Source organism: Centroberyx affinis, unplaced genomic scaffold, assembly GCF_046629955.1.
Source record: "Centroberyx affinis isolate AG114_WGS23_722 - 3 ecotype Tasmania unplaced genomic scaffold, CSIRO-AGI_Caff_v1 ptg002570l_1, whole genome shotgun sequence".
NCBI lineage: Eukaryota > Metazoa > Chordata > Actinopteri > Beryciformes > Berycidae > Centroberyx > Centroberyx affinis.
This window is the reverse complement of record NW_027280778.1, coordinates 1-72,089: the sequence shown is the minus strand read 5'-3', so window position 1 is coordinate 72,089 and position 72,089 is coordinate 1. Positions and strand designations below refer to the sequence as shown.

The window sequence follows — 72,089 nt, the reverse complement described above, 5'->3', positions numbered from 1 at the left end:
TGGATGTGATGTTACCATATAAATAGTTTGAAAGGAAAAGTTTCTGCTGAAGAAAATAGTGTTGAAAGAAGTTGTTGGTGCAGATTATAAAAAAAAAAAAAGTACATTATACATTTTGTTTAGCTGCCCTACAAATTATTTTGTCATAAAACCTCATTATTAAGATTCATAGATAGAAAAATCTCCCATATTTTCATAGTTAATATTTGCAAGTATGTGTAGCTCTGGTTCAGTTTTCAAAGAGAGAGATAGCCTATCACTCACCTGACAGTGTCACATCAAAATAAGCTGACGTGTTCACTAGAAAGCATCGGGAGCAGTGACACAGGGTTTTTTTTTTTTGCAGATGGTGGTGGAAAATGATATTATTGACTTTAGCCTTTTGCCGTGGTACCAGTATACCAACTCCTCGTCCACGCAACAAAGGCTCCAGTAACATTAACCAGTGACAACAACCATCCATTCTCACGTACCTTTAAAGTGCTTACAAATTTAAGAATGTTGGTGATTAATTAGGAAGTGACTGGACAGAATCTCTTACTCTATAGGTCTTAGTGTTGAAAGAAGAAGTTGTTAGTGCAGATTATAAAAAAAAAAAAAGTACACAAAAAAGCTACTCAATTACAGTATGTTACTTTCACCCTTGATAATAAGTAAGTAAATAAAGTTACTTATCTATTATACATATTTGGGTAACACTTTATAATAACCATCATTAATAAATGGTAAATTGATAGTTAATTAAACTTTAGTTAATAGTTATTTTACTGTTAACAATCAATGAAATGATCATTAATAATGTTTACTAATTATTAGTAATGCTATAATTTATGTTATTTTATCATTCGTTTGTGTAATATAAAATCATTTGTTTATAAATTATATATTGTATCATAGCTGATAAGAGATGGTAAAAAGGGTAAAAAGCTATGATACAATATATAATTTATAAACAAATGATTTTATATTACACAAACGAATGATAAAATAACATAAATTATAGCATTACTAATAATTAGTAAACATTATTAATGATCATTTCATTGTTTGTTAGAGTCTCAGAGTTTCTGATTTTTAGATAACAAATATATATTCCAATCTATTGCAGCAGTGCAGCATAGCCTACATTTTGCCCAAGCTAGACCTATCAATACAACTTTGTGCTAACCCTGATCATCATAGCCTATCTACTATGAATTTCACATACCAGAAAGCATATCCACAATCCTACATTTAAAAAATCTGTGATGGTTTTATTGTCACCACTTGTTTTCCAGGAAGTAAAAGTAATGAGCCTTTGATAGAAGAATACAACAATAATAATAATAATAATAATAATAATAATAATACAATTTTGTTTTGTTCTTTTTTGGCATAAATTGTCAAATAGGTGTATGGTATGAAAGTTAGAATGAGCTAAAAAGGCAAAAAAGTCTTTTTACTTTCAGTGACTATAAGCGACTGGATGCTGCATCCATTACAGAGACCATTCTCTCTCAGTTGCAACACTGCTTTGTGATCAAGGCTTTGATGAGGTATCTACAATCAGCGGGCATGTGAGTGGGGTAGAGCAAAGAAAAATGGAGCTGTATCCAAAGGCATTCTTCACGCAGTCATGCCCTGAACCTTGCTGATGTTCATAGGTATTCAGATATACCTTTAGACAAGAAAACAATGGACACCTTGGAGATGGTTGCTGTCTTCTTTTTAGCATCAGCTATCAGGAAAAACATAATGCAAACCCAACACATCTGCAGAAAGAAGTGAACTGTCGGATGGAGAAAATGTGTAAAAACAAAACAAATGTCTGATACTAGATGGGGTCAAAAGTCAAGACAGTCAGTGCATTTGTGAGGAATCTTGGTGCTGTCCGAAAAATAGTGTTAGGAACATCCCAGAGCTCTGAAAAGCCGGCAGGACACAGCATTGACTCCTTTGACATTATTGTTACCCTAGGGATGACACACAGTATCCTTGGTTACCTAGCAACATAACAACTTCAGCCTCCCAATGTCGATTTGATGAGAGCCTGCCAAAAGAGGTGACTCAGTGCATTGCTGGTTTACAGAATGAGGAGGGATTCAGCTCAATCTATAAACAAGTAGGAAAAAGTGGACAACTTCACAGGGCTAACATCATAGCCCTGTGAAGAGGAGGACAGTGAGAGAGCAGCATAGAGAGAAAACTCCCAGTCAATTGAAGAGCATTAGAGATTGAATCTGTTTTTGCCTTTATTGCTTGGTTTGCTGATAGAAGTGAATCAGCTTTGTTGGTTGATACCAGCTAGTATCCAAACATCTCCATTCTAACTTTGTTTCTTTTGTTCAAACATGTCAGCAGAGAGGCTGACTGGCCTCGCTATGATGCCTGTCCACAGACACATAAAAGTGGATCCAGAAAAAGTCCTGAGGCAGTTGGATGCCGCACCAGTTCTTCCAACATACTAGCCCGTACACATTTTACTTTATTTGATCGCAGTGAGTGAAACTACGTTGACTTTAAAAACTCTTTTCAACACTGTGCTACCACAGCGCTTTGGTGTTAGCACAGTGTTGAAAACAAGTAGACTGGATGACCATTTCGTTCCCACTCCATTATTCAGACATTGCCTCCTCGTTAGCTGTTTTCTGTGTGTGGGGCGGTTGTTTTTCCCTGAACTAATCACTTGTGATTGACGTATTTGGCCGCTCTAATGTTACTTCAGTCGACACTGGTACTGGACGTATTTACCAACTTTACCAAGAATGTTGGTCATTTCTGACAAAAATATGGTTAAGGGGGAGAATTCAACAAATATTATTCTGCCGAAACGGCAAGAAAAACCGTTGCATGAAAGGTTGAAACTTAAGTCCCGCCCACAAAGGCGCTGATTGGCTCGATTGTTTCTCCGAGCGAGAACAAACTGACAACAAACTGTTGACTAGAGCAACACCAGACTCTCTGAATCGTCTCGTCTCGTCAAAATGTGAAGAGTGGACGGGACGCGATACAGGAGTCTGGAACCAGGCTAGTAAACAAGATAATTGCTGAACAAAATATTTGATTCATGTGTTGACATACCCATAGTAGTTAGAATATTGATGAGCTACTTCCTGGTATGTGGATGTACAGCACACCAGCCTCGAGGTGGTTGATGCTTCTACCACAGTGTACGAGCGCACACTGTATTTCACTTATGCAGAGCTTTTTGGGCTCTGTGTTGCCTAAATATTACACACAAACAAAGAAACAAACAAATGAAGGAATCCACACATGCCAACTCTAATAGAGATGCTCCTCCCAAGCACCTAAAAATGACTCCTATACAGACCACTTGCTTAGTAGTTTCATACTCACGTGCTTTACCAATATTTATATATTATATTATATATTTACATTGTTGCCCTTGAAGAGAAATTGTCTTAATTTTAATTTATATCCCACACAGAATAATTGTTCACTTCTGTGTATTGGACTATTTATTTTAGATACCTTATTGTTTGTGATTTTGATAAATTACCCTTCCCGTTCTACTTTAATACTGTACATTGATTTTAATATTTTTGTCTTATACTCTCTTTGTAGAACAGTTGAAATTAGCTTTCCTACCAACAAATTTTTAAATTTGACTTGCCTGTCATAATGCAGAAGGCACTTATCTATTCTATGATTCCTAGATAATATACTTGCCTGTTTAACATGTCTCTTACTCACCTGCTTTACCAAAATGTAATATTATATTTACATTGTTGCCTTTGGATAGACATTATCTTACTTTTCTCTGCAATATAATTATACTTGTCTGTCCTATGACCATACTTACTTGTCAAGCTTGTCTTATTGCATTATCTTTTCATTGATTCAGTGCAGACCAGCGACACTGGTGGATTGCACAGAATCACATGGTTCCAGTCATTAAGATTAATACATATTCAGTACCTTGCTGTTCATTACATCGTATTTCTGTGGAACATCTAAATTTCTGTTATTTATCAACATTTTTGGTCATTTTTTTATATTTGTTATAAAAATATAATAATGCATAAATATATAAAAACAATATTTTATCTTATTTATCCACTCATATTTGAAGACCCCAAAATATAGATACTAAAACTTGCAGTGGTAAATGCATTACTAATTATGTAATGTAGTGGAGCTTTGAGCAGTGATGTTTCACTTTTCCTTTAAAATGTTATCTAGCCTAGGCCTATATTTGATGAATTCATTCTTCAATATTCCACCTCATTTGCAATTCATTTAGGATGGGAGTGAATGACGTTTCCTGAAAAAAGAAGATAAGTTACAGGAGCATATAAACCCTCCGAGGGTTTGAGTCTCATGGCTCCTCAATTCCTACACTGTAAAAACGAATTTGGGCTTTTAGTTACCTCAATTCTTTTTCCTTAGTCAGTTCAACTAAAAATGACTAAAACATTGGGCCTACTTGAAATTTTAAGTTTTAATGTGGTCAACTCATCAGTCAAATCAGAACTGTCCAGGTAACTTAAATTGCTGAGTTGACTCAATTAAGTGTGAGTAGTAGCCCCTGCAAAACTGCCTTGGACAACCCACACACACCCACACGGACATACCCTCCTGCTCCACATGCATCATCCAGAAAAAAGGATCATTGCAGTTTGAGAGGACAGCAAGACAGAGCAAATCATTTCAGGTAAATATTTTTGTAAGTTACAACATGCAATGCCATCCTACCTAATGTTAAAATTGTTGCCAAATCCTCATATTATTTATAGCTAGCTAGCTAACTACAGAATTCTTTCCTCATTGATTTGTGTTCAGAACATTTTCCTCCTTGCCCCTCACTGATTAAGTTACCGATTTTTTACTGACCGGTAACCAGCTGGGGAACGTTAACCAGTCCGGGGCAACGAGGAAAACATCTGCTGCGATTTTATTAATTTTCTAGAAACAACTGACTGCACTACAGTGAAGAATATGAATTCTTCCCCCAGGGTCGCAATATTTTATGGGACATCAGAGTTGCTAAAGGAACCATGGCATGCTTCCCTCAAAATTGGCTAAAATTAGGTCCCTGCTTTCTATGGATCCTATACATTTGAGACAACCTAAAACGTGAAAAGTTTCACTTCCTACCAAGAAATGCTACCAAAAATATGTTTTCTTCCATTTGGGACAGAGCCACTGTTTATCTAGCAAGCTTATCAACAGATAGCTTAACATGGATATAATATAAAACAATGTGTTTACTGCTGCATTACAAAGCTTCACTCTTTGTCAGTGCATTGATGTTTAAATTAATCTATGATGATATTAAGATAAAATGCTCTCACTTATTGTCTATCCCTGCATGATATTAGTCAGTGATGGTTTATTTGTTAAAAGGCCGAATTTAGTTTTTACATGACATCTACATGACATTTACCTATAACTTGATGGTACATGTGATCAACTGTCTAGAAATTGAAAATATTTTATTTACCTACAAATTCAGTCAGTCATTCATTCATTCACACTCCATGTTAAGATGAGGGATGTTTTAGACCATGGAGCGGCACCAGTCGACTTTTGTTTTTTTACAGTCTTGTGGTGAACTTTGTTTTTTGCGCTGTCACCCAATGGATGTAACGGCCATTACACAATACAATGAGGGACAGTGATAAAAAAAAGACATCTAGACTCTGTGTCTTACAACTATTTATTTTCTCATGAAAAAGGGACATGTGTTTTCTCTCCTCGTTAAAGGGTTTTAACTCTAGTCTCTGTGTTAATATAAAAATGTATCATATCGCTCTCCTTCGGAGTAGTCATTTGGTGTTAATTTGAGGATATATCATAATGCTGTCCTTGTTGTGCCAGAGTCTTTACATGATGAAGTTTGGAAAATGGTACACACACAATAATTTAATACATAATGATCTTTAGGCTACTGATTTGGAGGAGGAAGCTGTGAAGGGAGTGGACGTTGGCCTACTCTTCATCACTAAAGAGCCTGGAGGTGAACAAGACCTGCTCGCCAAGGACGCCGTTAACTTTGCTGTGATCCTGGAGGAGAGGATTCTCAATTTGAAAAAATCTTTTAAGATTTGGCATTTTTCAGCATGTTGTTAAGAATCTTATAATGCCTGAACTCTTGATTTGGGAAAAAAAAAAAAAACATTTGTTATGAACTTGAATCAAAATAAATACTTTTTTTTTTTTTTAAGTGATTTCTTGTTTATGAATGCATTCCACTCAGTCCTGTTAGAAAATAAGTGATTTAGTTGACTTGGCAAATAATGCTATTCAAGGTATTGATCAAACTTAAGATTGCCAGTTAGGCCAACTTATACTGGAAAAAGTAACCTGGCTGCCTTAAAATATTATGTTGATTAAACTAAGGTGCTTAGTTGAAATAAGTTATGTTTCCTTGTTTGTGCAACAAAAGATAGAAATGCATGTTTGTTGGTTTGACTCATAATGTAATGTCACCTAAACTAGGCATTTAGGTCCTACAACTTGAATTTCCTTGTTAGTAGTACTAAAAATGTTATTGATTGAACTTTAAATATCAAGTTGATCTAACTGTTTATCAGTTTCAGATTAGTCACTTTAACTTATTATTGTGAGTGGTAGGAACTTACATGGAAGTGGAAAGAACTAGACATCCTTAGCTCTCTCAAATCAAGATTTTAAGGCAGCCGGGTTACTTATTTTTTTAAGTTGAGCCAATGTGTTCGTTTTTACAGTGTATTTTGTGCCTTCAATTACTTTTTTTCCATAGAGATCATCACTGAGCATTGCAACAGGATAAATTTGATGCATCGGTCAGTGCAGAATATCAACCAGAAAAGGCTCAAATGGACTATACCTTGTATAAATATATCTACAGTATACTTGTTTCTGTAGCATGGATTACTCTCCCTCACCTAGGGCACCAACAATGACAGGACCACCACTTCTTTTTCACTGGCTTAATCTCTTTATAGTACAGGGGGAAATCGCATGTTCACAAAAGAAAGATCATCAATTTTATCCGCTGTTATGTGGAAATGCAATGTCAAATGTGAATGAATCCTGAAAAGGTTAGCTGTATATAAGCCAATAGCCAGTGCTGGAAAGAGTACTAAAACACCCAGGTAGAAGTATTGTTCTATTTCACACAGGTGGAGCCCTCTGACAAGGGTCTACTGGCTTAGCCACTCATCTAGTCGCCTCAGCGCACTGAAATTTGCATGCACGTGCTCAGCCAATCAGGATGAGCCTATACACCCTCTATGGGACCTCGCACTATAAATGGTGAGTGGCCCCTCATTCAGCATCCACTTTTTCTTCAGCGCCTGACGAACAAGTTTGCCTAGGATGGCATCGTCTGAGACCAACATCGCTAAAGACTGCCCGGGCTGCCTCGGCCTGATCGCCACGACAGATCCACATGAGGCGTGTTTCGAGTGCCTCGGCCCGGAACACCTCCGACTCGCCGGACTGCAGCAGCTGCAGGGCTCTCTCCAGGGTGAGATGCCAGTGGCGTTGGGCTCATTTCGAACGCTATCAGCTTCAGCGTTCCCCTGAAATCGAGCTCCGCTGTAATGACAGCGAGGTGAAGGCCGGCAGCGGCTCACCCGAGCCCTGCTCTGCCCCGTCACAGCGCTTCTGCTACCATCTCCTCCCCTGGTGGTGGAGAATGAAGAAGGGATGCTGCCGGGGGACAGCGATGACAAGATCTCCTCCGTCTCCGTCACGGCTGCATCCTTCACCTCCGCTGCTCTACCTCATCCATCGTTGAAACTAGACTTCCCCAACATGTTGAGAACGGCAGCCGAGAACACCGGGATCCCGCTTCCGCCCCCCATACCCCCTCGCGCCGCTGATCGCCTGGCCCAGGGAGTCTATTGGCGGGCGGCAGAGACCAAGCCAGTCTTCGTCGCTGTTGGTGTCCCTATCCACCGTGTTGACTAGAAAAGCCTCCCTCTCCGCTTCTGAATTGGATCAGGTATCCCGTATTGCGGGACAGATGAACAATTTAACCAGGGGAATCGCCACTGCTGCTGGACGCGCCATGGCTCTGGCTACCGTCGGTCCTCGGGACGTGTGGCTCAGTCTGACAGTCCTTCAGAAGAAGGACAAGGAAGACCTGCTGAGTGCTCCGCTGTCGCCTGATGGGCTCTTCGGCGCATCCGCCACCTTGGCTATGCAGCGTTTCCAACGATTAGAGGAGGGAAAGGCTCAGTTGCGCCAGCATCTGCCGTTGGCGTCTTCTTCCGCCAAGCAGAAGACTTCCTCCGGGGAGCCAAGGGAATGGCGTACAGCGGCATCCAAGAGGCATGGACGGTGTAATGTGGCTTCCTCTTCCGCTACATCCTCCTCTCACCTCCCACCGGCGTCCGCGACGCAGCCTGCCCCACCACCGGCTCGCTCCGACGGCGACGCTCCTCCTCCACCACCGGCCCAGACCCCGGGGCTAGAAGCAAGAAGCGATACTGACTGCCGGAGGGGGGAACCGACTCGGCTTACAAGGCTTCTGTTCAGCCCCAGCCATGTGTTAGTGGCGTTGTCCGCGCATCCCCCCACAATGTTCCTGGATATGTTCCCATTGTGCCTTGTGAATGATGTTTTTGTTTGTAATAAAACAAATTACTTCTTCCATAAAGAGCCTATTCCTACCACCCTGACTGCCGATTGCTCTCTGTCCTCCTCCCACAAGGGACACCAGCCAGAGTGGCGATCGCAGTCATCATTTTGCTCTCTGCTCTCTTCCCACACGGGAAGCGCGGCGGAGCAGCGATCAGTTCGGTGGTTCGGTAACCCCCTTCCCCCCCGGTCTTCAGGCTGAAATGGGACGGCTGATGGTCTCAGTATCACCAACCCACCCTGCTGTCCCACGGGACAACAGGAAAGAAGCCAGAAGGCTTTTACCGCTCTACCTGTCTTCCACACGGAAAACACAGCAGAGCGGCGGGCGACTGATACGTTGCGTAACCACTCGGCGTGAGTTGGAGGCTGGTATTGGCAACGTTAACCCACCCGATCGTGCTTCGGGATGACGGGATGCATCGCCGGGAGTCGCTCCCAACTCGCCACATTTCCATGAAAGAACGGTGGATAAACAACAGACCGGCATGCCGTTTCTTCGGCCCGCCTCACTCGTCCACAAGAACGCGGACTCGATGACAGCAGAGCGGTCTCTCAACCATTTTGGCCGGCAGATGAGCTCCAGACGGCAGATCCTTCGTGAAGCACGGGGAATCAGTTGCCCGCCCTCTCGAACGAGAGGTTGACCCCCCGCCTCTCGTCTCCGACGGCGGGCTTGATTTCTCCTAGACGCCGGCCAGTGTATACAGAGCGAGAGCGGACGAGTTTTCAAAATACTCCACTCCCCCGCTCATTGGACCGTTCTGCTGACATCATCGTTACCTCACACACCTCCGGCAAGCGGACGTGTGTGAGGACAGTCTTTCTCACACAACGTTGTCAACGCCGTTTTCCCTCTCTGCTGCCTACTCCGCCTCGAAGCAAATAGCGGACGTCAAAAGGGACTGTGTATTACAGTCTATGGCGAGAGCGCCATCTGCTGATTCTAATGGCGTTTTTGCCACTGAGCAAATAGCGGTGGCATCAGACAACTGCTATGCGAGTGTGGAGGCGGGGCCTCAGATGCCGGCAGGCCATTCATTGGCTGCCGAGCCTCTCCAGCCCTTTTGCCCCCGGCCCCCCATGGACCGTTCTGCCCCTACCGGGCAGCTCGGTGGTGGCGAGGGCCGAGGCTGCATACAGAGAATTTCTCTCCTCCGCTCCACAGCTGTCTGCTTGCCCCTTGACAGATTCTTATCAGGAATGGCGAACCTAGTGTGTGTTGACAGAATGGATGGACAGGACGTTACGACTGGGCTATTCACTCCAGTTTCATTGCATACCGCCCCCATTCACAGGTGTGAGAGAGTCGATCATAACATCTCAGGAAGGCATGAGCACCCTCTCCAGGGAGATACAGGAACTACTCCAGATGGAAGCAGTTTCTGTGGTTCCCCAGGAAGACAGAGAGAGAGGTCTTTATTTCGATTATTTCCTGGTCCCCAAGAAAACCGGAGATATGAGACCTATTCTGGATGTCCATCCGCTCAACACATGCATCACCCAGAGACCATTTCGCATGCTTACTGTGAAAAAGAAGCTGGAATTACCATTTCGCATGCTTACTGTGACAAAGAAGCTGGAATTAGTACAGCCAGGCAATTGATTCACCACGGTAGATTTGAAAGATGCCTACTTTCATGTCCCAGTGGTAACGAGACACAGGAAATTCCAGCGTTTTGCCTTTCAGGGGGTAGCTTACGAGTACAGCAGACTACCGTTCGGCTACTCACTGGTCCCCCGCACTTTTTCGAAGTGCGTGGACACTTCGCGCTTGCACCCCTGCGTCGCCAGGGAATACGGGTCTTCTTTTATCTAGACGACCTGATTCTCATGGCCCGCTTGAAAGAAAGGGCTATTTTCCACACAGTGCAATTGGTGCAGGACTTAACCAGGTTAGGTTTTGCCATCAATTGGAAAAAGAGCAAACCCATACCAAGCCAACAGGTGGTGTATTTGGGAGTGCAGCTGGCCACACTACGGACGTGTCTGTCAGATCCCAGACAGATGGCCGTGTTGGAGGCGGTTCGGCGGGCGAGACAGGGCGGAACAGTGACGGCTTTGACCGTCATGCGGCTCCTGGGTCTCATGGCGGTGGCTCACCCTGTGGTTCCACTGGGGCTGCTCCATATGAGACGCCTTCAGAGATGGTTTGTCAGATTGCGTTTGGATCCACGACGTCACAAACGTCACATGGTAACCATCCCCCCAACAGCCAGGGAGGACCTGGCATATTGGGGGACCCCCCAAATACTGGTGGAGGGAACACTGCTGGGGAGAGTGTCGGTGTTCACAGACGCCTCCCTAACGGGTTGGGGGGGAACCTGCCTGGGGCAGTCAGTCGGTGGTGTGTGGCCTTCAGGGACAAATCAGCACATCAACCTACTAGAGTTGACTGCAGTCAGGCTGGTCCTACAGCACTTCCTGCCTCTGTTACAGGGGTAGGATGTGCTAGTGAGGACCGACAACCGTTCGACAGTGGCCTACATCAACAGACAGGGCGGAGTACGATCCACACCATTGTTGAAGGCTGCTGAGAACCTGTGGCGCTGGGCCACAGAGCACCTCCGTTCTCTCAAGGCGCTGCATATTCCAGGCCTGGAGAACACGGGGGCCGACCTCCTGTCGAGGGGCGGGCCCCTGGAGGACGAATGGAGATTACATCCCGACATAGTGGACCAGATTTAGTCCCGATTCGGGAGGGCGGAAGTGAACCTGTTCGCCACCCGGCAGAACGCCCACTGTCCCCTGTGGTTCTCTCTGTTTTCCCGAGACACTCCCCCATTGGGGGTGGACGCGTTCGGACACACGCCATGGCCAGGAAAGCTGCTGTATGCTTTTCCTCCCCTCTTATTCCTCCCCTGCTGGAGAGAGTGAGAGTGAAGAGACTGTCGCTCATTCTGGTGGCCCCGGACCGCACAACGGCACCGTGGTACGCAGAGATGAGACAGCTGCTGGTGGCTCCGCCCTGGATACTTCCCCAGTTTTGGGGGGCATTGTCTCAGGCGAATGGAGCGATAGGCGCGATGCCCAGCCTGGGACAGCCTCTCAGGGTTTGGTTGCTGAGAGGGACAGACTGATGCGTGCTGGACTGGCTGCGGATGTGGTGCAGACCATCCAGGGTGCGAGGGCTCAATCCACCATTGATAGCTACAAGGCTAAATGGTTGAGCTTTCAGATATGGTGTGTGGAGCAGAACATCGATCCTTTGAACTGTTCAATTGGATCTGTTCTCTCTTTCCTCCAGTGCCTGCTGGAAGGGGGCTGGTGCACTCCACTATTAAAGTGTATGCGTCGGCAATCTCTTCCTGCCATGAGGGGTTTGGAGAGAGGTCGGTTTTCGGCCACCCCCTCATTTTGCAGGGGGCTATGAGAAAACGCCCAGTGGTGTGTTCCACCGCCCCCCAGTGGGAACTGCCTTTGGTCTTGGAGGCTCTGTCTAAGGAGCCTTTTGAACCGATTAGGCAGAATTCTCTTAAGCTGTTGTCGGTCGGACCTCAGCTAAGAGAGTGAGTGACTTGTGCGCTCTTTCGGTCCATCCCAGCTGTTTGCTGATACACGGGGACCTGAGTGGCGCCATACTCAGACAGAATCCGACTTTTGCACCCAAGAACATCAATAGTTCGATTCAGCTGGAGACTTTCTATCCTCCTCCTCATGGTGAGGAGAGAGAGGAGAGGTTGGACCGTTTATGCCCCGTGCATGCGTTGGCATGTTATGTGGAACACACAGCCACGGTGAGGCGCACACAGCAGATTTTTGTGTGCTATGCAGACAGTGTGGCTGGCAAGCCCCTGTCAAAGCAGAGACTCGCCCACTGGCTTTGTGAAGGAATATCACAGGCTTATGTGCTGGCGGGTAGGGACCCTCCTGCAGTCATCCGCGCGCACTCAACACGGAGTGTGGCTTCATCGACGGTACTGTTCAGTGGAACAGGTGTGGAGGAGATCTGCACAGCGGCGTCCTGGTCGACGCCCTGTCCATTCAGCAGGTTCTATCTGTTGGATGTGTCTGGGTCTTTCTCCGGTTCTGGGCTCAGTACTGGTACACAGAACCTGTGAAGAAATGATCTATTAGGCCTGAGTCTCTTGTGTTGAAGCTTGATGGAGACCGGCCACTGGGTTGGCCAGCGTTACACCTTACTGTTTGTCGACATGACTAAGTGTAGCGTTGGTTTTTCACGCCCCCCATTCTATAGACATGGCTGTGAGCGGAACCATATTTGGCTGACCCATTGCATTGTTACAGTCAATCCAGGCTATGACACAGCATGTTGTTCATGTTAGTGTCTCGGCAGGGAGTGAAGTCATCGGGCTTCGCCCCCTAAGCCAGTAGAGTCTTGTTAGAGGGCGAAGCCTGTGTGAAATAGAACGAATAGTTAAGTATTGTAACTCTAGTTCTATGATCACAGGCAAAGCCCTCTAACAGCTTGCCCTGCCGCTCCACGAGTCGCTGAAGACTTAGTAGATGCTGAATGAGGGGCCGCTCGCCATTTATAGTGCGAGGCCCCATAGAGGGTGTAGCCTATAGGCTCATCCTGATTGGCTGAGCACGTGCATGCAAATTTCAGTGCGCTGAGGCGACTAGATGAGTGGCTAAGCCAGTAGAGCCTTGTTAGAGGGCTCCGCCTTTGATCATATAACTAGAGTTACAATACTTAACTATCGTTACTTTGCTGATATTTTACTTAAGTAGAAGTACATTTACTGGTGTACATTATACTTACTAGTGTAAATTGCATACTTAAGTAAAAGTAAAAAGTATCTCATTTAAAATGTACTCAGAGTAAAAGTTACTAAGTTACTGTTTAGAAACAGAACAGAGGACAGAAATATAAATTACAAAATAAAGTGCATAAACAAAGTAAAACCATTCTCTTCTTTGCTAACTGACCTTTCACTGGAAATGGCTCCATAATTGGCCAATTTGCGATTGTCCAGTTTCTGATGCTTCTGAGGCCGAGAGTACAGAGTTCAAATTCGATTCTTTTAATTTGAAAATTGAGAAATGACAAAACAAAGTGCACAAAGTAAAGCCAGATTGCTCTTCCTTTCTTTGCTGACTGACCGCTCACTGCGAAGGGCTCCATAATTGAAGAGTTTATGATTGTCCAGTTTCTGTTGCTTAAGGAGAGCCACAAAATTTGAACTCTGCAGTGGATGTGATTTAAAATGTAGTGAAGTACAATATTCAGTAAAAACATACTTGAGTAAAAGTACTGACTTAAAATACTCAAAAAAGCACAACCTACACAAAAAAGCTACTCAACTACAGTAACGTGAGTAAATGTAATTAGTTAGTTCCACCCTTGCTAATAGCTCAGTCAAACCTGATCGGGGTAAAAACTCCCAGCTATGGCCTGGGAAATTGGAACCAATGGGGAACAAAGTATTTGATTTGAGTGTGATGAGATAAAACAGCTATGAATCACGTAAAACCATATTATCCCACATCCCTCAAGACACAAACAGACAGACCATTTTATAACCCCTGCTGTCTGGCAAATGCCTTAATGGTTGACCTATGATTTTCTTATTTTTCATTTGAGTGCATTTGTACTATTCTATTTATGCATGGTGTTTTGTTCCCACTTTCATCAACATGTCATTTTTTATATGCATGTGCATCCATTATGGAATGGAATTGGTCCTCGGTGTTGGATAAGATTGCTTGCAAAACATCGTCTATCAAACAACTCAATTAATTTGTGCACCTGCGGGATGGTGTTTTACAGAGGAGGCCACATATTAGCCTGCCTGTGGTGTGTATCCTCCACTCCAGTGCGGCTTAAATTAAATGGCCTAACCTTATGTGGTTTTACTCTATTGCTTTCCAGAGGCTGGTTGTTATTAGGTTTTAACATTTGCTTGAGGCATGGCAACCTGTTGGTAGAGTGAGCACACCTTTTGAAACAATTTTAAGGGTCTGTTTTGTTCTTTTATTTTTCACCATATGATCACTATGTCTAACAGATAGCACTTGGAATAAAATTAAGGTTGTGCTGCCTTATAGTTGGATTAACAGGTTCAGTACTGCACCTCTTAGATGAATTGAAAGAAACTCATAAAACAGATTTTTAGGAGATGAAACAACATGTATAGCAGTTTTGTGACAGGGCATTTATTATGTAATTATTAATTAGCCCACATAAAAAGTTCCAGATGCTGAGATAAAACTGGAGCAAGACAACAGACATTTACCTAGTTTAAGTAAAAGGATTCCAGTGATTTTCATCCTTATTCTCCTAATTTTTGCCATCATGCTGATTGATTCTAATCAAAATTTCACTGTAGAGCTCTGCATTACAATCGAAGGGGCCTAAAGGAATCCCAAACCAAAAGTACATTAAACCACACTCTTTCAATGCAAATATCTAATACTGCAGTTATTGATAGTATATAGTATAGTATATAATAGTAATAGTATATAATATATAGTATTTTGTATAGTTGTTATTGAACAATCACATTATATTATTACCCATTATTATACCCATATTATTATTACCCAACACTAAATCCCGCAAATTCATCTACACCGATGACATCTGCCTGGCAACTCAAGCACCAGATTTTGATTCACTGGAGCAGGTGCTCACTGAAGACCTCGCAAAACTGGACCAATACTGCAAAACCTGGCGCCTAAAACCAAGCCCAGCAAAAACAGTCTCCAGTGTATTCCACCTCCAAAACGCAGAAGCTGCCAAAGAACTAAACATCCAACTGAGCGGACTTAAGCTAAAGCACGCCCCCAACCAAACTATCTGGGAGTTACCCTTGACAAGACCCTGTCCTTTAAGGAACACCTGAAAGGAACGGCAGCAAAGGTGAAGTCCAGAAACAACCTGCTTTGTAAGCTCGCAGGCTCAAAATGGGGGGCAGCAGCCCCCACACTGCATACCTCAGCACTGGCTCTTGCATACTCTGCAGCAGAATACTATGCCCCTGTCTGGTCCAGGTCATCCCATACTCACCATGTGCACGCCCAGCTTAACACAACCATGTGAATTCTAATCGGGACTATTCACTCAACACCACTCCCCTGGCTCCCTGTCCTATCCAACATAACCCCCCCCCTCCCACATATCCGACGAGTCGCGCTTACTCAAAGGATGCTCCAAAAGGTCAAAGATTCCCCCCATCTACCAATCCACGCAGACATCTTCAATCCACCTACTGCTCGTCTCCCATCCAGACGACCAATTTGGAAGAAAACCCCACCAGCTGACTTTACCATGCAATATGCTTGGGAAAAGCATATTGTTCAAGGAGTCCAAGGATGCCCCAAACAAACATCTGGTGTCAGACCCCACTCAACGGGTCCCCAAGCCCACTGCGTGCTTGGGGAGAGGAGCAAACAATGGAACACATCATTGAAGCTTGCCCTCTCCAAAGACTAAAAGGAGGATTAGTCACCCTCCATACAGCAGATCAGGAGGCAACTGCGTGGCTCGAGGACTTTGCATTTGCTAAAAAAAAAAAATTATATTACAGTTATAATGGTCCATTTGATACTTCATGGCTTTGCTCACACACCTCCTTGTTTACTCTGCTGGCTGCCAGTCTTATGTGTGCATGAGTTTGAGTATATATACCTGAGTTCAATATAGAAATATGTAAAATAATTAATAATACAGTTTCTGTATTTACAACTGAGAATTGCTATGATCCTGGCTTTGCAATGGGTTGAATAAATAAGCCAGAGAAAGTTGTGGTTTATTCAGACTCTGCTGCAGTCATAACTAGTTTGACCTCAAAGACGCAGTGAGGAATGATGTAATCATGGACATTTTAGCGATAATGCAAAGATTACTGAGAATGGCTAATGATATTCAGTTTTGTTGGATACCTGCCCATCAAGGTGTGGATGGCAACGAGAAAGTAGACACCATAGCATAGAGAGCCCTTAAATTATATGATAACAAATAGCCTACTAAAAGTATCATTTGGAAGGGGTGTGGCAAAATTGTTGATAAGACCTATAGTCATGGAGTCGTGGCAAAATAAATGGAATACAGAGAACAGGGGAAGGAAATACTATAGTATACAGAAATCTATTAAGGTGAAACCTTTTAAAGGGAAAAACTGGAGAGAATAAGTACGTTTCTGTAGTCTAAGATTTGCAGGGTTAAACTCAACTCAATTCATATAAATGTGATATCTGTAATGTCCCAGAAGATGTATAACATATGCTTTTTGAACGTTGGAAGTATGATGTAGAGACACAGAAATTATGACAAGATAAAAGAGAGTGGGAATGCAGCAGGGTCCTATTTGATTTTCAATGAGGTACAGGAACAGGAAATATCAGGGAGGGTTTCGACAACCCTAAAGCGTGAAGAGGACCCAGACCCGGACCCAAGTGCTGCTGCTGGTCTGATAAGTTTGTTGAGGAGGCTGAATCACATTGGAATTGGGAAAGACTTGCAGCTATCAAATAATAACTGTGTTTGCGGAAGACACTTTGTTACAAGTAAGTGGATAATTTGCTTATTTTCCTCACAGATACTTTAGCTATTCTAACATACTGGGTGCTCCACAGTGATGTGGGTAATATATTTAGTGTGACATAAAGTCTATAACCTGGTATGTAGTCTCTCTACTCTATAAAACTTTACAAACTAGCCAAATTGACAAGCTGCCAAAGGGCTAATTAAGGCTACTAATTAAGAAGATTTTTTCCAAAGCTCATAAAATGGCATGTAGATATTTATGATTCATGTTGCTGTTTTATTGGGCTGTGTAAAATAGGCATGGATTCTTAGAATGGGTCTTTAGATTAAATATGCTAGGTGAAATTAAGCTGCATGGTAGTTCAGCAGCTCATTGTCAAGATGTGACTGCTCTTCTTCTCATTCAAAGTGTCATTTTAAGAGGAGCGTTTGACTTGCCATTGCCAGCAGCTATTTATGATCTTAATTACAGCAGCCATTACTGTCACTCAGCTGAAAATCACTGGAAGTCACAGCAATCACCTACTCTGATCAGACTGGATGCGTTTGGGAGACAGACACACACATGCTGCTGTGCCTTGCTGTGTGTGTAGACAAAGACATACATTTCAAACCAGAGCAGCTTTGACACTGACTGGTAAGTATAGGAACTGGGCATTCTACAATTGGATTGTCAAACAGATTTAGAGATAATTTTCCCCCTCTAAAGACATCTGCTAAATTTGTATTTGGAAAGTTTCTTGGAACTCATCATAGCTATTTCTTACATTCATCTCTCTTATTCAAAGTGTATTTTTTCCTGTAAGGCAAAAACGCAGCCGAGTGAATTGTATGGAGAATAGCAGCTTATTCAGTGTCAGCACTTGCAGGCTTTGGGCACTCAGTGTGACAAAGCTGTCATGTTCCTTTCATTACTAGTTAATGGATCCGGCCGTTGGGGAAATTCAGAGAATACAACCTATGCGCATAAACCCCCAACTGCTCTCCCTTGGAAAAAAGGAGCAGTTTCTGAAATAGCCAAGTCTCATCTGAGTAATTAGTCATTTCTGTGTCAGCCTGCTTTTGTTACAGAAAGGCAGCTTGTATTGGTAGAAAAGAGAGGTCAAGCTTTCATGCTTTATAACTTCAACAGTCTTAGAATTCATATATCAATGGGATATCAATGTGGACAGAAATTAGTGCCTTCTTATGTTTCATAGTTACTAAACATAATCAACCATACGATACAAAGCCTGACAATAAATATGACAATAAATTTTAAGGACATTAAGAATGAAGTCATACAAGTAATATGATGCACTATATAATATTGGCAATAGCGTATTGTAGACATACAATACAGTTTTGTACCCTATAAATGGGCCATACAAGGACACATTTGTGTAATCTCTCAGAGCAATGTTACAGTGGCAACTGGGGGTCTGTCCCTCTGTTGTTGTCTGAGTTTTAAGTCTTTTTCATTGTTAGATTATTCAGGCCTAGCCTAATGCAGAGCTGCTCTTTGGGCGAGTATATGGCTAAGGAAAATATATATATTTTTTATTATATTTTATGAATAAAGTGAGAATTTTGAGATTATTTCTTTGAGAATTTTTTTTAGAATAAAGATACATTTCAAGAATAATGTTGACATTTTCAGAATAAAGTCAAAATTCTGACTTTGTTTTGAGAATAAAGTCAATATACTGAAAAAAAGAGAAAAAAAAAGTAATTGATCAAAAGCTGATTTTCACCATTCCCCTAATAAGATACATCTCCAGAGCAGACCAGCAGCAAGTGCTGCACGGTGTAAAAGGCAAAAAGGTAAAGTTGAATTTAGTTCCTTCCTAGTCTAACATTAACTGTTTTTAGCTAAAGCTGCAGGAAAATCAGTTATTCCTCTCAGTATGCCCAAGGGACCTTTTTCCCTCAGTAAGGCTTGTCAGGTAGCTGCCTTCGACAAGGCTGCCAATCACTGGCACGCACCCCTTTCTGCAATGAGCCATCTGCAAGTGATGAGGAAACCACATGAAGCTCTGTTAGTTGGCTAGCTAGCTAACAGCTAAAGTTGTGGAGAAGTGCTGATAGTTTGCATGATTTCTTTGTAATGGCATTGTTGTATCCCTAAATATAGTGATTACATGAGAATGCACACTTCAGTGATTTTCTGTGACTGCTAAAATATTAACAACTGGGAGAGACTTATAAAAACTAATATTGACCTGCCAGACTGCATTTCACAATTGATTATAACTTTAGCAAGGTTAGCTAGCTAGCCATCAGGACTATCATGTGGTGCAGTTTCCTCATCACTTGCAGGTGGCTCATAGCCAAAAGGGGCGCGGCAACAATTGACAGCCTTTTAGGAGGCTGCTGCCTGACAGGTCCTACTCTGCGCTCAGACCAAATGATTCATGACCAACAAAAGAGACCAGCAGTCATTAATTTTCAGTGAGAGGTGGCGACAATAGGTGTAGCCGGGCCCAGAGTGACGAGTTGAAGTTGGACAGAGGTTAAGAGGAACTGGTTAATCTTTCAATAGTACCTGCTCAGCTTGACTCAGTTGCCCCCTTCAGAAACAAAAAAGCCAAACCAAAAGCCTTACTTTGGCTTAATGAACATACACAAGCCATTAAGAGAGCGTAGGCAGAGCAAAAATGGAAACTTGAAGTCTCTCACCAGATTATAAAAGATTTGATGCACCAATATCGACAGCTTGTGTCATTTCGTACCATGTTTCTCTCTAACTACTTGTTGATCTTTTGTATATTAAAGTTTTGTCCTTCAGCATTACATGTTAAATAACAGCCCATTAATACCACTCATCAAGCTTTTCCTTTGCTTTACAGATAGACGGAGATATCATCCTCCTTATGGGTGATTCAACTTTGGCCAACTACATTCCCTCATATGGAGTCAGAATTGCACTGTACATTTTTTGTAGAAAACAGCTGCCTGCCTCAATGAGAAAAATGGGTCCTCTTGAAAAGCTCAGGGAGAAAAAGAAGCCAAGAAAGGAATCCAACCAGAGACGAGGAACCTCAAACCTAATTCCAAACCAAGAGACACAGAATATTGAGATAGGGTGGATACAAGAAAAAGAAAAGGGTGTAACTAAACAAGCTAGAGCAAATCAAGGAGGAGGCACTAGAAAGGTTGTTATGGACATCAGTGATTTTAATGAGATCCTGAAAGAGGGTCTCCCACATGGTGAATCAAGCAAAGGCCTTGAATCAGACTTCACATTTGATGTATGGGACTTCAAGCAGAACCCTTGTCAAACTACCTGTGTTTCTACTTTGCAACTCAACCAAAGCCACAGTCAACTGAAGATACTTCTAGTCAGAAGGTGATGACTGTTCTAACGCTGAGATCCAGCATGTTATTGATGTTTCTGATGACCAGTCCCTGCCTGATGTTTTCATAATTTCAGATCCAGACCAAGACTATGACCTTGTCACTCTTCATTACCCAGTTCACCCACAATTCAGCCAGTCGCTACAAATCAGTCCGTTGCCTCAGGTCAGTCAGGCGCTACAATTCAGTCAGTCGCTACGAATCAGTCAGCAGGCCAGTCAGTAGCTCTACAAATCAGTCAGTCACTACTAATCAGTCAGTTGCCACAGGTCCATTAGTTGCTACAAATCAGCTAGTGGTGACAGATAGTAGGGAGACTGGGGACTGTTGCAACAGGGGACGGTTGCAACAAGTCTTATTCCTCCAATCAGAAACATGCTAGAGTGATGACACTCATACTGCACATGCTCAGTTAGACCCTCCCCCTACCAGGAAGACAGAAGACACATTCAACATCTGCTGCTGCATTTATTGAAAAATAAATAAATAAATGCAGCAGCAGTTTTGGAGGTATGAAAGTATTTTTTTTCATGAGCTGTATTTTTGTCATACTGTCCTGACCTTTTGTATGAATTACTCAAAACTTACTTAGTTTGAATCATTGTTTTGTTGACCTCTAAGTGACATGGTTAGCATGCGTCAAGGTCAGTGTGTCTAGCTAGCATATGATGTTCTGTCATGGCTGATAGGGTTGGGGACGGTTGCAACAAGTTGTTGCAACTGTCCCCAAGCTAAGCAGGGCCACCTCCTTCAACAGGGTCACCTTCTGCTGTGCCTCCTCCGACAGGACCACCTTCCGCTGTGCCTCCTCCAACAGGGCAACCTCCTCTAACAGGGCCACCTCCTGCTGTGCCTCCTCCAACAGGGCCACCTTCCGCTGTGCCTCCTCCAACAGGGCCACCTCCTCTGACAGGGCCACTTCCTCCAACAGGGCCACCTTCCTGGGATGGGTACAGAAGACTTCTCACCAGAAGCTATCCAGCCACATCCCAAAGCAGGAGCCAGAAAAGAATGTGCAAAAGGCAGGAAACGACGCTCCACTGCCATCCACTCCTGTAAAGGAGGCATTAGATAGAAAAAAACAAAATTCTACAGCAGAAGGCAAAAAAAAAAAAAGAATCGGAGAAAAGAAAACCACAAAGAAAAGTGTAAAGAAAACCAAAAATCAGCCCAGAAAAAAGATAGAAGAATCCGACTCTGAAGAGGAAGAAGAAATCTGCATTGTGTGCCTGGAAAGCTACTCAAAATCCAGGGAAGTGTGGCTGCAGTGCTGGATGTGCAAGTCCTGGGCACATAAAGATTGCACAGGTGGAGGTGATCTTTACACGTCACAACTGTGACTCTGAATGAATGAATTTCCATTTTTTTTAAATTGTTGATGGAATGGCTTTCCAGGAGCCGGCAGAATTGTTTCCGGGAGCCAGCAGAATTGTTGGGGGAAGGGGGGTGTTGTTTGTTCGCTTATGAATCTTTGACGGGGGAAGTGGGGGGTGTTTGCTTATTAGCTGTGTCATTTTGTGTCACATGCCACAACTGTGACTCTGAATGAAAGAATTTCCATTTTTTTTTAAATTGTTGATGGAATGGCTTTCCGGGAGCCGGGAGAGTTGTTTCTGGGAGCCAGCAGAATTGTTAGGGGAGGTTGTTCATTCGCTTATGAATCTTTGACAGGGGGAGGGGGTGGGGGGTGTTTGCTTATTAGCTGTGTCATTTTGGGATGTCTGTGCAAGGTCGCAGTTCACATTCACTGGAGTGTGACAAAAATCAGTTTTTAAAACAGTTGCAGTTTTGTACAATAAATACACGTTTAATAAAAGTTTGTTGCATTGCAAATTGTTCCATTCTTCCTGTGTAACACTGAAATATGGAGAGATTGAATAGCATCTGTAACATCTGCACATTGACTCAAGGTAGGCTTATGTTCTACGCATAAACAAACAAAACTCAGTAACTGTTATTTGATAAATATTACTAAATAAATAAATAATACTATAATATTATTGTATACATAAATAATACTATAATATTATTGAAAAACAATACATATTTTCAGAATACTATGCTCAATGAGACAAAAAGCAAAAGTTAATTAGTGAAATTTAATGTATTTTTAACTTGTTGCAACCATCCCTGATCGTGTTGCAACTGTCCACAGGGTTGGGGTCAGTTGCAACATCTAACTTCTTCCATTCAAATAAATATTGTGAACGATATGTCATATGTAATCATCTTTAAATGGTATGGGTAATTAGCAGACAGATATAAGTTTAATATATAAAAATTTGGTTGGTCTAGTCCAAATAGTCTCTGAGTAACTGAGAGAAATGCGAAAAGTGTTGCAACTGTCCCCAGTCTCCCCATTGGACCTTTTATCATAGAAATCCTGTTTTCTGGCAGGAACTCTATGATCACTGTACACTTAGAATAACACTGAACGTGACCTTCATCAGACACGATTGACATTTGAAAAGCCATAGGCCAGATTTTTGTGAGATGATACCAAGATTTCCACTATCTTCCAATCAAGCTTGCACCACCTTTTGTCAAGGAGATGCTATTTGGAGCAGTGTAGAGTGACCTGACTGATAGATTTTTTCAGTTTGTTAGTTACCAAGAGCACAAGATCCTCAAGGAGGATTTACAAGATTGTTGTCAAGTTGTCAGCTGGCAGTAGTCAAGACAGGTTTCAAAAAGTGAGACAATGCCTTGTGACTCGCTTAATTGACACAACAAGCTACTAGCTACACAAGCTACTTGTTGTTGCACTTTGACAGACATATACAGTTTATTAAACTACCACACACCTTCTGCTTTAATGTATTAGTTATGGAAGAGATCTTTAAAAAGATTTGAAAATGTTTTGTTAGATTACAAGATAGATGATAATACGGGAGCTGCATAATGGAGACAGAGACACCTTTGTGCATTGACAGTATGAGTGAGGTACCACCCATGGGTGAGAAAAATGAGGTATATAATTTAGCCAACCAGAAATGAAATTACTCTGTATGACTGAATTGTAATGGGGCCAGAAATCACTTACATTGGGTCTGATTTACAGCAGTCCATTGTCAACTCAAAGAATATGGTCTGATTGGGTTTGAAGAACATTGTGCAGTGTAATAGCAACATTTTCTCTCTCAACCTGCCATTAAGCAAATTGCATGAGCATTATGTAGATACAATTTCTGACCTTACACACTGAAAGAAGCCCCCATGTGTACAATTGCACAGAAAAGTACATTCTTTATGTACTCTAGGTACAGCAGCAACCTTGAATTAGAGTGAAAATTGTACCCAAAATGTAATAATTGACCATAAATGTAATAACTGCCCGTAATGTAATAAAATCAAATGTAATAGAGCCCATATGGTAATTAAAATCCAATAATTATACTAATAATACGTAATAGCTTTTTTGCCCATAACGTAATAACTTATTACGTTATTACATTACAGGCCTGATATCAATATTTTTACTAAATAATGTAATGTTATGTAATAACATAAACCAGTAACATAATAATAGTCTAACATATCTTTTAATTTGCTGTGTTGTTCTTTTTGGTGTAGACTTTTTGGTACTTTGGGATCGGCTCCCCTTGTGCCACATTTTGGGTTAGGGTTTTTTGTGTGTTGTAGTTTGATTCATGCTGTGCTTTGTGTTGCTGTTCATAATTTCCAGTATGCCTTGTGGTACTTTGAGGGGCTTTGTTGAATGCTTTGATGTACTCTGTGCTGTGTATTTTTTTTCAGTGGCATAATTGAATTTTCTTTGGCCAGGGCAAATGCACCCCCCCAACACACACACACACACACACACACACACACACACACACACACACACACACACGCACACACAGCTACACATTCTAAAGCTAGAGGTCACCCAGCATCATGTCCACTTCTCACACACATATTTCCTCTCTCACATAGGATTATAATTCTCTTGTCATCTCTTCTCTTGCCCTCCCCTCTCTCCCCTCCTGTCCTCTCCTCAATTGCATAATAATCTTTACCATTTTCTGTTCATATCATAGTCATATTCTAAGGTGCAGCTCCAAATTTTGCCTCTAGGAGTTGCCTATATTCTGTTGTAGACCATGTACTAACAAATTAATTTTTGTATGCCATGTCCCACATAACAGTTCGAATTACATTATGTAAGTACACACACACAGACACACACAGACAGACAGACAGACAGACAGACGCACGCACGTACACACACTACTATAGCTAAATAATACTGGGTTAAAATATGCCCTTATATATTAAATCCATTGATACTGATACATGGTTGCAAAGTTTTTACAGTATGTGGACTTAAGTATGATCCTAATCTGACAGTAAAGAAGTTTATCAACTTGTGTATGGTCTTCTCAACTATTCATTAAAGCTGACCAAGTAGCCGAAAACTCTATAACCCCATTTACTTACAATAAGAAACTCTAGACCTTTGAAGTAATATTTTGCTGTCTTGGGTTACCCTTGGAGTCTTGTTGAATTGCAATGTATCCAAGATGGAAGCAAACGATTTTACATCATGAATACATCCCAAGTCTATTTTACACATTCAATACATCCCAAGTCTAATTTGTAATGCACTGGGACTAAAATATGGAATGGTTTATAGATTATTGGAAGGTTTACACGGTTTATCTTAATGGGTTAAGTTAAGATCCTTGGTGCTGTAACCCATAACTAAATGTTACAGTGAACAAAAACAAAATATTCAATTGAAAAATATCTGTCAAAATAGTAGAAACATGCCTTAGCAAGAGAAGAGAGAACAGATACATTTTTTTGTTTTTATTTTTTGTTTTGAACTTCTAAGAGCAATCTTAAATCCTCTTCTGTCCATATGAAGTCAAGGAAATCAAGGAAAGCCAGCCAAGTCTTTTTTGATGTGCGTGGCTCTTTCTCCATACCGACTGTGAGTCCTTATCTTTCTCCATCAACTATTTTAAAGAACAAATGGGTTCAGTGTGAGAGGAGTGGGACAGCTGAATTGAGAAATTTGAAAGATTTCATTTTTTTCTGCAATGTGTAAGGGCTGAGAATATGGAGAGAAATGTCACTGTTTCACAGTGTTAAGTTACACTCAGATGACAACCAGTCTATTCCTGTGAGCTATTAGCTGGCAGTATTTTAATGCTTCTATCTCTTGTTAGGACAAAACTCTATACTGAGTAGTCTATATGCTTATGAAAAGGACAATGTTGTGTCCATCCCTGTTGAATAGTTAGACCTCTATATCCAATAGAAGATCTATTGCAGCAAATTCCCTTTGAAGCTTTTGTGGCTAGTTGTGGCTCTTGTCACTGGAGAGAATGCTTGAGCTGCAGCTCAGTTTGGACAGCACTTACCAGCACTGGTATCTTTTCAGCTTTATATGAGAAATAAATCGATCAGAACTGCTTGCCATCCCCGATCCAACTCTGACTGCCCAAGAAAGGGCAGGTGCCATAGCCTGGCCTTTTCTTGTGTTAGATTAATGGCAAAAGCCTATCTAAGAAAAGGTATGAAATATTACAGTACAATGCAGTAAAGATGTAGCGGAAAATGCGCACATTAAATTGCACACACACTCACACTTTTCCAAAAATCCCTCTTGCCCTCGAAGTAATATAATAACAGTTCCCAATACCCAGTTGACACCTGTTGTTTAGCTAGCCACCTTTTGCCTTGTATGGATCTATACAGACTTGTGCACTCTATCCAGAGGCAATTGATTGCAGATGCACTGTTACACAAAAGCTTAAACACTTCTGAGAGCCTGCCATTAACTGCTGCTGTCGTATGAGTTTTGTGTGAGATAGTGGGCAAGTAGAAATGGTCTTTTCTCAGCAGCAGCAGCAGGTGAAGTTTGTGGGGCTGTCCACTGTGGATTTTTCTGAGAGACCTGATGCTAAAAAATGAAACATGCTATACTTTGTTCAAAGGCTTAGTGTGTTTCTGAAATGTTTCATCACTCAAAAAGATCAAAGCCACTACTAACCCACCTCCTGTCAACTCCACCACACACACTTCAACAAACACACTCTCTCTCTCACACACACACACACACACACACACGCATGCATATGCAATAAAATCTCATGGGTTGTTTTTTTTTGTGGTTTTGAAATTTTGTATTTTTTTTCATTTGAGTGTTCTCCCATTGATTATATTAGCATTCCACTTTAATATAAAAAGTGGCCTCTAGATATTTTTTTCTTCTGAATGAATAAAAAGTGGGGGGTTGATACAAAGTTGCAATATTTAAAGTGATAGGCTACTTTTCTTCGACAGAGCAATAGATAATCTACACAGCACAACAGTGCCACCTGACCAATCAATGTCAATTAACTGATCTCCTTGCATAATCGCAAGGGTCTATCCTTGGCCCTTTATTATTTTCAATTTTTAGGCTCCCCCTAGGTCATGTCATCCTTAAGCATAACATCCAATTCCACTGTTATGCAGACGACATGCAGCTTTATGTCCCACTCAAAACCTCCAGCTCCAGTTGTCTAGCTTCCCTTAAGGCCTGCCTAGCTGATATACACTGTTGCATGTCCCAGAACTTCCTTCAACTAAACACAGATAAATCAGAGATTCTCCTGTTCGGTCCTCTCAGTTCCAGATCCCATGTACAAGATAGTCTCGGCTCTCTGTCAGCTAATGTGAAACCGGTTGCTAAAAACCTGGGTATTTTGTTTGACTCTGATCTTTGCATTGATGCTCAAGTAAAGAGGGTTGTTCAATCTTGCTTCCTGCACCTGAGAAACATTTCTAAAATAAGATCCTTTTTTATCTAGTCAAGATCTCAATAGAGTTGTTAATGCCCTCGTCTCCTCTCGTGTAGACTACTGCAATGCCCTTTACTCCTGTCTCAGCCAAAGCTCACTACATCGCCTGCAGTTGGTGCAGAATGCGGCTGCTAGACTTATTACTGGTATGAGAAGATTTGAACATATCACTCTGGTTTTAGCTGCACTTCACTGGCTGCCAGTCAAATTAAGAATTGATTTGAAGATTTTATTGTTAACTTTTAAAGCTCTTCATGGTCTGGCACCTAGCTACCTCACTGAGCTCCTAATCCCATATGTGCCAGGTCGTAACCTGAGGTCCTCTGATACGGCTCTACAGGTTGTACCTAAGTCTAGGTTGGTGACCAAGGGTGATCGGGCCTTTGCTATCCAAGCCCCCAGACTCTGGAACAGCCTGCCTGAGGATCTCAGGTTAGCTAGCTCAGTAACTACTTTTAAATCTCTTTTAAAAACCCATTTTTATAAAAAGGCTTTTTTAACCTCTTAAGGCAGCAACTTGGTGCATTTGTATTTACAATCTATGTACAATTCCAGTTCTTCTATGTTTGTTGCTTGTTTATAATTGTTTTCTCTTATTGTTTTAGTACCACTGGTTATTGGTGTTGTGTATTTGCATTATGTTGTTTTAATGTTTTTTAACTTCATTTCATCTGTATTTTATTTTATTTGTACTTGTACAAGCACCTTGTAACCTTGTTAAGAAAGGTGCTATACAAATAAAGATTATTATTATTATTATTATTGTTATTATTATCTATGTCTAATGCTTCTACTGTTGGATTTGCTTCAGTTGTATGTCTTTGAGTTTGCCGGGTTAGGGTTAGAACACAGTTCTTCTTTCTTTCTTTCTTTCTTTCTTTTTTTTTTTATCTCAGTTTGAGATAAACAGAGTCTGACAGAGTATAATGACCTCCTCTTAAACATTCAAGTCAGATAATATATTTGAAATGAATTCTCAAAGCCACAATTGCTGTGAATCCAAACACAAGGATGCATTCAATAGGATATGCATTACAAGTCACTGCAGGCACAATTAAAAGACCTTTTGGAAAAGAGTAGTCAGATTGGCTATTTGAGGGTTCTATCATGTTTCTGAAATATTCAGTCAGAGTGAGAGGAAATTTGATTTTAGTTAACATTTGATTCCATTTTTATTCAGTGATTTAAAAGTATCCCAATATAAAAGTGTATTGTTTGAGACTAGCTAATAATAAAAATCACAAGGGTAATGTGCTATTTGATTATCTCATCAAAACTGTATATTGTATATTGTATATATATATATATATATATATATATATATTCTGTGTGGCTCAGTTGGTAAATGCAATGTATTATTCAAAACGTTGTGCAGCTTTTACTGTCTCTTTGAGTTTGTTCATAATTTGTAGTAGACCTTAACAGAAAGGTGGCTGGATGGTAATTTGACCAGCATGTAACTACAATGTGTTGAGTTGGTAAGTCTGAAATAGGGAATGTAAGTAGTACAATTACTACCATAGAATTTAGCCACAGTGTTGTCAGTTGGTAAGTCATGAAATTCCCCAAAATAATAATAATAATACTAAACTTTATTTATATAGCACCTTTCAAAACAAAGTTACAAAGTGCTTCACAAGACAAAATAAAAATGGTGGACAACAATGGTAAAAACAATTTTAAAACAGTGTAAAGATTATACAACATAGTAGCAACAGAGCTACATATGGGGAGTATAATAAGAACAATAAAACATTATAAAATAATTAAAATAATCAATAAAGTAAGGATTTAAAAGGTGAAAGTAAAATCAGACCACAAGCCCTGACAAAGCACACTTATAAAAATATGTCTTTAAGAGGGATTTAAAAGAGGTTATGGAGCTTGCCAGTCTGATCTCCTCAGGGAGGTTGTTCCAGAGAGTGGGGGCCCTAACAGAAAAGGCCACCCTTGGTCCTCAGCCGAGATTGTGGAATGGCTAGCAGAGCCTTGGCGGAGGACCTCAGGTTGCGACCAGGCACGTATGGTGTCAGAAGATCTGAAATGTACTTGGGTGCGAGTCCAGAACAGGCCTTAAAAGTCATCAATAATATCTTAAAATCAATTCTAAAATTTACCGGAAGCCAATGAAGAGAAGCTAAAATAGGAGAAATGTCTCTTTTTTTGGTTTTGGTAAGGAGTCTAGCAGCTGCATTTTGGACAAGCTGTAATTTATGTAGACTCTTTTGGCTCAGACATGAGTAGAGAGAGTTACAATAGTCCAAACGAGAGGAAATAATAGCATGTATGACACTCTCTAGATTTCTCCTGGATAAAATTGAACTGATCTTGGACAGTCTCCTGAGCTGCAAAAAACAAGACTGGACAACTGTGTTAACATGCTTGTTCAAGCTGAGGTGGTTATCAAAGGCGACATCAAGATTTTTGCAGTTTTGGCCTATATTTTGGGACAGAGAGCCCAGATGTTTTGAGGTATGAGGGTCAGCTGTGCCAGGGCCAATAATAATTACCTCCGTTTTGTCAATATTTAGCTGCAGAAAGTTCTGGGCCATCCAGCATTTGAGGTCAAGGATGCAGTCGTTGAGTGTATTAATTTGATAAAAATCAGTGGGGTTAAAAGAGAGGTACAATTGAGTGTCATCTGTATAGGAATGGAAGCTCACATTATGCCTGCGGATGACATGCCCCAGGGGTAACATGTTAAATAGAGAACAAGAGTGGTCTGAGGACAGACCCCAGAGGTACCCCGCAGGTCATCTTCACAGAGGATGACCGTGACTTGCCAAGGGCTACAAAATCTATCCTGTAAATAAGAATAAAACCATTTTAAAACTGAACCAGAGATGCCAACCCAGTGTTGGAGACGTTCCAATAAAATAGAATGATCAACAGTGTTGAATGCAGCACTTAGATCTAGCAGAGCTAAAACCTAAGATTTTCCAGCATCAGCGGCAACCAGCAGATCATTCATCACTTTAAGGAGTGCAGTCTCTGTGCTGTGGTTTGCCCTAAATCCCGACTGGAATGTCTCAAAGAGTCCATTTCTGTTTAAAAAAGCAGTCAATTGTTCAGCAACAACTTTTTCTAAAACCTTGGAGAGAAAGAGCAGTTTGGAAATTGGTCTAAAATTATCCAGGGAGTTAGGGTCTAAAGAGGGTTTTTTCAGAAGAGGTTGAACAATTGCATTCTTAAAATAAGCAGGGAGTCCATATTGACACTTGGAAGAGCCTCTGTGGCACGGTTAATTACATTGAACAAAGTCCTGGAGTTGTCGGTTCTTTTCGATAAGGTCTGGAAAATACCGTGCTCTGGCATTTTTAACCTCTGTATTAAAATGACTCATAGAGTCTCTTAAAATGTCAAGGTGCACTGTTCGTTTAGAAGCTTTCCACTTCCGCTCTGCCCTACGACAGTCCCTTTTTAGGGCATGTATGCTGTCAGTTATCCACGGCAGGGAAACTTTAGAGGGTTTTCTCTGCTTAAATGGTGCAATTTGGTCCAAGATCCAGGCGCAAGCATTATTAAAATTATCGACCGACGCCTCGGCCAAGTGGAGGGATGGGTGCGGAGATAAAAACACGCTTGCCGCAGTCATTAAGCAAGTGAAGGAGCCTGCTAAAATCCCGTTTTAAAATTTCAGAAGTCTGGTTGGAGACGTCATTGCAGCCTACATGGATAATAACATTACGAGCGCTGGCGTGTTTCGCCAGGAGGCGGGGGATCTTGTCCAGGATATCAGCCACCTTAGCGCCCAGGAAACAGTATGTCTCTGCTGAACTTCTCCTGACGTGCCTCACTATTGAATCCGATAACAAGCGTGGTGGGAGAAGCAGCTGGTGGTGGTGCAGATTGCGCTCGCGGTGAGGGAGCAGATGAAGGAGGACGGTCAGAGGAGAGGGCAGATGAGGAGCCCCGCGGAGCCGGGGTGAAGTTCGGCTTAGAGCGGTGAGGTGTGGGGCGAGAGGATCGCTCTGGTGGGGAGGCGGGGGGGCGATGGAGATCCACTGGACTCACAAAAATTCATGGGAGGTGGAAGAGGCCGCGGGTTCCCAGCCAGAGGAGGGAATTCGTCTAAATCGAGGATATCACATCCATTCACTAGCTGGATGTCATGGGTTGCAGGAGTACGAAAGGAGAGTCTCCCCCTCTTTTTGCCGTTGCCGACCACAACCCAGGACTCCGGGTGTGATGGAGTAGAGCTGACTGGGGCTTTGGGTTTAGCCCCGAGCTGGAGCCAGGGGACCTCAGGGACAGGGACTGGAGCAGGAACAGGAACAGAAGCCGCAGCTGGAGCAGGAGCAGCGGCCGGAGCAGGAGCAGGAGCAGCGTCAGCAGGCCAGGGAACAGTGGCATCCATCTCTTCAGCACTAGTGGCGGTGGCTTGTGCCAGGCCGAAGATGATGGTGTCCATGAGCTTCTCAGCTGTCTGGATCTGGTAGAGCGTGGAGATTCTTCCTTCCGACTCTGCAATCTTATCAGCAAGACGGGCGCAGCTGACACAGTCGGATGGGGAGGTGAGTGGAGCCATGGATTATAGGCGGGGTGGCTGGGGAACAGAAATAAAAAGGAGGCCAGTACAAGGGCTAAAAGTGCATAATAAAGGTTTAGCAACCAGTTATGGAGGGTAGCAGCCGCTGACAGGGAGGGCTCAGGCACTTTCATGCAGGGGCTCCGACCTGGAGCCCACAGTGTTGATATGGTATTTAGCAGAGGTGACCCACAGAAAGGACATCAAGTACCGAAACTTACCAACACGGGCCAAACAAGTGGACCTGCTGTGGAAATTAGGCTTCGGTTGGCACTTGGTAGCGTCTTGACACCCTGTATCTGCAGTCCCAGTTGGCTGACGTTAGTTAGCTCCCATGCTAAAAACAAGCCGGCTTGTGCCAGCCTCGGCAGGCTGTCCCGACCGGGAAACGTATAATTTAAAATCCAAGCGTCCGATGATTAAAATCTTTTGCCTTGTTAAAACATATAGATAAAACAACTAGGATCTAAAAGTGTAGCATAAATTGTGGCTTAAAAACAGGATTAAAATGTCAATTTATGACAGAGCTTCTGACAAGCACACGCAACGCTGACACATGCGTATTCTTCGCATGGTCTTCGTAATAAACAAGTCTGAAAATATTTCATTGCCAGTATGTAATATGTTAGCTGAGGAGTCACGTTTGAAGTCAGAGCAAAGCAGCTGCTCATTTTTTACTAGTGACCAGGCCCAGGTTTGTAGACATAGCCATAACAAAAAAATGTAATAAAATAATGATAATAAAAATAATAATAATAGAAAAAAAAGCTTTCAATACTTTAATCAGCAGCAGTCAAACAAGTTGCAGAAGGTGACCATCAACAAAAAAAACAACAACCTGCTGAGTAGGATTTGTCTCACTGCTGGTGTGCATTGAAAAGTTTGAAACCTATTTTTGGAAAGCATTCCATTGACTGTTGGCCATCTTTGGAGCTGTTTGCCTGTCCACTGCAGAACTGTAACTGGCACCTGGACCTTTAGTTTGAGGAGGGTAAGTACCCCACCTGGGCAGCTGCTGAAGTATGACCTACCATAGCAGCAGGGCACCAATCCAATCTAAAAGTCATTCTAATAAATTGCAGACTTATAACACTCTCTTGGGGAATCTACAATCAAAGGTGAGGTAAACTTTGCTGCATGCTGTTCAAGAAAGACTCTCGAAACATCAATTTGAACTCAGTGGTGAGTCAAAAGCTGTCTGATATTACTGAGAGAGCAATGTTTTCTGTCCGTCTGTCTGTTTCTCATGTTTTTATGTTATAGCTTCTTTTTCTTCTTTCTTTGTGTGTGTGTGTGTGTGTGTGTGTGTGTGTGTGTGTGTGTGAATGCACACACACATGCATGTCTGGGTATGCTTTTATTATCTATTGCTTTACTTGATTAACCTACCCAACATTCAGCTGTATTGTTTATGTTGTTTTGATCATCTTTCAAAGTTATCATCATTTATCAAGTGGCAAGGACGTAAACCTGTTATAAGTTGATAGGGATGAAGAGGCAACCTAGGTGGATCAGCTCAAAGCACAGAATATATGAACATGCACAATATAATTAGCCTGGTGCGGGCGTGTGCTGTTTGCCCATACTTTACACTGTTCAAAAACTACAGAAAGCGCTACTGAAATTCCTCTCCTTTGCACTGAACAAAAAAGCATTAAGTCCCAGAGTTGTAAAAAGAAGAAAGATCAATACAGTACTTTATAGTTTTTTATGGGTAAGACGAGGAAAGGTGATTGAAGATTGATTCACCTTAGAATAAGGTGCTGATGGCAAATAATAGCGCCTTTTCATCACATGAGCAGTACCTTCAAGTGCACACATTATCACAAAAATACTGTGTTTGTGCCTGTGTGTCTGGAATGGAAACTTTTCTGTAACGTCTCATTCATTCTCAACTTGTGACAAAAGGCACTTGTACAGCCTGTTTGAGGGTGAGAATACTCTGTTACTGTTAGACAGGGCTTTGGTTAGGCTCAGTTGAAGTGTATTCCCTCATCAAGGCAGGGTGTGGGATAGCCAGCTGTTCCCTACCAAAACATAAGTTAACAAGTCAGGCTGGCTATTGTGCACTCATTGAAAAAGAAAACACTTGAATGAGCCATACTTTTATTAAACTTGCAATAGGTGATTTCAGACCCTATAACCAATCCTGAAACTAATGTGTGGAGATTTCCATGAGACGTAATGATATAAACAAATAGCCACACACGCAGGCCAGCTGTGTTGCTGTTTTCACCTCTTTTCTAAAGCTTGTTGTCATGTTCAGACCAGCTTTTTTTTTTTTTTAACTAGCTTGTCTCCTCTCTCGCTGTTTGAAAGCAGCACTCTTCCATCCCTGAAAAAAATGGCTGAATCGATGAAGCAAACGAGTCAACTTGTTCAACTTGCTACCTACCGCTTCACTTGTCATTGTGGACATACCTTCAGCGGGAGAAAAATCTGGCAAAGCAAACTGGCGACATTTCCCTGTAGGTACATTTATTTTAGCCATTAGCCTTTATGCACAGTTTGTCCTTGGAGGTTCTGTAGCCCAGCAGCTTTGCTGTGTGTGTTTACAAAGGTGTTGCGGTTTCTATTCCTTTAACTCAACTAACTGCACAGATGTCAAAACTTTTGACCTACTTAAAGACAGCAGCAACTTGTAAAAGACAACCACCATGGTATGGCATGAGTGACAACTTTAATTCAGCTGCAATGGCAGTTTTCCATTGCTTTGGTCCCATGGATGTATTAAACTATGGATGATATTCAGACATGGCAGCCGACATTCATTCCAACAAAAGTTGCTCATCCAGCGCATACGCCGTAAGACTCCTACGTCCGCGACCCAACGTTCTTGGCCCGCCTGGCCCACATGAACGAGCCTGGCGTCCTCCTTGCGACAGCATGTTTATGAGCACCGGCTGCTGCTGCTGCTGCCCGCTAACTAGTTAACTTCGGGGGAACCATCGTTCAAGTTATAGCCAGGTATATAGCCAGATCCAGGTATGATATCATTTATTCAAGAACAATATAACATTCTTGATCTTGCTCCATATAACATTGACTTTATAAATCTTATATCCCATGTGAAGTGTGTGGATAAATTTGAGCTAACGTTGGTAGTAGTAACGTTAGCATATGGAGTCAGCTAACACATCCATGGGTTAAAGTTAGGCATGTTAAAGATAGAAATGTTAGATCATAGCCTAAACTCTGCAGTTAATGACACACATCACTAGCCGGGTAGCTTGTGCCGCTGCGGTTTTACTCATGCTGAACCACATAAGATGGTTTATTTTGAACTTAAGGTGGAGCATTTTCGATGTGACATGGTTCATACATTGGTGACAGACAGTAATGACTTCATAACACTTTTCTCACCTCTATTGTAGCCAGTGCTTCACAAATGAAACTGTTTTCACCCTGTCATGATGATGTTGATGTTTGTATGCTGTTTTTCTGTAGACACTTAGCCTAAGATACTTACTGCAGTTTCTTCTGTTCTTCAAGAGCCACCTGGCACATCTGTGAAATGCTCCCAGAGAAATTAACATATTTATGATGTGTTCAGTCCTTTTCCCTAGTTAGTAAATTCAGATATAGTGTTCATAGTGTTTAAGTTTTCATTTAGTTATTTTTTGTGGTATTTGGGAAAGGCATAATTAAGTCAAAGAAGGTTGTAAGGTATGAGACAAGCATCCCCATATGTTTTTTTTTTTTTTTTAATCTTACTATTGGCACATCAAGTGAGGCAGTTTTATCCTCAAGTGTCATGTTTTTTGATTGATTTTTTTATTTTTATTGATTTTAGATAACTTTTGTTGTTTGTGATCTTTGTCTTTTATCTAACCAGGACCCAATTGGCACAAGCATGATCAATTCTTTCTCTATTACAATAACACCTACAGTAGATTTTTTTTCTCCTCGCTTTTGCTGAATCTTATCTTGTACTGACATATTACAGCTGCCCTCTGTGGACTTGGGCTCTCAAAACATCCACCTATAAACTAGTGTTCCAGTTCAAAGATGATTGGTCTAATCATTGGATTGGTGTTCTTCAAATCTGTCTTGTAATGCTTAATACCCCTGAGAATGTTTCACAAATGGAACATGTAAAATGAACCGTGTATTTTGAAATAAATGTTTACGCTATGTATACAACTTGTCTCGGCTCATCTGTTAAATAAGTGTCAGCACATTGTAGTCCATAGCCCTCAAATTACTTTTTAGTATCTAGACTCTCTATATGCTTGAACCCTATAACCCTCCCTATAGTGCCTAGAAATGCACCTGTTTGGAAATAGACTCAATGCCGTTTACATAGTAGACATTATCAGTATGTAAATCTAGCAGGTTAATTCAAATTGGACATCTAAAGCTAAATTTACAGACAGTAAAAGACTGTCAAAGACAAAATATATTCATAACTTTAAAAGGATACAGAAAATAGCATAGTCTGTAAACTGGCAATTTCGAGTATGAAATTTCAAAATAAATATGCAATAGTACATGCATAGAACTGCAAATTAAGCTGTAGCTAACTACAGCAATGTTAGCTAGCTGCAAGTGACCTATTTAATCGGCAGAGAAAATGCACCAAAATAGAAACCATCCGTTATTGTTCTTAAGTCTTGCCTGTTAAAGTGTCAACGGACTTATAGGCTGAGTTTAATGTGATCTAGTTTGAGCTAAAAGCCTCTGCTAACAGCCAGCTAGCCTGTGCTGTCAACACTGGAAGTATAAGCAGTGAATGCACTTGGCGCGTTGCCGTGGCCTAGAGGCGCGTTGCCGTGGCCTAGAGGCGCGTTCACAGAACACCAAAAAATACAGCTTCATACGACTGTTGGTGGCTTCTAAAGAAAAATGGACCCAATGTTTTAAAATTTGATAATTCAAAGAGTCCTTTGTTGTGACTTGCTACGATGACCAGAATTTTTTTCCGTTGTTTTACAGGCGTTTCTTTTCTAATGTATCTCTATAATGGGAAAAACTATTTTTGGGCTCCATGGCGTCACGTGACTTGAAATTCCAGGCTTGGCCATTACAGCAAAATCACCCCACAGCCCAGAACTGTTCTTGGGGGCTTGTTTGGTCCTTGCTGCAAAACCTTTTGCCTCAGCAACTTGCCATATGTCGGTTTATATGGACGTTAGCCCAACGGTACACATAAAAATATCAAGGAACATACTGTGTCCACAGTATTTTTATGGCCAGGTGCAGAACATCTCGCTGCTCCACTAACAATTCCTTTTCTTGTCAGCTGCCAAGGGATATTGACGGCAGAGGAATATCCCTCTCCCTGAGTTCTGTGTCTGTTCTGTGTAGTTGCTGGAGTGGCTTTACATCACACAGCTGGAGCCGAGCCCCAACCTGCCTCCCAGCTGTCCAGTGACAGGGCCGCTGATGGCACTTTTTGGGGGAGTCCACACTCACTGTCTTGTGGCTCTGTTGATGACATCACCAGCAAGGCTGCCTGTCGTTCCCAGCCCAAGCAGCCGACTTTTTTTTTTGACAATTTTTGAAGGGATTTGGTTCTTTAAACCCTCAAGAACCTATCCCCATTTTCTCTTTCTGTTTATTCTATCTGAGAGACATAATTCCTGTCTTGGGTGGAGTTTACAGGTTTGTGTTAAACTTTCTGACAGACGGAGACAAAGTAAGGGTTTGTGGTTTACCTTCGATTAGCAAAGGACCCTTTGAGCTATGGGTACCTGCACTGGGCCCTTAACAGGCCCTTAACTGGTAGGGGCTGATTTTGATCACTGTTAAGGAACCTGCAAGCTGTGTTTCTTTAAATGTCATTATTGTTAGCAGAGAGACTTCAAATAACATCAAATAAAACAAAAAACAGCTCATATAATTTATAAAGTAACACCCTGCCACGACACACTGCCACCCACAGATTGAGATTAAAAAAAAGTAAAGGTCCTGTAACTTTATCCCAGACTGGCCCACCACCCATATACTCCACCCACCACTCCGCTCATAGGCGCCTGAGCAATGGAGCAAGTGGAGCAAATGCATCCCCATTATTCAATTAGGGGGAGCAAAGTTATGGTTTTGCTACCCCACTTTTTGTCTTTTTAAAAATAAACTTATCATCATACAGTCCCCGCAATCATGTGATCATATTTAAGTAGCCTATATCAATGGTCATTTTACTATTTTCAGCAACTGACAAAAACAAGTAATAAAAAAATCACACATTTTTGGACCACCATTTGAGTTGGTTCAGTCGAACCCGTCGCTGATCGTTTGTCACAGCATGCTTTGGCTGTCAATCACAGTCTGTCAATGAATCCACACAGGAGTCTGTTACAAAGGTAAGAAACATGGCATTTAGCTTAACTGCGATCATTGACTGAAAATAGAACATAGGAAAAGATAGGCTAGCGTATGTTGAATGAACCTGCTTGGCCCACTGACTCCAGCCAAACTTTAAACTAGCTAAAAGTAGGATTGTACTGTCGCGGAAATGCCGAACCAATTTGCGAGTCAACGTTAGCTAACCTTGCCAGCAAATCAAACATGTTTAATATTATCGGAAGGTAGGTGCGCTTGTCATTACCCGATCTGAGTCGTGCTGTCGCTGCCCGATCTAAGTCAACCATGAACATATAAAAAATCCAGATATCAAAAATCTGGTGGGGCACGTGCCCCCTCAGCTTGAATGGGCATGACGCGTCCGTCTGTAACCATAGTAACGTTTACTTCAGATCAATATGGCGGCTACCATTGCCTGTATTTTCGGTTTACTTGACACCAGTAACTAGAGGCGTCAATTTATCCATAAGGTCTTAATAAACCGCCACTGACAGCGGCGTCACATTCTCTATTTTCACCGCATGGACTTGATAGTTTTAACTGCAAAATTTGCGCCAAAGACCGCAGAACTGGTAGGAACAGCCGCAATGTTGAGGAACAGAGTGGATAGAAAAAGTGAGAATGTCTCAAAACACTTACCTCCGTCTCTTTCAAATTAACGATGGTAATGTTACGTAACATAACAAGTGTTTCACCTTACATCACATAACAAAAGGTTGTCCGGTCCTGTTCTGCTACACCCTACTCTGACTAACCGAAACCGCTCTCACATTCAGTGTCAATACCTGATTTTTTCAGGTAGTGAGTTTGATTGTAGAATGCGGTTGTCGCTCTCCTTAATAACTGAACTGTGTCTGAACTTAAGCGCTCCAATGTGGAGTGACAATCCTATTTAGTTGCATGCTGTTGGCATGGGAAGGGGAACGGACTGCCGAGGACTTCAACTGCTGGCATTCGTGTTGGACAGGTGGTCCCACGGACAGAGAGAAACTAACCGTAATGGACTTATAGGGGGATGTTTTAGCTTGCTCTTTATTTTTATATTTTAGGACTCTTAGGCATTTTTACCTTTTACATTTGTTGTTTTATGATAATAAACCTTTTTAATTAGCTACTTTTGAGTTGTGGTTTTCACTCTGCTCACCCCGATTCTAAAAGAATCAGGGGTGAGCAGAGTTAAAGGCATTTTAAATATCCTTTTTAACGTTCTTAATATTTATTTTATCAATTGAGTTGGCCCAGCCATGGCACATAAACCTCATTTAAATACTGTGCTATTTGACGGGATTGTAATTTATTATTATTTTGTCACTTAACCCCAGAGGAGGTAGTATGACTCTTTCTCCTCTTCAGGTATCACTTAGATGTGTGTTATTGTTTACTAGCAATAGTGGGTTATGCGCACGTCTAGTTTGGGCAGACGCATCAGCAGGGGTGGGAGGGGGATAGGTTTGTTTACAGTTCCTTTTGAGTGATGATGCTTGTTCTGTTTTGTCTATAGCTATATTCTTCTCAGGGTGTCTTTTACAATGTTACTATTCATTTTACACCCAGCACCAGTCTGTTATGGTTTAATTTTTTTTTTTTTTTTATATGTACTTTTTTCCACTTGATTTATGAACCAACTTAAGGCATCACAGCAGTTTGTGATCAAATTTTCTAGTTGGAACTGCAAAGGCTTAAACCAGCCAATTAAACGTAGTAAACTTCTTCTTCATCTTCAACATCTGGGAGTTCATATTGCTTTCCTTCAGGAAACCCATTTTAAATCTTCTGATCATACCAGGTTGCGGAGGAGGTGGGTCGGACAAGTGTATCATTCATCATTTCAGGGCAGATCTAGAGGTGTGGCAGTCTTAATTCATAAGTCAATTAATTTTATCTGCTCAGATGTCTCTTCTGATCCAAACGGTAGATTTGTGCTTGTAACTGGGAAACTTTGTGGCACCCCGGTGATTCTGCTTAAAATATGTATGGCCCTAACTGGGACAATACTGTTTTTTTTTTAGATCAGTGTTTTTTTTTTTTTTCGTTTTTTTTTATTACAGGCAAATAATACACATAACACACAACAATATGATGACATGACAATATACCCTCACGAAAAAAAAAGAGTAAATAAATAAATAAAAAAGACAAAATAAAAATAATAGGATCCCTTCAGTAATTCAAATAATTAGATTGACCGTACCGGTACATTTAGAAACTGAAATATACATATGACAGGTAGAGCATATTTAGAGTTTTATATAATTCCACTCTTCACTAGAGCAGATTTTTTCCCATTTCATATCATGTTGTGCTATTTGTAATGGTTTGTAGCAATTATTTTTTCCAAAAGAAATTGGCTTGCACTGTATTTTTTAAGAAACTTAGATTCAAATTAGTTCTTGATTGGGCTTTAAATATAAGTATTTTACCTAACAGAATAATTGTATTTATTATCTGAGGACAGTTTTCATCCAGAACCCCCAACATAATGTTTAAAGGTGTAAGTTTAAAATAAATATTGAGTGGCCTTAGCCAATTTTCGATATTGGTCGACACACTTGCAACATATGGACAATAGAAAAACAAATGCAACTGGTCTTCCTCTTCCTCGTTACAAAATCTACATAATGATGATTGTTCAATATTAAACATGTTAAGTTGTTTTTTAGTAGCAATAATTTTGTAGAATATCTTCAACTGAAAGATTCTGGAGTAGGAATCAATTGTTGTTTTGTAAATTGTTCTGAAAAATTGTTTCCAAGGTATCAAAATATTAAATTCATCTTCCCAAAAGGAACAGACTGTATGTGGGAATGCAGTAAGGCCTCTGCTCTGTAAAATGAAATTATAAATTATTTTATTTATCTTTGTTTTAGATAGCCATTTCTGACACCTTGTACTAGGTGCACAGACCTGCTTTAGATCAGTGTTTTCCTCAATATCTGACCTGTCCACATATCATCTTATCTTAGGGGGGGACTTTAATTGTTGGCTTAATCCATCATTAGACCGCTCATCTACCAAAAACACAGTGCCTTCAAGACAAACTAAAACCATGCAATCTTTTATGGAAGAGTTTTCACTTTCAGATCCTTGGCATTTTTATAATCCATCTGGGAGGGCATACTCATTTTTTTCTCATGTTCACCATACCTTCACTCATACTGATTATTTTTTGGTTGACAATCGGCTCATCCCATCAGTACTATCCTGTTCATATGATGATATTATCGATATAGCTCAACTCATAACTCGGATATCCGACAGTAGGCAGCATAATAGTAGAATACCAGCTATGTTGCTGCACGTTGATGTTAGCATTACTGATGTTTCAGTGTTAGTTCTAGTGCGACAAAATAAATGAATCAATTTGTGGCAATTGGTTGCATCTTCCTCATGGCACTGTTTTTCCCTTTTCAGCCCCACTTTTGCATTTGTCTGGGGCTTTTCCAAGTTTGTTAGTTCAACTCAGTCACAATTTAGACACAACGCAATCGTCCGAGCCACACCAGAAGCCCTCATATTGGTCGCTTCTGGGCGTGTCAACTAGTGGTAGATTGCTGTATAAACTTTTAATAACCAGGGCCCAGTATTTCAAAACTTGTAATCTGGATCAGAATTTCACAGTAAATCTGTCCTAATAGCCTGTCTAGACCCACCAGGGACACCGACAATGTCTGCCTTCTTCCTCCAGACAGCATTTCTCTTATCAGTGTCCTGATATGTAGGAATTTACTAAGGGTCATACAACTCAGTAAATCCCAATACCACTAAACTCAATTTGTCCCAGTAATGAGAAAGTAGGTGAAAGCCAGTAGAAGCATTGCACAATCAACATCATCTTCTATGGCAAAATGGATTGGTTCTTACATAGCGAACACCACAGGCATTTGCATAAAGTTAACTGAATTTCAAATTTTGTCCCACCCCTTTACCCACATTGCATTCTTGATTCGCAGTGCAAGCTATCCCAACATGCACTGCACAGTGAATTGCTCACTTCTTACAGAAAATGAATGGAGGCAGAACTGGCCGCTTGCAGGATCACGTTAGGTGTGGCTTGGCCGTCAGTCTGTCATTATCAGCGCAACATATGAAAGGTAGAATATACCAAAGTAAAGTTGGCAGGGGGAGAAAGATGGGCTCATGAGATTAACTTATGCCCATTCAGAGAGAAAACAGGACAGGACTGCCAGCTGCTGGGAAACAAAGACTTTCTGATAGCAAAGGGAATTGGAAAAGTACTGAGGGCTTTAGCTCTTATCAGCTTCTGCAGATGATGCAAATAATTTAGTTTTTTGTCTTCATTCCCTTGAAGTTACTGTTCTGTGTTCACTCTGAGAATACCCATTTTGCAAGTTCCTTGGGAGTGATTGAAATCGGCCCCTACAGATTGGAGCCAAGGGGCCAAAACTGGTCCTGTTTTTTGATGCAATGCAGAGGTCCTGGAAGGGACGGTTCCTTTATTACCCTCTACTGGCTGGCTGCAGAACAACTTGAAATTCCATACAAGTCACTGGGACCAAGGCCCATTTTCTATATTTCTAAGAAGTTAAAGTCTCAATAGGTAACTTAATTTCTGTAAAATGTCTCCCTTTTTGTTTTTGTTTTAATAATAGTGCCATTAGGAGGACATTTGTGTGAATTTCAGTAATCCTGTTCTTGGCAATGACACACAGGCATGGGTTATGACCATATAAGGCAATATGGGCTGGTTTTTCCTGCAGTTGTGGGCATCATCCTGGCTCTGCCTGGCCCAGCCTTTTACTCTATTGCAGGAAGTTCCTGGGCTTCAAGCAGGCCAGTAGAAAGTTAAAAGATGACTAAAATGATGATTTGTCCATCATTTTCTACAATCTATACCCCTTTCTGGACAGCATTAGTGTTATTAGGGGAGGTCGGTAATTTGATTTGGGTAATCTGGACAGTAGAACACTTTTCCAGGGGACTGTGGTAATCCAGGGACATGCCACACAACTTCACCCACAAAACAGCAAAACAGGCAAAACTCTTTTCTTGTGGCTCCATATTTTCAGCTCCTGTGCTCTTTTCTTTGGCACTGAACCGTGTTTAAATGTACTATCTCTTCCTTTTATTGCTTATTTTATATTCCCTGTGCACACTTATATTCTATTTGTCTTTTTTTTCCCCCTGCTGAATCCTACTACTTTTGCTGTTGCAACAACTTAATTTCCCCACAGGTATCATTAAAGGTTCTTCTAATCTTTTCACAGCTCTTCATTTAATCCAACTACCACCTTTCCACTTTACTGAAAATACTGCAACAAACTGGATGAATCCATTTAAGTGCCCTTATTGCAACTGCGTGGGTGGACAGGACTGTTATATGTGGGAGCCACATACAAGCCGGCCAGGACTGCTCAGGACTATTACACCCGTTGTATTCACTCACTACGCAATAGTTGAGATTGGCTGGAATTTTAATTTACATTTTCAGTGGGTGATTTTCTAAATGTATGTGTTCTCTTTTACCTACAGCATCAGGATAACTATATGCACCACAAAGCCAGTTAGGCTATATAATATACATTGTGTAATCTGTGTAAACATCAAGTGGTTTAAGAGTATCAGCTCAATAGGCTACCTAAAATGTACATTAAAATGTAACAAAACATGTTTGATTGGTCTTTGTTATAAGACCAAAGGTTGGCTCTCATCATAGTAATTATCACTGTGTGGAATATGTATTATGTAATACATATTGACTGACCTGACCATTTTATAGCTTTATGCAAACTGACCCCCTACCATGTAACATGATACTGCATTTCAAAAGCCTATTTCAAATGAATTTTGCAACATCTTTTAGTGAAAACACACACAAAAGGCTGGGGATGTTATGTGAGCGCTGGGGCTGTCTGGTTGATTGACCAGCTCTATAATGGTCGCAGAGGGTGTTCTCATTTCACAGCAGGTATACTGTATGTGAAATATGTTAAACATTGTGATTAGGCTGACCTGGATGTCATCATGTTTTCATGTTTTCTGTACTTGTTCAAGTACAGAAAATGACCCCTTAACCATTAACAGCAAGATCCCAATTTACCATGACTCAAAGCAAAAGTCATAGGTTGATGTACAGTGCCCTCCTGTGTTAAATCCGTAAAACACACAAACACGAATGCGTGCGCGCACACTAATTAGTATGCTTTTTGATTCAGCTTCAACAAATTCTATATGAATTATGTGGCTACATAATTGGGAATGTCACATCAACACATTCATTACAGTGTCATTTTATCATACATTAGTGTTGTTATCTAATTTAGATCATTTTAACATTTTTTCTTTAAATTGAGAATTACCTCTCCCTGTCCCCAGGCACATACTGTCTGGATCATGATGTGCTTGGATTGTACTTTAATGTGGGCAGAGAGAAAGACAGCTGTGCGAGCAAGCAAGTGGGTGATGGGCACCTATGGCTGTCACCACAGGAAAAGGACAGTGTTGTGAAAATGATTCAACATGCCCTGTTGGAACAGTTTATTGGAAAAAGGGGAAATAACAACAGCAAACGTTTAGACATCCAAATGAGAAGAAAGGTTGATGGAGTAATATACAGTAAACGGTGATTAATAATTAATAGGAATTTCTTTACACATAAAGACCTGATCAAAGTAGACTGAAATGGGTCTGAAATAAATCTTCATCCCTATTAATATGATTACTTTATTCAACAGAAGTTTTTTGAAGTAGTAAATAGTGCAAAATCCCAACACAACTGCAGCCTTAACTCAAGCCATCAACCATATCTGTCAATGATAAAATTCCACACAAATGCAGCAGGCATGCAAGCCAGAAAGTGACAGAAAAATTTGAAGGCAGGATATGATTGTCTATTTCCAGTCTCGGGAAATAGACATGCTTGTATGATAGCTCATATCTCTAACTATTGAAAACAGATGAACATGGAGGAAATTAGGAAAACCACACTGGCAGAATATCGTGCCTCGTACCAAACACACAGAGCTTCTCTTTAACACCCTTGCAACTGCTCTTTACACTCTTACTGCTTGTCATATTCTGTAGCAAACAAATGAGGTGACAATGGTTGGAGCCTGTACTGTTGCCTACCACTGAGTACACTGACTTACACTGAAAAAATAGATAGATACAGCTGCTAAGAATTCTGTCCCACTGCACATTTGTTATGATATATTGGCCTGATTATGAATTTATTTGAAGGTGACCTCAGCTCTCTGGCTTTCTAGTTGATCAGCTGTCTTTATCTTTTCTATGGAGAATACAGCAACAGCCTACTTGACTTGTTAATTAACATTAGCAGGTGAATCATAAGCAAACAGCATACAGCATATATAGAAGCACTGCTTATACAACAATGTGATTTATCATGAAATACTAAAATATCTGGTGTCTCATCGCCATAAAAAGATTGAACTATTGCCACATATATGGCAGCAGTTCTGTTGTTGTGTCATCATGTAACTTAGATTAGGGGAGTTGTGAGAAAAATCTTAGCTAAGATATAAAGAGATTTTCACAGTACTTTTACTTCCTTTTAATTAATTACATACTGCTCAATAGACATAATACAAACATTAAGTTTGATAGTGTATAGTATAGATGAGTGAAAATTCTCACCCTGAGTGACTTGAATTTGGCTTTAGAAGGCCATAGCACTGTGGTAAAAATTATCTTCAAAATTAGTCTCAGCTCCTCACCCACTGGTAGGTGTAATTATAGATCTATCAAACTTGGGATTTTATAATCAATCCGATCAACTGTTGCTGGCATCTTGTCGCTGTCATCTTACCAACAAGAATCCTTTGTCCATGTATTCTGTGCAAAATGTTTCACTGCTGCTCTGCTACATGTGTTACTTTCCACTTTTGGACACTGCCTGTATCGCTTTGATCCACTCCTTTCTTTCCTCGGCTGCAGCTGCTTGGAGGAAGTAGTGAGTCTCATCTGAGGTGATGATCTCAAAGAGGTTGCCATCAATATCGTACCTCTTGGCTGCAAACAGGAGAAGATGAAGTAAAGCAGTTTAAAGGGGATGAGTTGAAAAGAAACTTCTGACAGTAAACACCAATTATATTTCCTGGTTACAGTCTGTCACAATGGGGAACCAACAGGGCATGTGTTTCCTGTAGCAACAGTTTCACCCACCATCAGGCACAAACTCCACCGCTGTAACTACAGAACCACGGAGATGGATCGAACCCAGAGGGTCATCACCCTAAAAGAGGAAGAGAAAGGAGAAAAAGAAAGAGAAAGAAAAATAATTATGTGGGTAGGAGGAAATCTGTTGAAGTTGTTACCCGTTTTGTGTCCATCCGCTTTTTCACTTAATTAACTTTTACAAGTGAATTTATTTACCTTTGTAGGATCATAATAATGAATATACGCAGGGTCATCTCTCAGTATGAACTTTCGCACCTTCCAGTTTTTCCTCCTGTGTCCCTGTGATAAAAATAACAGTTCATTATGAATTGCGCTTCATCTGGTTGGCATTTGTTGAACAACACTGACCTCAAACTTGGCATTTTGTACAGCTACTTTGACTTCCCCTTTCAATGAAAGTAGGAAATCGCTTGCCTATGTGTACACGGCTCTTTCACTTTCCACCACGGCATTTGTGCATGCTATTTTTATCTATCTGTATGTAAACGTGAAAGCAAATGTAAAAGAAAGAGAATGTTTGCAAAAGAAGATAGAAATACATCTTCAAAACATGCCAAAGGCATACCATGCAGTGTGATTATTGCGACACTATGCCTGTATGGCTTAGTTGCTGTCTGTTTCACCTGTTTAAGTAAGCAGCCCTGTTTTATGATGTTTCCTCTGAACTCTTCCTTTATGAGCACATCTTCATCACTGGAGTAGCCTTCACAGAAGAAACCGCTGTCTGCCTGTGACAGAGCACAGCCATACACATGTACATTATACTGCAGTTAACATTTTCATGATAATCCCCAACCTCATTCATACTTCATACATCAGCATTCTCACTTGCAAAAAAGGCAAAATCTTTTGTCTCTTGGATGGTATCTTTTTGTCATGAAGGTACAGTCCCAGTGACAAAAGTGAACACTCAGCTCTACTTACAAAGTAGTACAGAGCATCTGGCTCATCTAAGAGGGACGACTGTGCTCCACTCTCAGCTCCTTCTTTCGACAGGTCGCCTGCTGGCTGGAGGAAACCCTCATTTAGGAGCCCTGTTGCTAACATGAGCGCCTCCGGCCTGTTTCTCGCCTTCTCTTTTGAAATCAGCCAATCTACCACTGTTGTGCCTGTGCAAAAGGACAAAGGAGGGAAAAAGAGCAGAGCTAAGGTGAGAGGGCTAAAGGCTGAGGAGAAGGAGTTGGTTGGTTGGTGGTGGTGGGGGGGGGGGGGGGGGGATACAGTTTGAATGAGCTGAAGGAGCAAGAAATGGGGAGATAAGAAGATTTAAAATAACTTTTTCAGCAACAAAATAAAGACAACATATGGTGCGGTACCAGTGAAGCAGTGGTTGAACATTCTCTTCTCCTTCTCCAGTTTTAACTCTTTCACTCCATCATCCTGGTCTTTCATCAGCATGTACAGCTCACTGAGAAAACACACAACATAGCCAGCGTCAATGGATGCCTCGATACTAGCATTGTATCAAGGAAGCACTATCAATGCATAGAATAACATAAAACCATGTATTATCCTTCCAAATGATTGTTTCATGAACTGAGAACATTTCATAGAGCCTACTTCAGGTTGATGGTGTCAGGCAGGCGAATGGACCGCCTTGTGGACTTCCTGGCAAACTTCTTGCCCCCCTGTAGGCAGGTAATGGCCCTCTTGATGTCCTTCACCCAAGACTCTCTCTCCTCCATATGTGTGGCTTGGAAGAAATGATCCTGCTTCTTTTCTGTGGTCACCTTGAAAACCAGCTAAATGTTGCATTGATAGGGTCAGCTTTGAGATTTTCCTCACGTGAAGAAAATCAAATAAAAATGTGAATACTGATACTAATTTTAGAAAAGTTAAAGCTTCTGAATGCTATAGCTGAGTAAATATGTGTTAAACAAGAACTCTAAGTCACAGACATGGATTGATCATAGTTCCAGACAGAGCGGCTGATCCAATATGTTCTGCCATAATACTGAGCACCTATCCTTGAACGCCAACTCCCAAAAGGCATTTTTATAATAATGACCTTTATTTGTATAGCACCTTTCATACACAACATGCAGCTCAAAATGCTTTTCATCAATAGAAGGCAGATAAAAGACAGATAAAAAGATAAAATTCATATAAAAGAACAAGCAAAATGCATTGCATTAAAATAATCAAATCAAGTAAAATAGAAAGATAAAAGAACACAACAAATACTCCCACTTTTAGATGCACATTGTGAGTGAACCCATATGTTTTTCTTGAATTTTCTTTTCCCCTCTCCTTCCTGATTCTACTCTTGATCTGATATTTACGTCAGATCTCACTGCCTAAGGCAGACGAGAATCATAGATTCTCCTCTTGGTCAGAAACCTCACCATCCACAGATGGATGAGAATCATACAGGGTAAAGCTCTGTCCCCCCCACGTATAGTGTTCACTCGTTCACTTACCCATGTCAGCTCTGTTGGGATCCTGAACAGAAACAGTTAAAATGAAGGCTATTTAAAAGCTAAGCTGAAAAGATATGTTTTTAGCAGTCGTTTGAAAATGCTTACAGAGCCCGCCTCTCTAATATTCTTTGGGAGGGTGTTCCACAGTTTAGGAGCATAGTTAAAAAAGGCTGCATCCCCAATCTTCTTTTGAGTGGGGTTTTGTACTTCTAACAAACCAGCAGTAGAAGACCTGAGGGCTCTTGATGGAATGTAGAACAGCAGGGATTCTGTAATGTAGGCCGGTCTGTATACAAGTAAAAGAACTTTAAAATCAATTCTAAATTTTTCTACAGGTATATTTGACATCTCCTTACCGTCCTCTTGCCAAAATCCTGGCAAGGGCTGGTGAGTGTTGCTCCCTTTAGCGGGATCATTCCCTTCGGAGAACGGTCTGTTTTCTTTTTATAGAATTCCACCCCATCCTCTGACAGCACCACCCACACTGCCTTCCAGGAGTTTAGCACTGTACCCTGAGAATCAGTAAGGCGGTGACAACAGGGAGCCATGAGCAAAAATGCAAAACTATAGGTACAGAAAGCATGCATTACAAATCACATGTTGTACATTAATAGAATACTGATAAATAATGTTTAATAATAATAATGATACTTTATATCATAAAACCATTATCTTCTTCAACAGTGACCTTCAGTGTTTTGTGTACAGCCCTTCCTTCTTGCAAAAAAAAGCCTGGCCTTTATGTGTTAGCAAAATTATAATGATGCACTGCTCGCTCAAGTTTGATTGTGAAGTCATAAAACAAATGCCACACCAATTTGTGTCCTTAAAGTTTCATTTTACTTTACTTTTCTTTTCTTATCACAGACTGAGTTTGGTGCAATTAAGTGAAGCATACACATGCAGGCTTTAACAACGTATGCAAACTCTTATCTGAACAGGCACCACATACTACTAACTATTACCAGGTATTTCTGCTAACAGAAAATCTAGAAATTAATCTAATGCATGGTTCCCCTTAAGTTTGTGTGGTTGTGTATAACATATGGGGAAGGGGAATGTGCCTTTGGCAAACCCAGTGTTGAAGTCTCCACTAAGAATTGTATTCATAACCAAATGTTCCCTTTCACTTGGTTTGGTCTTGCACAATCTGTTATGCCCTGATGAGCTTGGCAGTCTCCTTCTCTCCTCCCTTCCCATCTTCAGGGAAGAGGAACACATTATTATAATGTGACGTTTGTCAGCAAAGTATTTTTTTGAGAAAGCATGTATGCTGGGTATTGCATAAAACTTTACGAAAGTGATGATAGAAGAAACGAGACTAGTGTTTTCCTAATAAAGTATTTGTTGTGAAATGTATATGACTTCAAGTCAAACCACAAAGCCAAAAAAAGCTGATTCAACAGAATAACAGAAACACCTAACAATACAGTGTAGGAATATGGAGCACAAATTAAGGAGTAAGGCCACCCTTTGCCCTCAGAACAGCTTCAATCCAATTCCAATTCAAGTCCTGAAACGTGTGATATTGGACCATTGTTCATGAGGGAAAGCCTCCAAACTCTTGCTCTGCGCTCCAGAACTTCCCATAAAGGTTCAGTGATGGTTAGATCTCGGGATTGGTGAGGCCATGGAAGGTGTTTGACTTAATCCTGGTCTTCATGAAACTGCTCTTGAAATTGTTTAGCAGTGTGTATATGGGTATTCTCTTAGGATATAGGAGAATCGTGAGCAAACAGAGTTTGTTCCCTAGGGTGCACCTGGTCCTGCAAAATTGTCTAATATTTATTGGCCATTATACAAAGCAATCATCGGGCCTAATGGCTCCAACAAGATAGCTGCCCATACTAATACAGATACACCACCATCTTTAACAGTTGGCAACAGACATTGTGGAGTCAAGGCATCCTTGAACTTTCTCCAACCCTCATCAGCCCACATTTCTTTTTTCCATTGGTCAGGAGTCCAGGTTTTGTGTTCCTTACGTTATGCATCTTTGTGTGTTGGCCTTTGTGGCCTGCCATAAATTCCATAGCAACTATCCTGTCATGTGTTCCTCTCTCCTAGTAGGTGAGCTTTGACTTGCAACGACTGTTCCTCTTTGCCACTGCAGATTGTCCAATCCAGCATGTTATCATGCTTTTTTTCCCCACATTTAATTTTACAGTTTTAGTGACTGATGTGGTGATTGTCAAACCTCTTTAAAACTGATACATACGGCAATTTAATATTTAACTTAATATTACATTGTAATTTGGTTACTTCATAGTATTTCTGGTATTTTGTCCATTCCCTGTAGATGACGAACTTGCACTGTTGTTTCACTATTACTTGCCAAAATGCGTTCCAGCAAAGCCAAACCTTTAAGTGTCTTTTGTCACAATACAGACAATATTAGACCAACATTTTTTCAGGGATGAGCTCAGGCTTACAAGTATCATCAGGAAATGTTTGAATACTTATACTTGTGATCTAAGAAACTGCATAATGTTATTCTCGTGATTGCCCTTACCTTTTTGACCAAATATCCCTCCTTGATCTGTTGCGGCTCCATTGCGCTGCTGTCCGCTGCTGTCTGATGTAAGTTTTGTGACTGATGAAGCGACAGTCATTTAGAAACATGCTCACCCCCCACCCTACCACCCACATACTCACACACACACTCATACACATACGTACAAGCAGACAGGAAGTTGTGCTGTTGGGTGTGTGACAACGATGGCTGGTCAGCCAGCTTCCTCTTCTCTGTAGTATTAATAACTGTAGCTGCAGCTAATCCAGGGCTGATGTCTCTACACTTTGCTGCACAGACCCAGTGGCATTTTATTTAGCTATGCTGTGCAGTTGTTCAATAGCATTACCAAAGAGGCAGGTTGACAGTTATGATGAAAATATTTCAACTGATCTTGCAAGTTACAGTACTCTGTTGCACTTACAAAACTTTCTTGTCCCACATACCCATCCCCACTCTTTGACCTCTTTATTTTAGTAACTATGAGGACATCACAGCAGCTGTTAGACTTCAATGCACCTATTTTTGGAAAATTAAGGTTCCTCTTTTCTCGATTGCGTGAAACATGTCTATCACTTTAAATAATTTCCCATAACTTTTCAAATCAGCACAGTTTTTAAAGGAAATAAATGTTCAAGTTGGAGATGCTTTTCGAATTAGTGTCAGGCAGGCCCTTCAGTCACAGTCCTAACGCTTGACAACCGTTAGACAACACTGTCACTTCACTCAAGTTGCAGCAGAACTCACCCACTTCTTATCAGAACATGTGTCACAGGATGCGGTTTCACACAATGCTGCTGTTTTATGTCCTGAAGTGAAGTCTTTATCCTGTGTCTGTGATGTCAGAACTTATCAACATGCCATGTCGTTATTTTGCGTCACTGGAGTAACTCAGAGTCCAAAAATGAAACAGCCTGGAAGGAATGAAACAGCAGGTATTGGGTGACAAAGTGGAAAGGCAGGTAGATGATTCTTTGAACTATTTTTGTAGAACTTCTTCTTATTCATAACACCATCATAAGTGAATCTACACCTATACAACTTTTAACTTGCAGGAACACTTTAAATACTTTAAATGGTTTATTTGCATGTACATTTTCCAGTACTACACAATACTATACTATACTACTATACTATATTACACTATACTATACCTTACTATATTACACTATACTTCCATACATACTATACTTCCAAACCAATATTTATTCCCTCTATTCACCTGTATGAAATAATAATACAGTTCATAGGGATGAAACATAATATCCATTGAAACCTGTTTGTCTGTTTGTGATGTTGTTAATGCACCTCTAGAGGGCCTCACAAACGCATTTAAACCAAAATAAGCTGAATGATATCTGTGAGGTGTACTGTACTGTGTTATGCCTGCGGCTAACACAATGGTTACATTTTGACTTGGGAGAGGATGAGGAACTTAACAAACCAAAACAATTATGATTAGTCAGAGACATAAAAGTGCTAATAAAAAACAGGTAAATAACTAATAAATAAGTGTTTTCTGTCAGTGAAACAGTTATAGAGAGATTTCAAATCATGATAAAAATCCCCTATAACCCATTTTCCGTGCTCATTAATCCCCCTAAAGGAAAAGATTTTAAATAGCTGCTTCATTTTGATCAAATGTAATTTTATGATCACACCATACTGTTTAAAAGTCACCTTCTGATGATGATCTCACTCCTATAAACACAGATCGCTGGAATGTCCTCTGTGACTGTGGCATCCATCAAAAGCAGAGACATGGGCCATACTGTTCTTCTGTCTGGCTTGAATCATGCTCTCATATTAATAAACATCAAGGGGGATGATGTTTGTGAGTTTATTGATGAATCTTGGGGGAGTGAGTTTCATTAACTGTCACCATAAGAGTCATCTCTCTGTGGCAGTGATTGGAAAACAACTTGGGGTGTAGAATATTAATTTCGCTGGCAAAACAAAGCAAAGAGGATGCTACAGAGAATGTGTTACCATCTTGTTCTAATCAAGACCAGTCATCAAGGACAGATACAGGCAGAAAAACGACATGTATACTGGTCTTTTTCTGTGTAGAAGGGCATGTTGCAATACGGAAGAGGCTCAAAGAACGGAAACAGTGGTCAAAACATCCTTTCAGTCCATGGTATGGACTGAGTCCATAGTATGTCTCAGCCTCTTTTTTCCCCTCAATCTCTGTCTCTCTCTCTCTCTCTCTCTCTCTCTCTCCCTCTCTCACTATCTCAAAGCAGTAGTGTGATGATGTGCATCTTGGGAATAGAGAGAAGGAACAGATCAGGTTAGCAGTAAGCTTGAAGAGGAGATGAGGGTACTGTAAGCATGATGAAACTCATGAAACAGGAAATCTTCACAGGAAACCCCCCCCCCCCACACACACACACACACACACGCCCACTCTCACGAACCCCTTTCACACCTGACACGACTTCATAACATCTATCCTCGAACACTGACCGAGAGAGCTCATGTATCGTGGCCATGACCAACATCATCATGTACTGTATCATCATACACAATACATGAAAAAAAGAGGAAAGTCGCTCTTCAGTCAAGACTGAAAATCACCGCGGAAGTCAGAGACGATGATGCAATGGCAGAGATTGGTCACACTTTTGTTAACAGTTTGAAGTCTCATGTTTTGATTTGAATATTCCTTTTGATTGGTTGATATTCCTGTTACTTAAAAACCTAAAAATCACGTTTCAAGTTTGTTTATTTATAGCCCTTTCATCACATGCATGTCTCGAAAGGACTTTACAAAGAATGAGATGAACTAAATCAAACTGATCAACAATCAAACATAGAACAGAGTGATATGAGACAAACATCAGGAAAAGCACAAAAGCAGATTTTAGCAGGATTTTAGACGGTCAATGCATACAAAGAAAAGCTTCCAAGAAAATGGTTAAAAATGGTTAATACAATGACAACTTGATAGTGTTGCTCCATTTTTGTGATCATTCCCCCCCCCCCCCCCCCCCCCCCCGCTCAAATTGCACACAGCAATAAATACTGCATGTGTTGTTCTCTCTGTTGTCCCACCCCTCGCCGTAGCTCTTGTTTTCCAGCCCAAGGATTGAGACGTCTTCATCCCAGTTCTCTGCACTTCACCAGCACCATCAATAATTCTGCTGAAGAGCGCACTGAGCTGAAGGGGGGGGACAGTTGATGGCTTTTCCATTGCGCACTCAATCTCTCTTCCTCCTTCCATTCCCGTTGTGCTCCCAACACTTCCTAGCATGACCTTCTGCAATGTTATTTATCATTTCTGCTGCATGGACAATAGGCAGACACAGCATATGCACACACACACACACACATACACACACACACATCTTTTACCCCCTGGAACACAGCAGGCACTCTAACAGCTGAGGTAGTTTCAGCTGAAGTACGTGAAGCGGCTTAGACATTCCATATTGTGTGAAGAGCCATGAGCGTTCGGCGTTACTAATCAGTGACGAGGTTAGAAGGTTATCATAGGCATACAATAGAAGGCGTATTGGGAAGGAACAGCAAGATGAAATTGAATCAGTATTTTGAAAAACATGCCTATATGTTGCAAACCTGCCTGAATGGAAGGCTTTACAGAATTTTTACAGCACTGTGAAAGTATGATAGAGAGCAGATATAGATACTGCGGTATATTCTCAGCATTGCACAGTGTATCATCACTGAGTGTAAGTGTGACCTAAGTTGAAAGTGTGTATTGTTCATGGAGCACTGAAAAATTCAACAATGCTGTGTGTTAATGAGATGCTGTTCACATGGGTGCACCCTAAGTCGGGGTTTTTTCTCAAATGAATGTGAGCCTGCACTGTGCATGCCTTCATCTTTCTGAATCAAACAAAAATGCAAATCCTGACTACTTTTTAGGTTTACACTGGTGCTAATAGACAGCCTTGGCCACCACCTTCCCTCAGGTCTTTACAACATCCATCTGCCTCCACACATCCCACCAAGCTAATCCCTTGTTTGAAACTCAGATCTCAGGATGCCAGATCAATCAGATGTATTTCATTTCAGAATCAAAGATCAATTTTATTCTCTCCCTGGGAAATGTAACAACACCAGCCTGACTGCTCTTTAATGTTAGCATCCTGCCAAATGGTCATGATTATAAAAGGATAATTATTTGCATAGTGAGAAGCCTGTGTGCCATTTTGACACAATGAGCTTTCTATGAGCATCTAACACAAGTAAGTCAATTATTTGGAATGTTTGCAGATAACAATTTAACAGAGTACAGTATTGTGTACTGTGAAATACCAACTTCAAATCTAAATTTAGACAGTTCATTCAACATAGATACCCAGCGCTCTAATCTCATCTGTGATATCATCAAAAGACAAAACCTTGAGCTGCTTCAATGACAATTAGTGACTGATTTTTTTTTACTCATCATGATAAGCTCTATTTCCATTTTTTTCCATTTCCACAACATTTTCTGGATGAAAAAATGTACCCATACATCTGCCGAAATCATCCTAGATGCTGCCCACTAAATTGGTTTTCTCTCCACTCCCAGTGGAGGAGCTACAATTAAAAACAGATGGAACTTTAAATAAAAGTGTGTGACAAAACACAAGAAAGCAATAAAATGGAGATACAGGTACAAAGGTTACACTACCATTCAAGAGTCCGGAACCACCAAGAAATTTCCATGCCCCCGAAAGATACCGATAAACCAATCCACCAGGGCAGCACAAAACCGATCAGAAATACAGCCGAGACACCGACAATGCTACAAACCAATACCTCCACTCCAAACGACTGCTCCACTCCCCAAACCCCCCACCCATCAAAAAATCCCCCATGCGCAGCAGCGACAGCCCCGCAGACCCCAGGCACTCCAGCCGCCAGGCCCCCAAGACACCCAGCGAAGCCCCACCCCATGCCCCCCGCAGCACCCACCACCGGCACAAACGGCCCACAGGGCATCCCCCACGGACCCCACCATCAAGCCGCCCCCACAAAAGCCCGGCAGGACCCAGACCGGGTGACCGCACTGGCCAACCCACCAGAGACAGCACCCGTCTCCACAAACCCGCCAGCTGCCCGCCGCCCCGAGAGCCACCCCAAGCGCGACACCGCCAAGAAACGGAAGACCGCCACACAAAGGCGCACACCCCAGCATGAAATCCCCAGGCTCCCGGTAACTCCACGCACGGAAACAAAACAACAACCAACCGCCGAGTCAGGAGAGACGAGCACCGCCTCCGACAGACCGACCAGCAAAACCGCCCGATCCAAACCCCATCGAGCCCCCGCGGGAAACAGCCCGAACGCAAGGCCCGCGAGAAACGCGAGAGAGATCTAACATTCAAAAGTCCAAACCTGACAGCTAGGTTGGAGGTGGGAGTGTAAGATCTCTTCTTATCTGAGAGTGAAGTGCAGACAATTGATAAAATATTCTGAGAGTTGATGCCTCTGGAACTGATGCACGGCTTCACTATATTAAGTCTTTCCCTGGTAATAACAGGAATATTGGTGGGGGAGAAATTATCAATGGGACTGTTTTTTGATAGACCAAGCACTGTGGGATATTCTAATTTTGACCCGGAATCAAAGTTATAGTTACTTGGCCCCTGGGGGCGTCAATCAGTGACAGAGATGTCCACTCTGTTAATGGCCACAAGGTGGTCACGGGAGGCAGAGTGATGGTTGTATGTGGTTGAATAAAATATGTTACCAGCCAGCATTTGTGAGCCACAGTGGTTAGGGTGGAGACCATCCCTTTTGAAAAGAGCCCAGAAAAGATTAAAATTATCAATAAAACCATAATTCTGACGAGTGCATTGGGATTGAAGCCAACTCCAGGAAGACAGTGGGTCACCGCCGAACTGGACCAAGTGGTGCTCACTGCAGAGCCAAATGGGTGGAGCTTGACCTAGTCCAGCTCCACCTCTAGGTCCAGCCGCACCCCAGGTCAGGTCCAGCCCCACCCCAAGTCACTCCTACAACTTGGTAGCGCTAGTTCAGTGAGCACCATTTGGAAAGATGCAAGTGGTGCTCACTGCAGAGCCAAATTGGTAACCTAGGTCAAACTTTATTACATTAATTAATCAGATATGATTGAGATTAATTCACAAATAGCCTACATCTTAATGCGGTGGAAAAAAAGAAGGCAGGGGTGCATACGTAGTAATCTCTCACATTGCCTACTTGTAAGTCTAGTCATGCTGTTTGTCACAGAAACGATGCTGAACGTGCTGGTGGTATCATGAAAAATATTAGAGAAAAGTAAGGTAATATTAGCTATGCCAGCATCTAAAGTTCCATGCAAGTCTTACGGTTACTTTGACCTAACCTTTGCGCATCAACAATAAACTGATTTTTTTCCATTAGGTTAAAGTAAGATCTGACGAAGGGCTTGCATTAACGTTAACAGCCAGTGGGTGGCGCTTGACTAGGTCCAGACTTGCAATAATGAGAGGGGTGGAGCTGGACTAGGTCCAGAGAGGTGGAGCTGGACATTGGCTCTGCAGTAAGCAGCCTCTCACCTGGACTGACGTCCGCGATGATGGAGTCCCCGATGATGAGGGTTGTTGGCTGTGGCTCTGATAAGGGGCCGTCGAGGGAGCAGTGACGACTACTGTGTAGCGAGGCCGGACGCTGTGGAAAGTGTTGTGGGGAGGAGGTGGCATCACTCTTGGGAGGGGAGTGAAATCCTGCTGGCTCGGAGCGAGGAAGACCTCCAGAGTGTCGGATCACGGCCTCCTTCAGCATCTTACGGCGGGAAGAGGAAGTCATTGCCCGGGGAGGGGGCCACTTATTTGGCTTTCCCAAGGTGGACTGCCGAGCCGCCCGATCGATCCTAGCCACCGGTGGTGAAGAAGCAGCAGTGTCAGCAGGTGCCATTGCAAGGGAGGGGTCCAGGTCAGGTGGGATCGTGACCGCAGGGGCATCAGCCTGGTGAACCGGAGCCTCATCAGACAGAATTGCATAGCGGTTCGAGAGATTTAAGCAAGGTGGTGGGGCAGCCCTGACCGGATCTCTCTTTCCGCCGCGGGCCACCACCTCTGCCCAGGGCGACTGATGGTTGAGTGTTGAGCAGGAGGAAGGTCGTGGACAAATGGAAGGGTCCCACAGGACTGTGTCGTGGATGGCTGAGCTGAGGGTAGCAATCCGTTTAGACTGCCCAGAAGCCACGTTCATAAAGCTGGACAGAAGTGAGTCTTTCTTCTGTAATTCATCAGAGAGCCGTCAAATGTCTTCCTTAAGGTTAGTAATATTACTGTTTGCTTTCTGGAGCAGTACACAGTCCTCACAGGGCATAGTTGAAGTGAACTTTGTACAGCTTAGCCACAGGCTAAAGGCGAGCCTAGCCAAGCAAATAGCCGGGGCAGCTTGGCTATTGAGCTGGCAGAATATAGTCCAATAAAAAGAAAACCCAATCGGGAAATCTCCTAAGGAGCTGTGATAAAATAGTGTTAAACAAATAAAACCGCTAAAATCGATTTCAATGGGTTAAAATGTTAAGAAATGTAACGTAGAGCCGGTTGACAGAGCTAAAAACAAAACATCTGTCAGCTATCATGGAGTCCAATCTTGATATTCACACATCAAGACTGGACTTTCCACAATCATCGGAAAGGTGTCCACATCTCTCTGTTAAGTAAAATGACATCAATCCTATCTTAGGGTAGATTTTCTCTAATTATCTCTGGATGCAGTCATCAGCTAGGGTGTAACATAAAATGAGAGAGAAAGGGCAAAGACATCAAGTTCACAGTCTGAATTAACAACAAAGTGAAATATATGAGCTGCTGGAGAGGATAGCCTACTGTGGTGGGACCAATAAACCTGCGGGCTGGTTCAGGAGGACAAGGCTCTTCCATCTGCCAATTAAAGGAAGAGGAAATTAATGGATAAACAGTTTCATTGGGGATCAGAAAAGAGCGGCGGTGCTGTGAGCCCTGCAGCGAGCTGCACTGCGTCACCAGCAGAACCGCCACTCTCATGTTGTTAACGGCCTCAAGGAACAGGCAAACTTATTTATTCTCAATTTTTTTTCTAATCTCTCTATGCCATTGCCAGTAATCCCCTTCAAGAGTTTAGTTCTAAGGCAGAACTATGCTAATGTGGTCTTTTTTTGAATATTTGCTCTTATGCAGATAAGAGTTCTTATCCATTGCCTCACACCTGTTATGCTGCTGGCTATTTCTGCCCATTATTTTGGATTGGAAGTGCTGTCATGTCTTTCTGGACTGCTGGATGCACACCAAGTTATAGCTTAAAAAAAATATAATAAAAATAAAACCTTCACCACTTTACACAGGTTTTGTATATTATTACATTACACCTGTAGCTAATGAAACTGCATGACAACTGTAACAACACCAACATAGCAGCTCAAAGATTTTGAGTGCCTTCAACTGCCTTGTCTAAACCTTTTAAATAGTATTGATTCCAGTAATAGCCAGGGGCTACTGAGGTGATTTCCACTCATCATCAGACCGAAGCATTGACAAGGCCTATCCATGTGTCTGTCTGATCAATCTTTGTGCCCTCAGGACTATTTTTAATTCTGTGGATTTTACAGAAATCCTGTTTGATTGTGAGTGTTTGGGCAACACCTGATGATGATATTGGTGTGTCATGTTCCTTTAAGCTCCCTAAAATGGACTCTGACACCCATGCTTCTGGCTCCAGGCAAGGCCACTGTGCCCGCGTCAGCAGCGTACAGATGTTAAACTGTCTTTTTGTTCTTACGAGCGTTAGCAGGGACGAATGATTGTTCCAGCTGTGTGTTTGCCTCAGGCCTTGATTTCACTTTGTTTGAGACATAAAAACACATCACAGTCAGATCTATCTGGTGTGTGTGATCTATGTGCTGTTGTGGTGTGCCTCGGCACTCAATGCGATATCATTTTGACAGCACACTGATATTGTTTCTCTTAAGCCTGGTACGACAAAAACACCACACAAAAAATAGATAGTGATGACCATCTTCTTGCGCTGTACAGATAATAAATATTCCTACGCGTTTTTTTAAATTGGCTGCAAGCATCAAAAATCAGGAATTTGCATCAAAATGTGTCCACATGTCTCTGTATTTGATTATTTGGTAATTAAAAGTGGGTGTGTGTGGCCATGTTGAGAGCATTGGCATGGAAATAATGTGTTTTGATGGGAAGGGCTGACTCTCCTACTCAGGGGGGACAGAGGGCGGCAGGGAGCGAGAAGATGCCAAACGACAGACTGAGGCGGGATATAAATCAAATCTCTCTGGAGACAATAGAGGCTCACGGCACGCACACACATTGCTTTCTGGGATCTGCCTGAGCTTCACTCGCCCAACCACCAGCTTAATGACCTCAAAACTCTGTGGGACATAAGGGAGGCTCGAGAAGTATGCAAAATAGATTACAACACCAGAATGTGAAGAATGTGAGATGGAAAGCATGAGAGATAGCAAGTTGTAATGGTCTTGTATGGTAGCTGGGTCTGTCCTGAATTAAGGTCATAGAGTAGTAGTAGTTAGTAGAATTTTTTATTTATTGTTTTTACTACTGAAAAAAAAATACTTGAACCAAAAGAATCAAGCAGGAGACTGTGGTTGAATTGTATTATTGAATATGATGAAAAATTCTCTCCATATGGTCTTTTGATACATCAAGTGAAACATTGAAGCTGTTCATAAGTGTGATTCAGCACTGCAGTACAGTCTGGTCCCATAGTCCACTACAGGCAAAACTAAAAGCTGTGAATTTCCTTCAGTTGGTTGATTACTCAACACTTTTTGGATAGTTTCTATAGGAACATGTAAAAGATGGCATCCAAGACCCTTAAGGGAGCCCACGCATCCTGAACTCTGAGTTTGACATGCTGCCTCGAGTGGAGATACAAATGGTGCATATTGTGGCCCGGCATAAAACAAGTATGGCTTCAGCCTTTATCAACCAAGAGTTTCCAGTGCTTTCTGCAATCCTGAGGGCTTTTTAAACTATGACAGAGTAAGTTGGACAAATTCAACTATTCATCAACCCACACTCAAAAAGCTTGCTAAAGAAGAATGAAGACTTGGAGCAACTCTGGTTGCAAACTACCACCTAGTATCGAATCTGTATTTTATTTCATTTGCTGTTTTAATTAATGCTATTAATCAATATTTGCTTGTCATTGTTTCTCATTCTACTTGACATACACCAAATACCAGTTAAAAAAACAATACAGATCTAAACTAATTAAAAATTAATTTCTATTAAGAAGTTCAAATGCCAAATGATGACTTGATTTTCATTTCAGGCTTCACATGAGAGTGCATCTTATGGAAGGATGGGTTCTTTGATTGCTGAAATCTGCCAATAACCTGATCCGTTTCAATGCCAATATCACAAAATGAGAGAATAATATTCCCCTGGGCTCATGTATTATACCATTACGGTTATAGACTTCCTGTTATCAAAACTGTAACAGCTGATTTAACAGCGGCATGTGGAATACTCCAGGCAATATTTACTTTCAAAGGTAAATCACACGGCTATGCCTAGGGCTCACCTTGCCTCTCAGGTTGGAGATCTGATTACCTTGATTTAACTCCGTCTCTCTACCTAAACTGTTGGAGCACATCCTCTGCATCTGGAGAATATGGGCACAATTATTTTCACATGTATCCGAAATGCTAAAAGATTATAGCTACTCATATCTATTCAGATCATTGGACAAAGGATACAATGTGCACTAAACGAAGCAAATCCTGCAGTGTAATTAAATTAAATGTATCAGTGACATTGCTGTGCATAAGCATTATCATGTCATGCACATGGCTGGGATGCTCCCATTTCATCCATGCACGTGCTGTTAATATTTGATAACAGTATTTGGAGCAGATTACCATTTAATACTTCTACACTATAGTCATTCCACAGTATTTAAGCCCATGCACATGGCAAACATTGATGCCAAAGGTTTGGCCCGGCTGATACCTGCAGAGTCAGTGAACATCCCCAGAGGTTTTTCCGTGCCACAAGGTTAGGAATCCAAATCCTTTGGCTCCCTCAGCTTTTCCAAAGCATGCCCTTCTGTTGGCTCATGAATCATCGGCCTCTGTATTCTTGGCTTCACAGGGATTTCACAGACAATCGTGTCCTGGAGGACGCTCTCCATATGGGTAATGGATGAAGGTTGGCTTTATCAATAAGAATATAGTTGAAGTGAAGATGTTGCTTTGTGGTTTGTTTATCATTGTACAGCAGGTTAATCTGTTGTCCATGCATTGTTTTGTGTATATCTTAAAATCATATCCATATTATTATTCATGTTATAAATATATCTTTCAAATGAGATTGTTAAATCTTTGCTTCTCTTCTTCTCACTCTAGTAGCGCTGACCTACAGGGGGCAGTGACCCTCCACTCTCCACTCAAATGAATAGAAAGTTACCAGCAGTATTTTGGTCCTCTGACATCACAGATGAGTTTGTCCCTTAGTAAAGTTTAAGTTGTGCATGACAACATTTTACATTGATTTGAATGCAGAAGAATTAGAATATTACACCATGTACCATAATGTGACCAAAGCCTGGTACCCATAAAGATTTTTTTGGAACGAAATTACTTTTATTCTATAGCAAATGGCATTTACAAGCAAATATGTAGTAGCTTGAAAGGTACAGCATCCGTTCAGTCCAACTATCCTAATTTTCTTATATGGAAATCTAATTTGCACTTCATTAATGGATTGTGTATATTTAACGCTTCATATATCATGTTATGCATGATTTCAATCTGCTACAAAATTAATGCCTCGTGACTATTTGGATCAAAAATAATCCTACCTTTCATGTATGTCAAGACATTGCACTGGTTCTTCTCATGATGATCTCTTGAGAGACTCATGGCCCTTGATACCTGTAAGTATAATAGATTTAGACAGCGCTGTTGAAGAAACTGTATTGTACTGCTGTTTATCCAGTATGCATGAGTACTGTGCCATTGTCTTACTCTGGCACATCTTCCAAAAACCATTTGTCACATTTCATTGCCTTCGTATAACAGTAATAAAATAGGACGGGGAAACTCTTTGATTCAGACCTCTTTATTCAACATTTACTTCAAGTTTAAGGTTATTTGCACAATAAAATCAAAAACGAAACGCGGGTTATACCGAAATCTCACCTAGATAAATAAAACAGACAAAGTGTGTGTGTGTGTGTGTGTGTGTGTGTGTGTGTGTGTGTGTGTGTGTGTGTGCCTTTGTGTGCGTCATCCAGTATCTCCTCGTGAGAGTGAGGACTACAGGGAGAGAGAAAGAGAGAGAAAAAAAGAGAGGCAATGTTGCTGTAATAGTTCCACAGTTCCTCTATACCTAACAGAGAATTGACAGTGAGAAGTTTGAAATCTTGGAAGGTGTAAATGATTCATATGTCTTGTATTGTATGTTTGCACCTCAGAGTTTGACCTGAAGGATACCTCACAAGGCACGGGGAGGGAATCAGGCTATAGAAAAAGTTTTACATTTGATATATATTCATGTTAAATATGGAAAGGATATTTAGTTGACGGATCAGTCCGACTACTGAGGGTGACCAGTCTAAAAAATCTCTTTTGTAAAATAAGGATCTTAGTGAGGCAATATGTGGCAGCCCAAACAATATTACAGTATGTGACATAAATCCAACTGTAACAGAGTGTTAACAAACAAGTCTGATGAACCAAGCTGATTTTGCTATTTTATTGCAGACTAGGTCAATATGGTTCTTCCAATTCAAGGATTCCTTAATCAGGACTCCAAGGAATCTTGTTGATGAAACCTGAGTAAATTATAATTAATATTTCCAATTGAAAACACATGCATTCGTTTGACATTATATTTAGTTTTTTTGCTGTGAAAATTATGAAGTTTGATTTATTGACATTGCAAGATAGTTTGTTTATATCTGGATTATGACTGGTTTCAGTAAAAAGTGGATTATCTCATGTACTGTATTTCTTTTCGCAGTGTTCAAATATCTCAATCAGCCACCAGTCCAGAATATATTCTGCTGTGGTAGGCTACTGTTTATGTTGAAGTAACTGACTGTCTCATGATAAATTAGATCAGGGATGTTATTGGCACCTCGATCCCAATGCTCTCCTGATACATAAGAGTTAAGAGTTGTGAGTAAGAGCCGGTGAACTGATGGATCGGTTAGTATAGATTGGAATGCAACCTATAAATTACAATGTACAAGACACTTTAAGCTATAGCTACAAAGGTCTTGCTCAATGCCTACACATCTGAACCTGCTGCCAAAAATCCTCGCTCTTCTTCGGCACTTCTTTACCATAAGGGAAAACAGTGACTTAGCTTCAGCTTCAGACAGATGTATCTAGTCAGGACGCTCTTCCAAACAAAATGTATTCAATCTTAATTGAAAAATTTTTTTGGATTGTCTCTAGAAAAGCCAGGATATATATTTTTTTAAATGCGTCAATCTATGAGCAGTTTAACTGAGTTCACAAAGCCCAAGTATGTCTATTTGAGGTTTACTGCTGTCTCATTCTTAATCAAGTCAGCAGTTTCTTGCCTCCAATGGCAGTACTGAGTTCAATTCTATTTTGTTGAGATTTTATTTTCCTCTAATCCACTGCTGAATGTTGCATCTAATCATTTTCCTCCATTGTTTATGTATTGTACAGTAGTTAGAGGTGATTATTTGACTTGGTTTTCTTAGGTAAAGTTTAAAACAAAGTACAAAATGAGGAGATATAGATGAGGATAACGCGGACATGGAGAGATAAATAGTGACATATAGAGAAAATGATGGCTGTTTACATGGCTTGTTCAATGCTTTGGCTGTCACCCCCTCGGTCCTGACAGTAGCCCTATAAACAATGTGGAATGGAGAGCCAAATCAGTTGGCACATTTGTGACTGGCTACCACCTGCCATTGACACACAGTGATTGGCAACCACCTGTCATTGGCAGGGCTCTTGTTTAATCTGATGCTCATTCCAAGATCCATCATAAGATATCTGCTGCTGCATGCATACCAAGCAGAGGGCCGCATGTGAGGTTGAAGAGTTCATTATCTGATTAGAGGAGACAATTTGTGACCGGCAACAACGATAGGACAGGTAAGAAAAGTATGGATTTCAGCGGCAGGGAATCAGTTTATTTAATTCCAGTCAGACTTGGCCAAAGGAACTGAGTATTTTTTGTCACAACGCTGAGCACATTGGGCATATTAATTAAATGTGTCACATTTCATTCTGTGCTGCAATATCTGTGTCATGTTTACAGCGTCCAGTCCAAGATAATAATGAATTATGAAAAAATACAAGTAGTCCATGACAAATTGCCCCTGAATTTTTGAAAAGCTAATTGCAGGAGGGATGTTCTTAAACTGTCACATTTTTAAACTGTCATATTAGGCAAAATGTGTTGATATATTCTTTGTATTGTATTGTGTGTTAAATAATTCCAGCTGTTAAGAGGGCAAAATGAGTTGGCAGACAAATTTTAAAGAGGACCATCCTAATACCTTTTCATGTTTCAGGCTGTATTATGTATTCATCAAAATATGAATTAACTTGAGGTAGTAAGTACATCTGCATAAACTGCAATTTAATTTGAATGTGCTTGTTGTTCACTTTGGTAGAGCATTTATAATTTTCTCATTTTTAACATGCATATCAGTGTGAATTAATGAACACTTATCTTCTGACATTAATAGATCCCATTATTGATGATTGCAAACATGCAAAGTGATGTGCCGCGGTGTAATGAAGATTAATGTATCACTTGGTCATGGTGACATTTTTGGACTCTTGGAAATGCAGGAGCCAGCACTTTTTTGCTGTAAGTGACCCCTTATCAGATCTGGGTTTTAAAAAAAGTCAAACAGCAGATGGTATACATAAAGAATATATACACCAAGGTGGGCCAAAGTCCTAAGACCAATGTTACTAAAGATGGGTTGTGTGTGGAAAAAATCCAAAGTGGTTTGAATTTGGCAGGAAAATGGGAGTGAAAGTGTAAATTAGGATAGCGTCGTTAGCTCTGGATTCAAAGTCGGACGGATACAGCACTGTTTTGAATCATCCCAGCTGTCAAGATGGCTACTGCATAGTAGGGAAGAGCCAGATCTGACATCCTTATCTGACATAACCCTCAAATATCCTTTGCCTTATGCATTAAGAACTTAAGATTTGAGCCATTTGGTCCTCGTTCCCCCTGAAATATCTATTACTGTTTGTGCTTTAATAACAATGCTATATCCTTTAAATCTATTGGCTAATGGTTCTGTCAGACAACCACAAATGGATTTTAATTACATTAAACACCTCTCCATAGTCTTTGGCCAAACTCATGATTGGACTAGACAGATTGAGTTATTATGATTAAGCTCGGTGTTTATGGGCTAATGATTCCAACCTACCTGAAAATCGATAAAGGACGAGTCAAGGACCATTTTCACAAGAGGTAGGCTGCATTGCATAATGGGGTTTCTCCAGCTTCTACCTGGTGATTAATTACATTCAATACTGATGTTGATGTTAGTCATTTAGTATGTGTAGGCAAGCATAGGCTACCTTAATGCCTGTCTCAGATTCTAATATGCCATCTAATCTCTTTTAATATTCCCACTCTAAGTTCACATATCCTTCATATCCTTCCAGAACATCCTTCTTAGGACATTTTCCACCATACAGTCACACAATGCAGTGTCCATTGTTTCCTATACAGCGATGCTCCATTGCACATTTGATAAGTGAGGAACCCTCAACTTCCGCCTCATGCTAAATTGAGCGAGAATCTCCCAGCACTCAAGGGTTCACGGTTGGGAAACATTTCACACTCAGTGCATTTGTCCGGAAGAAAGTTCATTATTCACCTTTTCATGAGGCAAAGCTGCTCTCCTCCCTGTGTTCTCACATTAACTCCATATATCAGAGGCTTTGGTTCATGGTGACTGAAAATCATGTTTGTTGTTGGTTGTTTATCATGAAGTGGATGGTTATTCCTGAATTTTGTTTTGACTTTCCCACTCATTATATTTTTATTGTCTTTAGGGGAGAGTGAAGTAATTTGAGAGACTTTTTAATCTCAGTTTTTGTATAGAGGAATACTAAATACTGAGAAATATGTCTGAAAAACAGTACTGCTGCAGTTTCAAAATGACCAGTGAAACAGTAATTCGTATTTTGGCCCAATATATCTGGCACACATCTCTGGTGGTCCAACAAATAATATGGTATAGTTCCAACTTTGCAACATTTCCTCCTTATTCCACATGCCACAAACCTGCAGTTCAATCCTTACCAACGACACTCTAAATATTTTGGAATTTCTATAAGGCAGAGTCGTCATTCTGTTTGACATGGCAATTAGTATTTGTTTCTTGTGCTCATATCAGTGCAGAGTCAGCTGCTTACTGTTGGCATATGGTATAATATTTTTTGTGATGCATGAAAAACTGGCACTGAAACCCTCCTGACTATAGTAAAATAATAAATATCATTGGAATGTAGTTCATCAATTAGTGGATTTCACTAATTAGCACGTGTCAACATTACTAGACATTTTATGCTTTATTAGACAGAGATAGTGTGAGAGAGAGACAGGAAGGTATGGGACAGAGAGAGGGGAGGACATGCAGCAAAGGACCGTGGGCCGGATTCAAACCTGGGTCGCTGCGGGAAGGACTGAGCCTTATGGTATGTACTCAAGCCAGTGAGCCACCGGGGCGCCCCAACATTACTAGACATTTGTTGGTTGAACTTACACTAGTGTCTCCCTGCTATAGAATTCCCTCAGTGAGTTTTACTGCACTAAAAACAGCTGTGACCAAACTATTTAGTATTATTTCAGTCAAATTCAGTCAAACTTTAACATTTTTTGCAGCATGCAGACAAGTATCACAAAGCAGAAAGAGTGAAATCACTTGCACAACAACAAACATAAACTTGAATATACACACACACACACATAGGCAGATCAAAGTCAAAGGCTAAAGGATAGAAATTGGTTTTGAGACATGTTTTGAATGAGTCAACGGACGGGGAGGACCACTGCAACGGTATGATCCCCCTTAAGCTTCAACCTGGACTGTGGAAGAAATCCAAGAGCCCCGTGTCCAATGACCTAAGGGTCCTTGAGTTCAAATGGAGACACAGAAGATTAGAAACAGAGTAGGAGCTTTAAAAACAAACAACACAATCCTAAAATCAATTGGGAATCGCAGTGGGAGCAAATGAAGAGAAGCTCACAAAGGGAAGATGTTGTCCTTTTTGCAGCCAATTAGAAGCCACAGCAGCGTTCTGTACTACAGCGGGTGAGACATGGAAGACTAACTAATACCAATGTGCAAGGAGTTATTACAATAATTCATACGGGAGGAGATGAAGGCATTAATGTTTTTCTCCAGATTTTAGAATGAGAGAAAATATTTGATTTTAGCTCTAAGCCAACAAAAGCTTGCTTATCACAACAATATTTTTTGAGTCAGGAGAGAGTCAGTAGATCCAAATTAAAAAAAACATATGATTTTCTAGCAGGAGAAAGTTTAGGGCCATCCAACATTGAATGTCATCAAGACAGTTCCTGAAGTTATGTGAATGGAACTGAATGTTGGGCCTTAGAGGGAGATAAAGCTGAGTATTGTCTGCATAACAGTGAAAGGAAATGCTGTAATTCTGAATGATATTGAGCAAGCGGGAGCATATAAACAGAGAAGAGAACTGAACCTAAAATGTAATCTTGCTAAATAAGCAGGATGAAAAATTGCCTTCAGGGACTGAGACTATTCTGTTCCTCAGATATAAGGTGAACCAAGCCAAGGCCGTGCTGCTAACAGCAACCCCATGCTCCATGTGGTCAGAATGGCATGATCCACTGTGTCGAAGACGTCAGGGAGGAACAGGATCCTGCAGAATCTACAATCAGTAGCAGGGTGTTGAACATTCAGAAAAACTGACTGTGCTATAGAGCACCTTGAAACCAGATTGAAAAATTTCATAGATTGTTATGGTTGAAAAACAACAAAAAAACAAGAACAAAGACAGAATAGCCTTTTCTGGGTCCTTGCTGGCTCATAAAGCCTTCTAGATTGATGCTCTTCTGTTCTTACAACTACAATACAATTCACACCCTAGATGTTGATATTTGGTCAATTTGCATTGTGGAATAGTAAACAAGCTACCATTTTTACCTGGTTGGTTGCCATGCTTGCCATTGGCCTCAAAACTTTACAAGAAGGGCATGAATTTAGATATTTTTCATTAATTTTTTATTGACATGTCTCATTATAGAGTGAGCAATCACTGTGTTGAAAAATGCTTTGGGTGCTTTTAGTCATTTCACATCACCGCTGACCCCCAGACAAGTGAACCCAGACTTGATCCCAGCAGCAGCAATTTTCTCCCCTACGTGATTTAATATTGATTTACTCTTTAAAGACCCTGGATTAAACTCCTGGAGAGGCAATGGTATAACAACACTAGGTAATGCGTTTGATAGTCACATTTTGATTTCTTAAGACCAGAGAGAGCATAAATATCACTTAACAACACCTCCTTGGGTTCCTGCAGGTGAGAGATTCATTCTCCGATATAAAACACTAACCGCTAATTCTGATACCTCTCCAGCTGAGAGGTCACTCTGATTTGGATTCAAAAGAGGTTTAGTTGGCTTTTTCTATAGTATACTAGAATCGACTTCTATTGTAAAAGCACAGGCCACTAAATAGGTGTGGGAGAGAGAACTGGGAGCGTAAATTATGAAGGAAGACTTGTACGAAATCTGGGAAAATGTTTGTAATCAGTTCAGTTAAGAATCTGATTGCACATTTCCCTCAGCCTTCGGCATAAAATGGATGCCAGAATATCCCCCTCTTTGCCCCAAAATGTAAGACTGAAGCGGATATTAATCATCACTGTGTGTGGTCATGTTTTAAATAGAGCAGTACTGTTGGGCATATTTTAGGAACTGAGTCTGATATTTGGTGTGGAGTTTAATGCAGATCCTCTCTGCTGTATTCTTTGCCTCCCTGACAGAAAGTTCCTTGATAAGCATCACAAAAGGTTATAGATTTTATCAACATTTGTAGCAAGGATAAAACATTCTGATATCCCGGATTAGTGAAAAGCCACCAACCAAGGCAAACTGGCATAAAATAATTATAGAATTGATTCCGCTAGAATTCCTCCCCTGCATGCTACACTCTACAGAGTGTGGGATCCATATTTAAGTTATATTGCACTGAACTAGCAGATGCACTAACAGTAGGCAACCTCAGCAGAAGTGATGTTGCCAACGCCAACTTTGACACATTGGACCACAGTGCTTTGTCCCTTTTTCCCCTTGAATCTCAGGCTTACCTTGATATCCATAACTCTGAATTAATCAGACTATTTTGTAAATCTGCATATTTATTTACAATAGGTGCCATGTCAAATTTATTGTCTGCCCTCTTTTTCCCATTCTCAACCCCTTTTTGTTTTCTTTATGAGACAGTTATGAGGGTTTATTGTGTTTATTCTGATAAGTCTGAGCTGTTTGTGTTGTTGTTTGTTATCTGTTGTCTTTTGAAAGGTGAAATCCCCATTAAAAATGCCATTCAAAAAAAGTAAAAAGGAAATTACTGTTGGGTTTGGTTTGTAATATGGCCTAGATCGACTGAAACTGATTGTATATAATGCAACATGCAATAAATTTTCATGCCATCATCGGAAAGGAAGCTCATTGTAAATCATGGCACCACAGAATTTGACACATTTATGTGTAGGAATTAACAATTCCCCTCTATCCTCTGTGCACTGCCTGTTTTAGTACAATAAAACTGAATACCTACACTTACTTGTACTTGCATGGAATTTCTCTGCTATATTGATTTCATGTTGTTTCTAGTGTACACTAGGGTTTTTCACATCGAGTAGGACACAGATAATGGCTCACAATCTTCCACTTTTGCTGTGATAGGCTGTGTGTATTGTCATCATGGAGGTCATTCTTACTGATAAGGCATGCAAGGCAATATGTTCAATAACAAAAAACACTTACAGACATGCATAAGTAATGCTTTATTCAAATTATTCACCTGATTGTTCACCATTTAGTGTGGTCACTAAGTTATTGATGTCTTCCAAGGCATTTGAGTATTGAATTGTGAATACTTATGAACATAAACTACTGTCTTCCAAAGATGGACACCAGACAAGCAGAATGTACTGAAATATTTATTGGATTTTGAGGAAAAATGTTTATCTGAACTTGTTCTTTTGCAAAAGAGGTTTCAACTGTGAGCCAAAATGCACTTTTATCCCCAAATAATCATTTCGGGCATTGTCACAGTCACTGCTGCCATTTTTCCAATTCATTCTCCATGCGACAGTAGATATTATAAGGCATGACGATCAAGGAGGGGGGAGGTAGTGAACGGTTGAACTGAAATTACATGGTTGCTATTTTGTTTGGCATCAGGAAAAAGAATGAAGGTCTAGTCAGCATTCTAATGCAGGCAAAAGTAGCCATGACTGCGTTGTGAACTTGCTTTGCAATGAGCAATTAGCAATACCCGCCTTTACCTTTACTTGTATTTTCTATTTTCCTATTTTCCTTATTGTTAAGGGTTGTTTGACAAAATTAGTTTTTCCCTTGATAAATTTTCTTTTGTTTTTTGACTAGATAAAGTATTTTGGGCCCATTTGTAGATTTGGATGTTTTTTTTATTATGTGAACACTGACTGCAGTACCAGTCCATTTACACATTAACAGTGCTGTGTTCTAGTAATTGTGAAATGCAATCATGTTTTTAAATGATGATCAAGCTGTCCATTTAAGGAAACAGGACTGCATGATCTGGATTTTGACAGATGCTTATCATGTCCATAAAGTTGTAGTTTATACTGTGGCTGCTGAAAAGGTGTGCTTAAGGTCTATGGGCTACAGTTTCATCACTATACTTGGACAGGAGGGGAAGAGAGTTCAGAGAAAAAAACCTGTTTAAAATGCGGATGCATTTTCTGTATATAAACTAGGTTTGAAGTTTGGAGTTTGCAGATCAGAGCTTA

At 41.1% G+C, this 72,089-nt stretch overlaps 1 protein-coding gene across 2 annotated transcripts; it reads right to left on the bottom strand.

Annotated features, from left to right (window-relative positions):
- Positions 1–44,472: 44,472 nt before the first annotated feature.
- On the bottom strand, positions 44,473–51,204 carry plek (pleckstrin). Of its 2 annotated transcripts, none has more exons than XM_071534532.1 (9): positions 51,077–51,204; positions 48,921–49,076; positions 47,705–47,886; positions 47,461–47,552; positions 47,069–47,253; positions 46,768–46,872; positions 46,340–46,423; positions 46,126–46,199; positions 44,473–45,969 (listed from the first exon to the last, which is right to left on the bottom strand). In XM_071534532.1, exons 1-9 carry the CDS (start codon positions 51,116–51,118, stop codon positions 45,837–45,839), a joined length of 1,053 nt encoding a protein of 350 aa, XP_071390633.1. In that variant the 5' UTR covers positions 51,119–51,204; the 3' UTR covers positions 44,473–45,836. The 2 variants fall into 2 exon arrangements, with proteins under 2 accessions (XP_071390633.1, XP_071390632.1); XM_071534531.1 differs by having other exon boundaries at positions 44,473–45,976; positions 46,130–46,199.
- Between the last annotated feature and the right edge of the window lie 20,885 nt (positions 51,205–72,089).

Coding starts and splice junctions, on each gene's coding strand:
- plek (XM_071534531.1), bottom strand. CDS start 51,118: ATGGAGCCGCAACAGATCAAGGAGGGATATTTGGTCAAAAAG. Junction 49,077..51,076: donor AGGGATATTTGGTCAAAAAG/GTAAGGGCAATC, acceptor ACTGATTCTCAG/GGTACAGTGCTAAACTCCTG. Junction 46,200..46,339: donor ATTATTATGATCCTACAAAG/GTAAATAAATTC, acceptor TTCCTCTTTTAG/GGTGATGACCCTCTGGGTTC.